Genomic DNA, 68,651 nt, shown 5'->3' with positions numbered 1-68,651 from the left:
TAAGACCATGCGTGAGCCCTTTAAGAGGAACTGCCTTGGACTCTAGAAGCCTTCTGTCTCCCTAAGCCTCAATTCCTGCTGGGTTTTACAGCCCAAAATTATGGGGACTTCTCTTCCTGGTACTAAAACCCTGGGCTGAGGGATCTAATGTGGGGCTAGGAACCCTTTGCTTCTCAGGGGGCACCTCTGCAGGCAAGATATCCATCCCTATTAAAAAACACCACACATGGGTGTGGGACCAGCTCATTCCGCACCTCTGCCTCTCCTACCAGTCTCAGTATGGCTTCTTTAATTCCCTAATTGTAGGAATTCCATTCAGCTAGATTCAGGAGGTTCTGAAGATTAGCTGTATTTTTTATATGGATGTGGGAGGATTTTAGTATCATGTTCACCTACACCACCATCTTGATTGGAAGCCCTCCCCTTGTATTCTGAAACCCAACAATGCTTATAGAAATATTTTTTCATATTTTAAAAATATGTTTTTATTGATTTCAGAGAGAGGAAGAGAGAAAAATATCAATGATGAGAGAGAATCATTGATTGGCTGCCTCCTGCATGCCACCCACTGGGGATCAAGCCCATAACCCAGGCCTGTGCCCTGACCAGAAATCAAACCATGACTTCCTAATTCATAGGTCAATGTTCAACCACTGAGTGACACTGGCTGGGCATATTTTTTTTTACAGAAATTTCAGGTTCTCTGAATTGAGAGGATGACCCTGGATAGCAAAACCACTATATTCCTAAAAACTGTCCTGCAACATTTGATGCAGTAACCTCTTCTCTGTGTGGAAAACTCCCTCCTTCTATGCTTCTATGTCATTTCATTCTCCTATTTTTGCTTTTCTTCCTCAGTTTCTGACCATTCCTCACTATTCCAAGATGACCTTTTATCTTCTCTATCTTATTTCTTTTCTTTCATAGTTTCATCGATAGTCATTTTTTTTTTCATTTATAGCTACATGCTTAGCCTTTATCTCTCTTTTAAACTCCATTTCCATATTTCCAGCTGCATGCCAGACATCTCAAACTTGCCACTGCAACCTAATACCTCTAACATTGAACCCCCCTTCTTCCTACAAAACAAGCTCAGGATCAGCCAGGTTAGGTTCTTGGAATCATATTTGAGTTGTTCTCCCTCATTCACACATCTCCTCTACGCCATTTCCTTTCAAATATCACCATAAAGTTTTGAGAATCCATCTTATTTCTTTGATTATGTAATTTCTGCTAAAACATTTTCAAAGGCTTCCCATTGCCTTGAGGAAAAGTCTCTAGAGTTTAAAACTTTAGGCTAACTAGTGATCTACTGACTCTTTTTCTAGCTCCATCACTCTCTAAAGCAGATGTCCAGTTTACCTAATGACTTCCAATGTAATCTCAGTGCCTATTATTTCTCATATTCACCCTTTGTAAATTGACTTCATCATCTCTGGTCATGCTATTCCCTCCTTGCAACTTCAAACCCTCCCCTCTCAGCTGGATGTGTAAAGAACCCAAGAACTTCAGGATAGATAAAAGACCCAGAGGGAGAGGATGCAACAATTAGATGTTGATAATGTCCTTGACAGGGTATCCTATGCTTAACCATCTCTTTTCTTAAGTAACAGGGATGAGGAGGGAAAGAAAATGACAAAAACCTCTGAATAGATGTCTGGGAGACTTATAGCAGAGGGAATCTGTGCCCTGTGCCCAGTAGGACCCTGAAAATTGCCAAGACCCCAGTGTCCCCAACCTCAATGTATATGGGAGAACAGACATAGCAGTGGAGTGGGAATCTAGAACAAGAGCCTTAAGTGGTCTCATAGAGGGCTTGAATGCACATTCAGTATCAAACAAGAGAATGATTTCATTGCACCAAACAGCATTTCAGAAGCAAACAGCATGGAAGAGATGATTTGGTACTGACAGCCCCTTAGTGGTTGACAGCATTTTTATAGTATGAACAAGAAAGACACAACAATTACCTGCGTGAAATGGCCCAAGACCAGGGGAAAAGAGAACCTCATCTGATGCTAGAGTAGTTCAATGACAAAGATCCACATAGCATATGGCCCTTCTCAGGGCCTGAATATCATATAAAGCCACTTACTCTACCTTCTCTTCTCTCAGCCCCATTACTCCTCCCATGAACTCTGACTAGGTAGGGGAGGAGAAGGGTGCTATCTAGCAGAGTGAGAACTCTGAACAGAAAATAAACTCAGTTACAAAAAATTTTTAAAAAGTCATTTCTTACCTATATTCGCATATTATGTATATATACATTTTTCAAAAAGTCATGGATCATCAATATGTGTCTTAGTCCATTTGGGCAACTATAACAAAATACCATAGACTAGGTAGTTTATAAACAACAGAAATTTATTTCCCACAGTTTTGAAGTCTAGGAAGTCTAAGATCAAAGCACCAACAGATATTTTGTCTGGTAAGGATTCGCTTCCTGGTTCAGAGAGAGCAGTCTTCTCACTCCGTATTCAGATGTGAAGGAAGGGCAAGGGGGCTCTCTTAGGTCTCTTCTAAAAGGGCATTAATCTCATTCCTGAATGCTCCACCCTTATGACTTAATCACCTCCCAACAGCCCCACCCCAAAATATTATTACTCTGAGGATTAGGTTTCAACACATGAATGTTTGGGGCACACAATCATTCAGGCCATAGCAATGTGGTTATAAAATGGTGGGGGAAAAATAATCTCAGTAAAAGGAATTTGTGACTGGAAGAAACATTATTTTAAACCAGGGGCACAGTGCACAAATTCGTGCACCTTGAAAGAAACTGTGGGCCATGAGGCTGTGGTAGGCACAGAGGCAACTCTTGACCCATCCTCCATGCCCCCACCTGGCCCCTTCCACTGTGTCCCCCAGTCCCCTCTCTGTGGGCAGCCCTGCTCCCACCACCACTGCTCCCACCCGCTGATGGCGCCAGCCCCAATCGCTATGCACCGTCAGCAGGTGCAAGCGGGGCTAGCGCCGTCAGCAGGTGTGAGTGGCAGCTGCTGTCCCGATCGCTCCTTAGGAGCAGGGGAGGTGGAGAAGCCTTCAGGGGTGATCAGGGCCAGCAGCTGCCACTTGCACCCACTGATGGCACTGAGTGATCAGGATCAGCACCGGGTGCAAGCAGTGGGTGCAAGCAGCGGCTCTGGGGCTGGCAGCAGGTGCGAGCGGGAACCTCACTGGCAGCCACTGCTTGCACTCGCTGATGGTGCCAAGTGATTGGGGCCGGTGACGGGTGCCAGCAGTGGGTGTGAGTGGGTGCAAACTGGTGTGAGCGGTTGCTCCAGCACTGGCCATGGGTGCGAGCAGGGCCAGCACTGGCAGCGGGTGTGAACGTGGCCAGAGCTGGCAGCAGGTGCTAGCGCCAGGTGGGACCGCAGCGCGCACGGGAGCAAAGAATTTTCAGTAACCACCAGAAACTCGCCCGGATGACAGCAACTGGTGCCTCGCCTTGGTCTGTCACCCCAGCTCACCTACTCCACCATCCTGCCACGGCCGACGCCCACCATGTTCCGTGCTCTGCCACCTGCTGCCAATGCCCGCCATGTTCCGTGAGCGCCCCCTCGTGATCAGAACATGTCATAGCAACCGGTTGTTTGGTTGTTCAGTTGTTCCACCATTCGGTCTATTTGCATATTAGGGTTTTATATATAGAGATACTCCTGGATACAAAATCAAAACCAACTAATTGACAAACCAAAGTTTTCAGTGGGAAATACTATCCTAAGGGACCTCTAGGAAGCCATTTTCCACAACCTTACTTGAAAAGTCATGTGAGGATTTATCATAAATAATAGAATCTAACAACACTGAGAGGCAATTTCTAAATTCCATTCTATGATTAAATTGTGCGGCTGGAAACTTGAGGAATGGAATAAATAAGATGACCTTAGAGGTAACTTCAACAGAAATCCTCATTGTATTTTTGGATCCTGATTTTCCTACTCCCTATAAAATAATAGGACATTTAAATTGGCAGTTGTGAGGGATCAGATAAAAATACTCAGAAATTTATACACAACTATAGAAGATATGTATCAAAATATGTACATCAAGATATATATCAAAACACAGAATGTCAAAGGAAACCAAGATGGCAGCATAGGTAAACACCTGAAATTGCTGCCTCGCACAACCACTTCAAAAATACAACTAAAAGACAAAACGGACATCATCCAAAACTACAGGAAGGCTGGCTGAGTGGAAATTCTACAACTAGAAGAAAAGAGAAAAGCACACTGAGACTCAGAGGAGGTGCGGAAGTAAAGTGCAGAGATACGGAGGCGCACATGCAGACAGGGCTGGCAACTGAGGACACAGTTGTCTTTTTTAATTGGGAGGGAGACACAAGCTCCCAACGGCCGTGACTCCAGTTCTGGGCGAGTCTCTGGGGACCCAGACTCATACGCGGAGAAACTGGACTGTCTGGCAGCGGGCAGAACTCGAGGGCGGCTTTCTCTCAGAGGTGCTTGCAGCGATTACTGCAGGACACTGAGACCCGGGACCTCTTAGGGCAGGGCTGAGGATCAGCATTAGCTGTTTGCTCTGCCCTGTTGATTCCCTGAAACCCCGCCCCACACAAGCTGTGCGCAAAGGCTTTTGCATATGAATGACCTGGCCCTTTGCAATCTAAAATTACCTAACAAACTGCAACTGGGTCAGAGAGACCCAGGTCATCCAAAAGAAGACCCAAGGCCCCACAGCAGATTGCATAGCTTCACAGTTGGGCCTCATCTGGGCACCTGCAAATCCTAAACAAAGTAGAGGAATCTGCAGATCTCTCCATACCTCCTGCTAGGTAGCTTCAGGCAGAGGCTAAATTAGCACCTCCTTAGAGATCCAAGTGCCAGTGTACCCAGTGGTCAGAGTGGGACCATCTAGATTACAACTCCTCAGATCATAAGGAACACACTCAGGGGGCAGACTCAGTGAGCACCAAAGCCCCACTGAAACAAGTCTTGCCCCATAAGGGTGTCTCCAGCACAGAAGTTCTCCCACCATAACCACAGCTGATTCTCACAGCCAATTGGCCTGGAGGTCAATTCCTCCCAGTGATACCAACTACAATCAAGGCTTAACTACAACAAGACTGTGCACACAGCCCACAAAGGGGTGCACCAAGAGTGTCCACCTCAGGTAATTGGGGAGACTGAGGCACTGGGCCCTATAGGACACCTAGCACAGAAAACCACTCTATCAACACAGGAAAGCAGCCAAAATCTGGAGACAAAAAAACAGGTCACAAATGACAGAAATGAAGGAAAGCAAACTACTGGATATAGAGTTCAAAACCACGGTTTTAAGGTTTTTCAGGAATTTTCTAGAAACTGCCGATAAATTTAGTAAGACCCTCAATAAGTCTAGTGAGACCCTCAAGGATATGAAAAAGGACCAACTAGAAATTAAGCATACACTGACTGAAATAAAGAATATTATACAGAGATCCAACAGCAGACTAGAGGATCGCAAGAATCAAATCAAAGATTTAAAGTACGAAGAAGTAAAAAACACCCAACTGGAAAATAAAAAAGAAAAAAGAATCCAAAAATATGATGATAGTGTAAGGAGCCTCTGGGACAGCTTCAAGCGTACCAATATCTGAATTATGGGGGTGCCAGAAGAAGAGAGAGAGCAAGATATTGAAAACCTATTTGGAGAAATAATGACAGAAAACTTCCCCCACCTGGTGAAAGAAATAGACTTACAAGTCCAGGAAGTGCAGAGAACCCCAAACAAAAGGAATCCAAAGAAGACCACACCAAGACACATCATAATTAAAATGCCAAAAGCAAAAGACAAAGAGAGAATCTTAAAAGCAGCAAGAGAAAAACAACTAGTTACCTACAAGGGAGTACCCATACGATTGTCAGCTGATTTCTCAACAGAAACTATGCAGGCCAGAAGGGAGTGGCAAGAAATATTCAAAGTGATGAATAGCAAGAACCTACAACCAAGATTACTTTATCCAGAAAAGCTATCATTCAGAATTGAAGGTCAGATAAAGAGCTTCACAGATAAGGAAAAGCTAAAGAAGTTCATCACCACCAAACCAGTATTATATGAAATGCTGAAAGGTATCCTTTAAGAAGAGGAAGAAGAAGAAAAAGGTAAAGATAAAAATTATGAACAACAAATACATATCTATCAACAAGTGAATCTAAAAATCAAGTGAATAAAAAATCTGATGAACAGAATAAACTGGTGAATATAATAGAATCAGAGGCATAGAAAGGGAGTGGACTGACAATTCTCGGGGGGAAAGGAGTTGTGGGGGGGGTGCGGGAAGAGACTGGACAAAAATCGTACACCTATGGATGAGGACAGTGGGGGGTGGGGGGGGGTAAGGGCAGAGGGTGGGGTGGGAACAGGGTGGAGGGGATCAATGGGGGGGAAAAAGAGGAACAACTGTAATAATCTGAACAATAAAGATTTAAAAAAATAAAATAAAATAAAAAACACAGAATGTTAGCCTACCCTGCAGGGCTCAGTGGTTGATTGTTGACATAAGAACCAGGAGGTCACATTCTGATTCCTGGTCAGGGCATGTGCCCAGGTTGTGGGCTCAGCCCTTAGTGGGAGGCAGCCAATCAATGATTCTCTCTCATCATTGATGTTTCTATCTCCCTCTCTCCCTCTCCCCTTCCTCTCTGAAATCAATAATATATTTAAGAAAAATAAATACAGAATGTCAATATATATATATGCCTAAGTGACCATTTGACTGGTTGCTATGATGCGCATTGACCATCAGGGGGCATATGCTCAAAGCAGGGGCTGACCTCTGGTGGTCGGTGCACTCCCACAGCAGGAGTGCTACTCAGCTGACCAACAGGCGCCAGATGCAGGGCTCACGGCTGACCACCCCAGCCTGGAGACTGTAATGGAGAGGCAGCAAGACTGAGTGGCAGTGGAAGCTGCAGCAGGTGCAGCGGGGCTGGGATGAGCAAGAGCAGCAGGCAGGAGCGACAGGCGGTGTTGGACTGCCAGTTTCTGCCCAATCCCCGCAGGCCATGCCAAGAGACCCCACTGGTGCACGAATCTGTGCACCAGGCCTCTAGTATAATATATAAGTATAAATATTATGTATTATATATTTATATGTACATTTTTGTACCTTTTTATATTTGGGTATCACTTTTTAAGTATTTTAATGTGTATGTGTATATGTATGTGTATGAATCAGTGGAAGACATACTGAGTTATATAAAAGTATTGACAAAAGCAGCTTATTGATGTAGAAAACCAGCAGAAAATATCTAATTATAAAGAATGGGAACTATAAGTGGAAAAAGGTGCATGAAGACATAGAAGCTGAGTCAAGTCCAGGGAAGTTTCTAATCTCTTCTTTCAAAATAGCTGGTAAATATATTTCACTGCAATTGTACTTCAAATGATGTTAATTCTCTGTCCCTATGAGATTCCATTTTGCATAGAACTAAATAAACTGCCTAAAATAAACTTTGCTGAGATTGGATTTAATTACCAGACCTAATTCTTCAGTAATGAAAATCAGACAAACTGAGTGAAAATGCTGACTAAATAGAGACCTTGAGTGCCCTAGCTAACTGGAAGGGAACAAAAATTTTGATTAATTAAAAAGACAAACACTTCATCTTAAAATATCTAAAAATGAGACATGTGAAACTAAATAAATATATAATACTAGAGGCCCAGTACACGAAATTCGTGCACTAGGGGGGTCCCTCAGCCAGGCCTGCACCCTTTTGCAGTCCAGGAGCCCTCTGGGGATGTCCGACTGCTACGGAGGTGGGAGAGGCTCCCACCACCACTGCTGCTGCACTTGTCAGCTGTGAGCCCAGCTTCTGGCTGAGAGGTGCTCCCCCTGTGGGAGTGCACTGACAAGCAGGGGGAAGCTCCTGCATTAAGCATCTGCCCCCTGGTGGTCAGTATGTGTCACAGCAACCAGTAATTCCGCTGTTCAGTCTATTTGCATATTAGCCTTTTATTATATAGGACTAGTAGCCCAGTGCACAAAAATTTGTGCACTCGGGGGTGAGGGTGAGGGGTGGGGCCAGACCCCTCAGCCTAACCTGCATCCTCTGTCATGTTCCGGGACCCCAGCCACTCCTGGCCTAGGCACAGGCCTACAGGCTTGGGGCAGCCTGGCTCCCGAGGCCCCATTTTATCAAGAGAAAAGTCGGCGTTAGTTACAGCCCTCACTGAACCCAGTACACTGCATCTGTGCATACAACTGCCTCGTTCATGTGCCTGCTTTGCCCTACTGAATTACTAACATCTTGAGGACATAGCTCTGTCTTATCCTGTTTCAACTTCAGTGCCTGGCCTGGTGCCAGAGACCTGAGAGGTTTGCTGAGTGAGTGAATAATGAGTGAGTGAATGAGTGAATGAATGAGTAAGTGAATGAGCAAGCAGCTAAGGGGCGGGAACTTCTGCTGCATTGCCATGGCAACACGGCAGAAGTTCTGGCCCCACTCCCGGCTGCCTGAAGCCCACGTGGGAAAGTTCCCGACCTGCTCCAGGCGGCCTGGCGCCCCTCTCCTGGCTGCATACTGAATTACTAACATCTTTAGAACATAGCTCTGTCTTATTCTGCTTCAACTTCAGTGCCTGGCCTGGTGTCAGGGACCTGAGAGAGTGTGCTGAGTGAGTGAATGAGTGAATGAATGAGCGAGTAAATGAGTGAATGAATGAGCAAGTAAGTGAATGAGCAAGCAGCTACCGGTCGGGATAGTTCGCACTCCGCTCTGGGCTGCCTGACGCAAACCCCGGGAAGTTCCCACCCTGCTCCCAGCGGCCCCTGGACCCTCTCCTGGCTGCATAGTTCGCACTCCACTCTGGGCTACCTGATGCAAACCCCGGGCAGTTCCCACACTGCTCCCAGGTGCCCCACTCCCTTCTCCCAGCTGCATAGTTTGTGCAGGGCAAAGGCGGTATGCGTGTTGGCAGATCTGTGCATTAGCACACACGAACCCGGGATCCCCACGGGAAGGCCGTTAGTGGGCGCAGCCAGTGGCTGATCGGTGCATTAGTACCCGCCAACCCAGGATCCCCGCGGGAGGGCCGTTTGTGGGTGTGGCCATTGGCGGATCAGTGCATTAGCACCCGCCAACCTGGGATCCCCACGGGAAGGCCGTTTGTGGGCGCATCCAGTGGCTGATCGGTGCATTAGCACCTGCCAGCCACGGATCCCCACGGGAGGGCCGTTTGTGGGCATGGCCAGTGGGGATGGGTGCATTAGCCCCTGCCAACCCGGGATACCCGCTGGAGGGCCGTTTGTGGGCGTAGCCGGTGGCTGATCGGTGCATTAGCACCCGCCAACCCAGGATCCCCACGGGAAGGCCGTTTGTAGGCACAGTCAGTGGCGGATCGGTGCATTAGCACCCGACAGCCAGGGATCCCTGCGGGAGGGCCGTTTGTGGGTGTGTCCAGTGGCGGATCGCTGTGGTCCCGCCGGCCAGCCCTGGGTCGGTCCCATATGGGCTGCCTGCCGCCCGGGTCGCAGATAGCAGGCCTGGATGGCAGCTTGGCAGGCGGGATGGCGCTGTCCCACCCTGCCTGTAGTATGCAAATTAGCCGCCATCTTTGTTGGTGGTTAATCGCCATCTTGGTTGGCAGTTAATTTGCATATCACCCTGATTAGCCTTTGGGAAGGGTGTCGGAGGTACGGTTAATTACCATGTTTGTCTATTATTAGATAGGAGTAGAGGCCCAGTGCATGAAATTTGTGTACTGGGGGGGTTGTCCCTCAACCCAGCCTGCACCCTCTCCAATCTGGGACCCCTTGGGAGATGTCCAACTGCCGGTTTAGGCCTGATGGGATCAGGCCTAAACCGGCAGTCGGACATCTCTCTCACAATCCGAGACTGCTGGCTCCCAACTGCTCGCCTGCCTGCCTGCCTGCCTGATTGCCACTAACCACTTCTGCCTGCCAACCTGATAACCCCCAAACCACTCCCCTGCCAGCCTGATTGACACCTAACTGCTCCCCTGCCAGCCCGATCACCCCCAACCGCCTTCCCCTGCTGGCCTGGTCACCCCTAACTGCCCTCCACTGCCAGCCTGGTCACCCCTAACTGTCCTCTCTTGCCAGCCTGGTCGCCCCTAACTGCCCTCCCCTGCTGGCCTGGTCACCCCTAACTGCCCTCCACTGCCAGCCTGGTCACCCCTAACTGCCCTCCCCTGCTGGCCTGGTCACCCCTAACTGCCCTCCCCTACTGGCCTGGTCACTCCTAACTGCCCTCCTCTGCTGGGCTGATCACCCCTAACTGCCCTCCCCTGCAGGCCTGGTCCCCCCCAACTGCCCTCCCTCCCCTGCTGGCCTGATCCCCCACAACTGCCTTCCCCTGCCATCTTGTGGTTACCATCTTGTGACCACATGTGGGCAGCCATCTTGTGACCACAGTGGGGAGGCCATCTTGTGCGAGGGTGTGATGGTCAATTTGCATATTACCTCTTTATTATATAGGACTAGTGGCACAAAACAAAATTCATGCACGGGGGGGTGGGGGAGGGGAGATGTTCCTCAGTCTGGCCTGCACCCTCTCCAATCTGGGACCCCTCGGGGGATGTCCGACTGCCGGTTTAGGCCTGATCCCTGAGGAATCAGGCCTAAACCGGCAGTCGGACATCCCTCTTGCAATCTGGGACCACTGGCTCCTAACCGCTCACTTACCTGCCTGCCTGATCACCCCTAACCATTCTGCCTGCCGGCCTGCTCACTCCCAACTGTCCCCCCTTGCCAGCCTGATCACCCCCAACTGCTCCCCCTGCCGGCCTGCTTCCCCCCAACTACCCCCCCCACCCCCGCAGGCCTGATCGCCACCAACTGCCCTCCCCTGCCAGCCTCATGGCCCCCAACTGCCCTCCCCTGCTGGCCTCATGGCCCCCAACAGCCCCCCTGCCAGCCTGCTCACCCCCAACTGTCCCCCCTGCAGGCCTGATCACCCCCAACTTCCTTCCCCTCCTGGCCTGATTGCCCCTCATCACCTCTGCCTCGGCCCCGCCACCATGGCTTTGTCCGGAAGGACGTCCAGAAGGTCTCCCAGTCTAATTAGCATATTACCCTTTTATTAGTATAGATTGTTGGATAACACTTTCTCAATAAGCTTGTGGATTATCTTTTCATATTACAGCATATGAAATAACTAAAAGCACATTTTTGCAGGTGTCTTTCTACACCTAAAATAAAATTTAATGTTTTTAAAGCCCCCATAATAGGCATTTTTACTTATAAAAACAATTTCTTACATTTTCAGGGTTAGTTTTACTGCAAAGGTCACCTACTGTAATTGGTGCAGTATTATTATATGGCATAGCTTGAGTTGGCAAGACACTGTTGGAGTTTCTAAGTGGAGTTGTATTTGTCCTTACAAAGTAAATTGCCTCCATTGCAATGAACTGCAATGATTTGTGATCTCAAATATGAAAATGTCATAATTCTTCCCTTTGCAAAGCCATCCTGCAATCAACAATTAACATGCTTGTTGGAAGAAAGATCACTAAACTGATATTATTAATTCAATGTCACACTAAAATCAAGTTTATGCCGAAACCGGTTTGGCTCAGTGGATAGAGCGTCGGCCTGCGAACTGAAAGGTCCCGGGTTCGATTCTGGTCAAGGGCATGTACCTTGGTTGCGGGCACATCCCCAGTGGGAGATGTGCAGGAGGCAGCTGATTGGTGTTTCTCTCTCATCGATGTTTCTGACTCTCTATCTCTCTCCCTTTCTCTCTGTAAAAAATCAATAAAATATATATAAAAAAAATAAAATAAAATCAAGTTTATTATTATTGCTCTAACAAATCTTGAAGTTAGCATGTAGCCTTTAGCTGGTAAAAACATATGGCAAGGTTTTCTCAAAAGGGTGGCCGAATAGGCGGATGTGTCCTGCAACTTCTTACAGAGTAGATAGAAGGAACAACTAAATTGAATAACATCCACCCGGAATTGGCGAATTAAACACAGCTGGTGAGACAATCCTCAGCTGGAAAGGGCAGAGGAAACCTGGAGAACAGTAGGATCAGGGATCTGGGCTGGAGAGAGAAAAGCACGGCCACTGGGATGAGGGGATCAGAAGGAACCTGTGCTGCACCAAGTCCGCGTCCCTTAGGGACACAGGTAACACTCAACTGTGGAAGGGGGTCCACAGTGCTGCTGGCAGCCAGGTATTCTAGATCTAAGTCCACAGTCATGAGAGGCTATGCTCAGAAAGGAAGCCTGAAGAACTGCCCAAGCTGCATAGTACCGAGGGGAGAGAAACTTGCAGTGATGCGATTGTTTTGCCTTTATATTTTCCTGGCTTTTATTTGCTAAACCCAGTTGATAGGACCTTTAAATTACAAACACTCACCAAGGCTGTGATGCAGATGGAGGTGCAGTTTTGTGGAGGCTGAGGAGAGGCTAAGGAGAGGAGCAGGACAGGGAGAGGTGACCAGTAATCCGAAACTGAGACATTCCGGACCCCAATCAGCCATTTTTCTCCTGAAGAGCCAGCACCCGAAGGGTAACTAGTGCAGCCACACCCAGCCTCGAGCTTTTCAGAGGAAACAAAGATTCTGAATAGCCCCAGGGAGCCCTCAGGGACTAGACCAGTGGTCGGCAAACTGCAGTTCTCGAGCCAAATGTGGCTCTTTGGCCCCTTGAGTGTGGCTCTTCCACAAAATACCATGTGTGGGTGCGCAAATACAGTGCGATTGAAACTTCGTAGCCCATGCACAGAAGTCGGTATTTTGTGAAAGAGCCACACACAAGGGGCCAAAGAGCCGCATGTGGCTCACGAGCCGCAGTTTGCCAAGCCACAGTTTGCCGACTACTGGACTAGACCAATACAGCAACACCCCCACCTAAAGCCCATGTCAGAAATAGACACTTGAGTAAGAATGAAAGCAGGCAGACAAACAAAGAGGGCAGATTGGTCTGGCCTGCCTGCAATCAAGGCTGTGGTGACAGACACAGAGGAGCTGTGGATCACTGAGAACTTCAACATGGTTCTGATTACCTAACAGGAAACTGAGAAGTGGCAGACAGAACAGCAGAGAGGGGTCTTAAACCAGCCCCCAAGGGACATAAAAACTTGGCTGAAACAAATGAAACCTCACTTTTTTCTTTTTCATGTTTTACTTTAAAAAATTGTTTTTCTTTATATATTTTTATAATCTTTTATTTTTTGTGTGATGTTTCTTCATTCTCTTTTTATTTTTTATCATTGTTTTACTTTATTTTTTATTTTTTTCCACCTTTTCTTCCTGACGTCTCCCTTTTGCATCCTGTTTTTCTTCCCCTATACCTGCTTTAGTTTTTCTCTCTTGTTTACCCCTTGTTAAAATTGATCTTGTTTACTGCTTTATTGACATGTTATTATTATTATAGTCTCTGTTAGCTTACTCATGTATCTAATTTCCTCTCCCCTGTTCCAGGTCCATGCATTAGCAAATTTTTTATGCTTTTGTTTTTCCTCTCCTCTATTGCTCTCTTCTCTAGTTTCACTCAATAAGTTCAAGCCTATATGATCTCTCTTCTATTCTCCTTTTCCAAAAATAGATAGATAAATTTTTTTAAATTTTTATTTTTTATTTTGTTAATTTTCTCCTTATCCACTCATTCTCTTTCAACCTCCTCTATACTGAACTGTGAAAATTCCCTTATTCATTTAATTCCTTAACCTTACTTTCTGGATATAAGTTCTGCCTCTACAGATTCTGTCCCTCCTTTTTACTGGATTTTTGTTGTTTGCATTTTTTTGATTTGTTTGTTTTGTGGTGTTTTCACCCCATATATGTATATTTTTCCCCTTCTTTTGTCTTCTTTGTCTTTCTCTCTTACTTTCTTTCATTTTACTGATATAATTTTTGCTCTCTTTTCTCTCTCCTAATTCTCTTTTCTCTGGTGATCACTTTTATTTGGGTTATCAATGTCATGAGTACATTCGTGTTTTGTTCCTTTTGTGTCATGTCTTGCTGAGTTGTATTTTGTGTTGTTCGGTCAATGTGCCAGAGAGTGAGCCACATAACCAGAATCCCTGAGAGGAGACTCCATCCACGAATAGACAATAACACTCAAGACCCAACTACATCACAAGAACCCAAATATCCCAAGTACGGGGCATACATAGAATACCTAGCCCAGAAGACCTGAGAGATTGCACCACCGTGTCCCAAAATACATCTACTATAAGACAAACTCAACATAATCTAGGTGACATAGAAGTTTGATCTAATACACAGAAACAACCACAAAGGAAAAACAAAAATGGGGAGACAGAGAAATAATCCCCATATGAAAGAAAAGGAGGAATCGCCAAAAAAAGGAAATAAATGAAATGGAGGCAAGCAATTTTTCAGAGAAAGAATTCAGAGCAATGGTTATAAACATGCTGTAAAGGATGGAATACAAATTCAACAACATGTATAAGAATCCAGAGGAAATGAAGAAGAACCAAGAAGAAATGAAGAATGACATAGCTGCAATAAAGAACACAATGAAAAATATCAACAGTAGACTAGAAGATGGGGACCAACCACATCAGGGAGCTAAAAGAAAGGTAGAAAAAACACCTAGGCAGAGCAGCAACTGGGAAGAAAATTAAAAAGCAGAAGGAGAGCCTAAAGGAGCTTTGGGACAACGTGAACAGAAACAACATCAGCATATTAGGGGTGCCAGAAAGAGAGGAAACTGCACAAGGAATAAAATACCTGTTTGAAGAAATAATAACAGAAAGCTTCACTGATAATGGGAAGAAAAAACGCAAACAAGTTCAAGAAGCACAGAGTCCCAAACAAGATGAACCGAAAAAAGACTGACACCAAGACACATCATAATTAAATTGGAAAACACCAAAGACAAAGTAAGAATCTTAAAGGCTGCCAGAGAGAGACAGAAAGTTACCTACAAGGAATCTCCCATTAGACTATAACTGATTTCCCAAAAGAAACACACAGGGCAGAAGGGAGTGGGATGGAATATACAAAGTGATACAAAGCAAGGACCTGAATCCAAGAATATTATATCCAGCAAGGTTATAATTCAAAATTGAAGGTGAAATCAGGAAGAAGGAACACAGGCATAAAGAATACAAATAGTGACAAACAAGAACATATAAATAATAACCTTAAATGTAAATGTATTAAATGCTCCAAAGACATAGGGTAACTCAATGGATAAGAAAACATGACCTATATATCTGCTGTCTACAAGATACCCACCTCGAAACAAAGGACTCACACAGACTGATAATGAAGGGATGGAAAAAAATTTTCAGGCAATTGGAAATGACAAAAAAAAAAGAGCTGGTGTAGCAATACTTACATCTGACAAAATAGACCTCAAAGTTAAGGACATAACAAGAGATAAGGAGGGCCACTTGATAATACTAAAGGGAGCAATTCAACAAGAGGATATAACTCCTGTAAACATATATGCGCCAAATACAGGATCACCAAAATACATTAAAAAAAAACTTCTGGAAGATATCAAGGGTGACACTGACAGCAATACAATCATAGTAGGGGACTTTAATAGCCCACTGACACTGGATAAATCCTCTAAACAAAAAATCAATGAAGAAACATCAATCCTAAATGACTCACTAGATGAAATGGAATTAATTGACATCTTCAGAACATATCACCCCAAAGCTACAGAACATACAGTCTTCTCAAGTGCACATGGGAGATTTTCAAAGATAGACTACATATTGGGACACAGGCAAAGTCTCTTCAAATTCAAGAAGATTGAAATCATTTCAAACATCTTCTCAGATCACAATGGCATAAAATTAGAAATCAACTACAATAAAAACAATGAAAAAAAATCAAACACTTGGAAGCTAAATAGCATGCTATTAAACAATGATTGGGTTACAAAAGAGATCAAAGAAGAAATAGAAAGCATCCTGGTAACAATTGACAATGAAAATTCAACAATCCAAAATCTATGGAACACAGTGAAAGTAGTCCTGAGAGGGAACTTCATAGCTCTACAGGCCTACCTCAAAAAATAAGAAAAAAGCACTAACCAGTTTGGCTCAGTGGATAGAGTGTTGGCCTGCTTACTGAAGGGTCCCAAGTTCGATTCCGGTCAAGGGCATATACTTTGGTTTTGGGCACATTCCCAGTAGGGGTTGTGAAGGAGGCAGCTGATTGATATTTCTCATCAATGTTTCTAACTCTCTATCCCTCTCCCTTCCTCTCTGTAAAAACTCAATAAAATATATTTTTAAAAAATAAGAAAAAAATGGTAATAAATTATCTAAACCTACAACTAAAAGAATTAGAAAGAGAGCAACAAGAAAAACTCAGAGCATGCAAAAGGAAGGAAATAATAATGATCACAGTGGAAATAAATGACACAGAGACAAAAAAAAAGGGGGGGGACAATTACAAAGATCTATAAAACCAAGAGCTGGTTCTTTTGGTTCTTTGAAAGGTTAAACAAGATTGATGAACCTCTAACCAGGTTCACCAAAAAACAAACAGAGAGGACCCAAATAAACAAAATAAAAAATTAAAGAGATGAAGTAACAACAGACACCACAGAAATACAAAGGATTGTAAAAGAAATACTACGAACAACTCCAAAAAATTGGAAAACCTAGACAAAATCTGCATATTCTTAGAAAAATACAAGCTTCCAAAACCCAATCAGGAAGAATAAAAAAACCTGAATAGGCCGATAACAACCCATGAAATTGAAGCAGTAATAAAAAATCTTCCAGCAAACAAAAGCCCTGGTCCGGATAGCTTTACAGGGGAGTTTTACCAAACATTCAAAGAACTAACACCTATCCTCCTGATACTTTTCCAAAAAATTCCAGAGGAAGGGATACTTCCAAGTTGTTTCTATGAAGCTAGCATTACCCTAATTCCAAAACCAGATAAAGACACTACAAAGAAAGATAATTATAGGCTAATGTCCCTGATGAACCTAAACGCTAAAATCCTCAAAAAATTCTAGCAAATCAGACCCAGCATTACATTAGAAAGATCATACAGCATGACCAAGTGGCATTTATTCCAGGGATGCAAGGCTAGTACAGTATCCTCAAATCAATAAATGTGACACATCACATAAACAAATTGAGAGAAAAAAATCACATAATCCTATCAATGGATGCCAAAAAAAAAAAAAGGCATTTGACAAAATCCAACACCCTTTCCTGATAAAAACTGTCAGCAAAGTGGGAATAGAGGGATGATACTGCAATATAATAAAATCCTTAAATGAAAAACCTACAGCCAACATCATACTCAATGGGCAAAAACTAAAACCATTTCCCCTAAGAACAGGAACAAGACAGGGATGCCCACTTTCACCATTCCTGTTCGACATAGTACTGGAAGCGCTAGCCATAGCAATCTGACAAGAAGAAGAAATAAAAGGCATCCAAATGGGAAAAGAAGAAGTAAAATTGTCATTATTTGCAGGTGACATGATATTGTACATAAAAAAAATCTAAAGAATCCATCGAAAAACTACCAGACTTAAATGAATTCAGCAATGTAGCTGGATACAAAATTAACATGCAGAAATCTATGGCATTTTTATACACCAATAATGAACTCATAGAGAAACCAAAAAATTAAGATACCTAGGAATAAATTTAACAAAAGAGGTAAAAAAAAACCAAACTGTACTCAGAAAACTACAGGACATTGAAAAAAGAAATAGAGGAAGACATAAACAAATGGAAGAATATACCATATTCACTGATTGGTAGAATCAACATCATTAAAATGTCCATACCACCCAGAGCAATTTATAGATTCAATGCAATCTCCATTAAAATACCAATGGCATATTTCACAGACCTAAAACAACCTGTCCAAAAATTCATCAGGAATAAAAGAAATACCCCAAATAGCCACAGCAATCCCGAGAAAGAAGAGCAGAGTTGGAGGGATCAAAATACAAGATATCAAGCTATATTACAAAACCAATGTTCTCAAAACTACCTGGTACTGGCACAAGAACAGACATATAGACCAGTGGAACAGAACAGAGAACCCAGAAATCGACACAAGCCATTATGCTCAATTAATATTTGAAAAAGGAGGCAAGAGCATACAATGGAGCCAAGGCAGTCTGTTCAATAAATGGTGTTGGGAAAATTGGACAGACACATGCAAAAAAAAAAAAAAAGAAAGAAAGAACTAGACTACCAACTTACACCATACACAAAAATAAGCTCAAAATAGATAAAGGACTTAAACATAAGAAGGAAAACCATAAAAATATTAGAAGAATCTATAGGCAGCAAAATATCAGACATATGCCATAGCAATATCTTTACCGATACAGCTCCTAAGGCAATGGAAACTAAGGAGGAAACAAAATAAAATGGACTACATCAAAATAAAAAGCTTCTGCACAGCAAGAGAAACCATCAGCAAAACAAGAAAGCTTACTGCATGGGAGAACACATTTGCCAATGTTATCTCCAATAAGGGTTTAATCTGCAATTTTACAGGGAACTCATACAACTTAACAAAAGGGTGAAATTCCAATCAAAAAGTGGGCAAAGGGAAACCCAAGATGGTGGCATAAGTAAACACCTGTACTTGCTACCTCCCATATCCACATCAAAATTACAACTAAAATACAGAACAACTATCATCCAGAACCGTGGGAAAGCTGGCTGAGTGTGAGTACTACAACTAGAGAGGTAAAGAAGAAAGCGCATTGAGACTGGTAGGATGTACGGAGGTGCAGAACGGGCTGTGCCACTTTTTTAATCGGGAGGGAGATTGCCTCTTTGGAGGCTGCCTGGAGGAGCAAGGAGTACCAGCCCCACACCAGAACCCCTAGCCGAGGGTCCCAGAGCTGGGGAAAGAAGTACCTACAGGCAATAAGAACTACAGACTGTAAAAAACAAGTGTGGATTGGGGCTGAGTGACACACAGGCTACTCTAGACCCAGCTGCCCCTCTTAAAATGCAGGCACCACAAACTGAATTTACAAGCTCCCGCTTGCTCTGAGCTCCAGTGCCAGGCGAGGTTCTGGGTGACCCATACACATACAGGGAGAAACTGGATTGTCTGACATCAGGACAGGAATGTGGGGGTGGCTTTCTTCCAGACAGTGATGCTCACAGCAGTCATTGTTCCCGTGCTGGGACCTCCCAGGTGCAGGGCTGACTGGCAGCTATTTCTGTTTGCTATGCCCTAGTGATTCCCTGAGACCCTGCCCCACCCAATTTACAACCCCACCTGAGCTGTATGCAGTGGCTTTTGCATATGAATGGCCTGTCCTTTCTCAGCCTACAACCTGTCAAACAAGCTACAGCTGGGTCAGAGAGTCCCAAAGCTATCAATAAAAGGCCGAAGGCTGGCACCAGCACCAGCCTGCCTTGCTTCACAGCTGGGCCTCATCTAAACTCATACAAAGAGGAGGATCTGCAGATCTCTCTGTAGCTCCTGCTGGGTGGCCCCAGGCAGTAGCTGACTTTGTACCTCCTTGGATATCCAAGAGCCAGTGTACCCAATGGTCAGTGTGAGACCATAGCAGATTACAACTCTTCACATCCATAAGTGACACACTCAAGGGGCAGACTCAGTAAGCACCAAAGCCCTACTGAAGCAAGTCCTGCCCCATAAGGGTGTCTCCTGCACAGCAGCTCTCTAACTGTAGTCACTGCTGGTCCCCTCAGCTAATTGGCCTTGAGGTCAATTCCTCCCAGTGATATCAACAGCTATCAAGGCTCAACTACAACAACTCTGTGCACACAGCCCAAAAAGGGTTGCACCAAGAGTGTCCACCTCAGGTAATTGGGGAGGCTGAGCCACTGGGCCCTATACGACACATACTATACAAGGCCATTCTATCAACTCAAGGAGACTTAGCAGCTACCCAATACATAGAAACAAACACAGGAAAGCAGCCAAAATGAGGAGACAAAGAAACATGTCACAAATGAAAGAAATGGAAGAAAGCAAACTACTGGATATAGAGTTCAAAACCACAGTTATAAGGTTACTCAAGAATCTTCTAGAATCCTCCGAGGAACTTAGTGAGACTTTCAAGGATCTTACTGAGACTGCCAAAAAAAAAAAAAGAAAAAGAGCAGTCAGAAATTAAGCATACACTGACTGAAATAAAGAATAATATACAGGGATTCAACAGTAGACCAGAGGATTCCAAGAATCAAGTCAATGATTTGAAATACGAAGAAGCAAGAAACACCCAACCAGAAGAGCAAAAAGAAAAAAGAATTCAAAAATATGAAGATAGTGTAAGGAGCCTCTGGGACAACTTCAAGCAAACCAACATGCGAATCATGAGGGTGCCAGAAGAAGAGAGAAAGCAAGATATTAAAAATCTCTGTGAAGAAATAATGACAGAAAACTTCCCCTACCTGGTGAAAGAAATAGACTTACAAGTCTAGGAAGTGCAGAGAATCCCAATCAGGAGGAATCCAAAGAGGACCACACCAAGACACATCATAATTAAAATGCCAAGGGCAAAAGACAAAGAGAGAATCTTAAAAGCAGCAGGAAAAAAAAACAGTTGGTTACCTACAAGGGAGTACCCATATGACTGTCAGCTGATTTCTCAACAGAAACAATGCAGGCCAAAAGGGAGTGGCAAGAAATATTCAAAGTGATGAATAGCCAGAATCTACGACCAAGATTACACTACCCAGCAATGCTATCATTTAGAATTGAAGGTCAGATAAAGAGCTTCACAGACAAGAAAAACCTAAATGAGTTCATCACCACCAAACCAGTAGTATTATATGAAATGCTGAAGGGTATTCTTTAAGAAGAGGAAGAAGAAAAAGGTAAAGATAAAAAATTATGGCCTAAACCGGTTTGGCTCAGTGAATAGAGCGCCGGCCTGCGAACTGAAAGGTCCCGGGTTCGATTCCGGTCAAGGGCATGTACCTTGGTTGCGGGCACATCCCCAGTGGGAGATGTGCAGGAGGCAGCTGATCGATGTTTCTCTCTCATCGATGTTTCTGACTCTCTATCTCTCTCCCTTCCTCTCTGTAAAAAGTCAATATAATATATATATATAAAAAAAAAAAAACATTTAAAAAAAATAAAATAAAAAAATAAAGATAAAAAATTATGAACAACAAAGTGACAACAAGGAATATCTATCAACAAGTGAATCTAAAAATCAAATGAATAAAAATCTGATGAAAAGAATCAACTGGTGAATGGCATAGAATCAGGAACATGGAACTGGAACAGACTGCTAATTCTCAGAGGGAAGGGGGTGTGGGGGGTATGGGAAGAGATTAGACAAAGACCTTATATGCATGTATGCAGTACCTATGGATACAGACAATAGGGTGGCAAGGGTCTGGGGTGGGGGGTGGGGGGGGGAACCGGGTGGAAGAGAGCTATGGGGGGAAAAAAGAGGGACATCTGTAATAATCTCAACAATAAAGAGCAAAAGAAATAAAAAATAAAAGTGGGCAAAGGACCTAAATAGACACTTTTTGAAAGAGAATATACAGAATGCCAAGAGACATATGAAAACATACTCAGTCACTAATCATCCAAGAAATGCAAATGAGAATGACAATGAGGTACCATCTCACACCTGTCAGAATGACTATCATCAACAAATCAACAAATGGCAAATGCTGGAGAGAATGTGGAGAAAAAGGAACCCTCGTGCATTGCTGGTGGGAATGCAGACTGGTGCAGCCACTGAGGAAGACAGTATGGAGTTTCCTCAAAAAAATTAAAAATGGAACTCCCATTTGACCCAGTAATCCCACTGCTAGGACTATATGCCCAGAAATCAGAAACACTAATCAGAAAGGATATATGCACCCCTATGTTCATAGCAGCATAATTTACAATAGCTAAGATTTGGAAACAGCCTGTCAATCAACAGATGAGTGGATTAAAAAACTGTGGTACAGCTACACAATGGAATACTAAGCAGCTGTAAAAAAGAAGGAACTCTTACCATTTGCAACAGCATGCATAGACCTGGAAAGCATTATTCTAAACTAAATTAGCCAGTTGGAGAAAGATAAATATCACATGATCTCACTCAGTTAAACCTCAGAGGGAAAGCAGGGGAGGTGGGGTAAGAGATCAACCAAAGGACTTGTATGCATGCACATCAGAATAACCAATGGACACCGACACTGGGGTGTTGGGGGCTTGTCCTTGGGGATGGGAGTGGTTGGGGAGGGGTTCGTGGGGAAAAAGGAGACATATGCAATATTTTATAAAAAATATCGCAATACATTTTAAAATACGGTATGACTGCCCTGGCCGGTTTGGCTCAGTGCATAGAGCGTCGGCCTGCGGACTGAAGGGTCCCAGGTTCGATTCCGGTCAAGGGCATGTACCTTGGCTGCGGGTGCATCCCCAGTAGCGGGTGTGCAGGAGGCGGCTGATCGATGTTTCTCTCTCATCAATGTTTCTATCTCTATCCCTCTCCCTTCCTCTCGGTAACTACCAATTTGTACTATTGGCTCACTGAGAAGATGCACGCCTGAGACTTCAATGTCTCTGCCATGCATGGAGATATGCACCAAAAGGAATGAAATGTAACCATGAGAGTTCCGCTCTGGCTCTAGCAGAGGATTACCATTGACCTGCTGGACAGAGGCAGTAATGTGCAGCAGGTTTCTTTAGTCATCAACTATGACCTTCCACCAACAGGGAAAACTATATCCACAGAATCGGTCGGGGTGGATGTTTTGGCCATAAGGGTGTGGCTAATAATATGGAGACAGAAGACAAGAGAACTCTTCGAGACATCAAGACCTTCTACACCACCTCCATTGAGGAGATACCCCTCAATGTTGCTGACCTCATCTGAGTGGGGCTGGTCTGCTATCTCATCCCAGCCAGGGTTCTCAGTCCTTGGCAGGCAGAGGAGCAGGACGGTGGAGGGAAGGGAGCCAAGGGATGGACATCTTGTAATTTTTTTTTCTTTTTCTCTTTTTTCCCTTTGAATAAATGTCACTTTTTGAGGCATAGAAGGAACCATGAACAATTTACCCTTTTCTTTGGGGTAGGCTCAAGCCCCAGGCACTATTTCTTCTCCCAAAAACACTATTCCACTTCCCTAACCTAGTCAACCTCTAAACCCCAGAGACTCCCTGCTCCAGCCAAATTCCTCTGAAAATGACTCAAAGGGACTATAATGTCACTCAACCTCATTTACTGGGCCAAGTCTGTAGGGAAAACCCCTGAGTTAGGTGACCCAGGGGATTGTCCCCATGTGGGGGGAGCAGGGGAGAAAAAATAGTAGCCATTTTTATATTGTTTTGTATGGTATTTATTGATTCAGGAAACAAAATTCTGAATAAAATTACTTGGAAACAAACAAATAAGAAAAGGTTCCAAAGGACAAGACCAATGACACAATATACACTTGTTTAAAAAGTAACTTCTACAGTAATATACCTTTCCTTCTGAACTACTTGAAGAACTATATTCTTCAAGTCTCAAACACTTAATGAAAACATGCTTATTACTTACTAGTCAACCTAATACCAAATCTAAATCACTGAAATGAAGGTTGGATTTTGCAGTCTCAATATTTTCCACACCCATGTTAGTTGTGTTTCAAAATTAATTCTTATATTTTCTGCAAAAATATAATTCTTGCCCTAACCGGTTTGGCTCAGTGGGTAGAGCGTCAGCCTATGGACTCAAGGGTCCCAGGTTCAATTCCGGTCAAGGGCATGTACGTTGGTTGGTGTGCAGGAGGCAGCTGATCGATGTTTCTCTTTCACTGATGTTTCTCTCTATCCCTCTCCCTCCCTCTCTGTAAAAAAATCAATAAAAATATATTTAAAAAATATATATGTAATTCTTGGTTGAGGAAAATATGACTAAAGGTAATGACTTACCAAATAGTTATGTACCAGTGTCCAAAAATACTCAACTGGAGGATAGAAAATAATCTCTGCTTTATTTATTAATTTTTTTATTTTTGTTAATCCTCACCTGAGGATATTTTTCCATTGATTTTTAGAGAGAGTGGAAGGGAGGGGAAGAGACACAGAAATATCAATGTGAGAGAGACACATCGATTGGTTAACGCCTGCATGCACTCAAAGGGGGCCAGGGGTAGAGCTTGCAACAGAGATATGTGACCTTAACAAGAACAGAACCTAAGACCCTTCAGTTGGCAGTCAGATGCTCTATCCACTGAGCCCAAAGATTAGCGCTAATCTTTGTTTTTCTATGTGCAAATTTCCTTCAGCAGGTGAGAGATTAACTGGAAAATGGGAGGATCAACATTGCATACTTGGATAGCAAATTTTTAAAATAAAATCATGGACTCTGAAATTTCTAGTTGTGTCCTTTAAATATACTTCAATAGTATAGGAATAATTATTTAACTTAGAGAGTAATGATTAATGGTTCACAGAGGAATTAAAAAAGGACATGATTAAGTAAAGTTAGTTTATTTTACCTGCAGCTCCTGCAATATAAACTGAACGTAAATGCTGATAGTGAGACATATAAAGAAGAATTACTGGTAAATGTCAGAACATCATGCCTTCCAATCCATCTTCCATGAACTTCTTATAAAGTGCCATAAATTTGGCCACAAATGCTTCCAAGTGATAAATGGCTTTACTACCCAGCTGCAGGCGATGTTCATAGTAAGCTGCCATCTGGGCCACTTCTCCTTTCAGTTGTCCATCACAATTATGTAAAAGTTCTGAGAGAAGGCCCTAAAGAAAGATAACTAGTAATTAAAAAATTATTTAAAAAGGATATTAGCCAAACAAGGTTTATTTCTCATTCAAAACAGAAGTAAATCTTAAGTTAAATATGTTCAGAACTACATGATGCATATTCTTCAAGTCTCAAACACTTAATGAAAACATGCTTCAAGGGAAACATATTCTTTTCTTATGTGTGAAATCCTGAATTTTTTTATATGGACTGACAGTCTTCATCCAAAAGCAAAAAAAAAAAGTGTGCTTTTCTATAATGTAAAAATGTGGCAATTATTTAGCATAATTCAATACTTAAATGTACGAGGATGCAAAGATATAAGTACAAAGATGCTTATTACAACATTAATCATAATAATCTATATGGCAACCTAAAGTTCCACCAATACAGATCACATTTAAAAAAATACAACTATTGCCGAAACCGGTTTGGCTCGGTGGATAGAGCGTCGGCCTGCGGACTGAGGGGTCCCGGGTTCGATTCCGGTCAAGGGCATGTACCTGGGTTGCGGGCACATCCCCAGTGGGAGATGTGCAGGAGGCAGCTGGTCGATGTTTCTCTCTCATCGATGTTTCTAGCTCTCTATCTCTCTCCCTTCCTCTCTGTGAAAAATCAATAAAATATTTCAAAAAAAAAAAAAATACAACTATAATATACAATGGAATCCCATTCATACGTTAAAAACAGTAAGGTAGCCCAGCCAGCATGGCTCAGTGGTTGAGAGTTAACCTATGACCCAGGAAATCACGTTTTGATTCCTGGTCAGGGCACATGCCCGGGTTGCTGGCTCAATCCCCAGTGTGGGCCATGCAGGAAGCAGCTGGTCAATTATTCTCTCTCATTATTGATGTTTCTATTACTCCCTCTCCCTTCCTCTTGGAAATCAATAATAAAAACATATTTTAAAATAAGAGAGTAAGGTAAATATGGACTGTCATGAACCAACACCCATGTTACAATGTTGAATGAGAAACAGTGCAGAAGAGTGTCAAGGTTTGTGAAACTACACACATACACACACACACACACACTATGGGCTTACAGACAGTCCTCGGGTTACGTCAGACTCAACATACGTCGTTTAGTGGTTACGTCACCATCTTAAATTTATTTATTAAAAAAGTTCCGTTATTTCGACATATGTACATACCAGTGGCCTGGTGCACGAAATTCGTGCACGGTGGAGGGTGTGTTCCTCAGCCTGGCCTGCACCCTCGCCAATTTGGGACCCCTCGAAGGATGTCCTACTGCCAATTTACAGGGATCGGGCCTAAACCAGCAGTCGGACATCCCTCTCGCAATCCGGGACAACTGGCTCCTAATCGCTCACCTGCCTGCCTGCCTGCCTGATTGCCACTAACCACTCTGCCTGCCGGCCTGCTTGCCCCCAACTGCCCCCCCCTGCTGCGGGCCTGCTTGCCCCCAAATACTCCCCCCGCCAGCCTGATCACCCCAAACTGCCCCCCCCCCCGCCCCCGCTGGCCTGCTCGCCCCTACCTTCCCTCTCCACTGGCCTGCTCATCCCCAACTGTCCCCCTGCTGGCCTGCTCACTCCAAACTGCCACCCCCCCCCCGCTGTCCTGATCACCTCCAAATGACCCCCACTGATGGACAGCTTGCCCCCAACTGGACCCCCTGTGGTCTGCTTACCCCCAACGGCCCTGCCCCCCACCAGCCTGATCACCCACAACTGCCCTCCCCTCTTGGCCTCTAACCGCCTCTACCTCGGCCCCACTACCACGGCTTTGTCCAGAAGAACATCTGGAAGGTCTCCCAGTCTAATCAGCATATTACTCTTTTATTAGTATAGATATATTTGTCTGTAAATATGATTATGATTGCAGATATGAGTAGGACCAGGTAAAATTTTATAGAATGGGCCTTTTATTACAGATGGTTTACCATGTATGCATTTTTTCTAAAGAAGTAAAAATTACTTTAAAAAATGTTTCAGGAAGCCTTTGAGAAATTTACAGTATCTGCTTTTCTTCCAAGAAAGTTGTCACTTTTATGCCAGAGAATTATTTGTATGCTTTGTATGTCAGCACTGGGCCTCTGTGACTGGGGGTCACTTAGCCTGACTTGAGAGTAATTATCTTGCTCACTGGCTGGGAGGGAGGGTGTGTGGCAGAGGAGATAAATACTCAGTTCTGGATTATTCAAAGATTGCTGACTTTCTGGATTGATTGTGCAAGCCTCTCCTTTTATTGATGTCCACCTTCTACCCTGGGAGAGAAATGAGATGAAACTCTCTTTCTTTTCATTGTAAAAAGCATTTGAATTCCTAAGATGTGATAAGGCCACCCAGCCATCCACAGTCAAGGTACACATTTTCATGGAGGATGTTCCCACTCTTGAATAAATTAAAACAATTTTTTTCTTTTAATTTCAACTTTCTTCTATAACTGTTTTCTTGTTACTTAAAAGCTAGTTTTTTTTGAAACTACTTCCAAAGCTTTTCAAGCTGTATATGCCCTTGGAATGAATTTATTAATAAGAATTGATCCCGGCGTGTGTGACTCAGTGGTTTAGCATCGACCTATGAACCAGGAAGTCACAGTTTGATTCCAGGTCAGGCCACATGCCCAGGTTTTGGCCTGATCCCCAGTACGGGGCGTGTAGGAGGCAGGCGATCAATGATTCTCTCTCATCATTGATGTTTCTATCTCTCTCCCTCTCCCTTCCACTCTGAATCAGTAAGAATATATTTTAAAGAGAGAGAGAGAAGAGTATATATGTTTGTAAATAAGAAAACATGTATTTGATGCTCTTAGAAAGTCTTATTTTCTTTCATTAAAACTTGTGCAGTATAGGGAACTCCATAGATTCTCTTAATTTGTAGAAAGTTAGAGGGAAAGGTACTAATTCAGAGTTCCTTGGTAAAATGTATCACTTATATATTCTTTTATGTTTATTTTTTTAAATCAAAAACTGAAATATTTTCTATTCAGAAAATATATTTGGATCTAAATATCTTCTATAATTTTAACCCTAAAATATCAATTTAAATATTTTAAAAATGGTTGGGATGTTTGTTTTTTTAAATAAGTTAGGTTACTGGAGTTCTACATGTTACTGGATCACCTGGGGTAACTTTCTGATTGGAAAATTAAGAATTATAGTCAGAGGGGAGGACATGAGAATTTTTAAAGAACATATTCAATTTACTTTAGAAGCTGAACCTCTCTTATCATGTGACTTGTTTTGTATGTTTGTTAAACTATATTATCACATAAGCATTGCTGCTATTGGGACAGTGACAGTTGATTCGGGTCATTTGAACGTCCATTGTCTGTTTTAATTTGTATGTTTGTTTTGACTCTGTCATATGCTCAAACTTCAGTGGAAGTCATAAGAACCTATTATTTTTGCCTGCTCCCTCCTTTACGTTGGAAATATTCTTTTTTACTCAGAGGGACCTTAACTTTGATGTAAGGGATTGTTTTCGTTGCCAACTTTTTTCTTCCTTGCCAAGTAAGAGGGTTGTTGTGAACTCTTCAGTGATGCCTTCCCCCAGATATTTGCAGATGTGGTTGGAAAAAGTCATTTCATCCCCGACCTTTGCATGTCAGGTGCTGGGGTGCCGGGGTGCCACCTCGCCTATGCCCCGACTCTCCGATTCCCGATGCGGCTCTCTCTCCCTCCGATCGCCATGGTGACCGCCTGACCTGCGCCCCAGCTCTCTCTCCCTCCGATCGCCATGGCGACCACCGGACCGCAGGCCAGGCGGCACCCCCAGGCCCCCGGGGGTGCCACCTGGCCTGAGCCCCGGCTCTCTCTCCCTCCAATCGCCATGCAATCACAGGGCCGCCTTTGCCCTGCCACTGGGCTCTTGCTTGCTGCCTAGGTTTCCGATCACTGTTCTTCCGTCCTTCCCCTTTCGCCTCCCATCATTGTGCCTACGTATGCAAATTAACCGCCATCTTTGTTGGCGGTTAATTTGCATATCACTCTAATTAGCCAATGAGAAGCGTAGCGGAGGTATGGTTAATTACCCTTTTTGTCTTTTATTAGATTAGATGTGCTTTATGTTTTTTATTATTTATTTACCACAAGTAAAAGTCAGGAATTGTTATCTTTCTTTAAAATTTTTTTTACTGTTTCACTTCATTACTGCTGTCTATGTGCTCTATGTGAGTGACGTAGGTGCTTATGTTGGTGGGTTCGACTTGCGGCGAAAATCGTGTTATGTCTCGCAGTAGTAACGGATCTCCAAGGTAACCCGAGGACCTACTGTATTTCCATGTGAATAGAATAGAGGTCTGTTGAAACTGGTTATCCTTATGGAAATGAAAGGGTAGACCTTCATTTTTTTTTGTATAGTTGGGTCACTGAATTTTTTCATGTAAATATTACCATTTAAATACAAATAAACAACAACAAAAAACCCTGCATTTCCTAACAAATCAATCTAGCTAGGTAGGTAACTGACAGACCAACTCTAAAGTTGTGCCTTACAATACATCATAATTCAGATTCTGCCTACACATTTAACCTCATTCCCCACGTTCACTGAATCTAGTAGTCTGAAATACTTGTTCCCCAGTCATTTACACGATTCCCTTCTTTTAATCCTTTAAGTCTCAGCTTAAGCATAACCTTCCTCAGAGAATCTATTGCTGACCTTCCATGGCTCCACTCTCCCTTATTTCACCTTGTTACTTCTTTCTTAACACTTAAAACATTATGAAATCCTTTTGTTTCTTTACTTGTTTCTAATCTGACCCTACTAAAATGTAACTTCTCTGAAGGCAGGACCTTTCCTGTCTTCTTCATCATCCCCCTTATGATGCCTGACATACAGTAGATGCTCAAAAAATATCTGCTGAATTAATGAACTGGATAAGAAGTGAGTGTTATCTTATGATTGCAAATTTTATGCTTATAAAAGATTCAAGATGTGAAATCAGGTTACCTTCATTATTATTTCAGGAGGAATACAATGAGTTAAAAGCTCATAGAGTCTTCCACGAACTTCAAGGAGCCTACATAAAACATAGTAATATTTTGTGATAAAAATAAGAGGTAATTTTTCCAAGTACCTACTGTGCTGTTTAACTTTATGAATTAAACAAACAATCCAATACAAACATTTTCTTAAATGGCTTATCATACTTAGTATATACATACAGAAGCTTTTTCTAATTTCAGTTCATTTTTTTTTAAAGAAAATTTACAGAACTCTTTTAAAGTTAGACAAAACTTATATTCAGTATTATATTAAGACTTCATGAACAGTGAAGGTTGAGTTTATTTCACACCATGGACTTTAGCATACTTTCATGACACATCAAGTAATATGTTTATTACACCCCCCCCCAAAATAAATGATACCTAGAACAGCTAGAAAATAATCATAAAAAGATTAAAGAATCACTGGTCAATTACACAAGTGAGCAAGGGATATAAAGATGATATCTACAATAATAAAAGCATAATATGCTAATTAGACCAGACAGCTGAACAACCTTCTGGACGTCCTTTTGGACAACCTTCCTGACAAAGTTGCGGCGGCCGAGGGCCGAGGCAGAGGTGATTAGGGCCAATCAGCCATGCAGAGTGGTTAGGGCCAATCAGGCAGGCAGGCAGAGTGGTTAGGGGTGATGAGGCAGGCAGGCAGGCTAGTGGTTTTGCACTCTACTGCCTAGAGTGCAAAAGCGATATGGCAAGGAAACCAAGATGTCCTGTCATTATAGGTAAGCATAAAAACAGGCTGCATAAGTCAACATGAGCATTTCCACCTCTGAGCCTTTAATTCTAAACCCCTCTCATAAAATTTCTCTCCTTCACAAAAGAGTAGAGAGAAATATACAAGGCATTTTAAGACAGTAAGGAAAATAATGATCATTAAAATTCTAAACACAAGAATCTTTATTTCTCTCTCTCTCTCTCTCTCTCTCTCTCTCTATATATATATATATATATATACACACATACATACATATAAACTAGAGGCCCAGTGCACAAAATTTGTGCAGGGGAGGGGGGGTGCCCCTCAGCCCAGCCTGCACCCTAATCCAGGACCCCTCAGGGGATGTTCGACTGCCGGTTTAGGCCCGAATCAGCAGTCGGACATCCCTCTCGCAATCCAGGACCGCTGGCTCCTAACCGCTCATCTGCCTGCCTGTCTGATCGCCCCTAACCACCTCTGCCTCGGCCCCCGCCACCGTGGCTTTGTCCGGAAGGAAGACCGGATGACTGGAAGATGTCCGGTCGACCTGGTCTAATTAGCATATTACCCTTTTATTAGTATAAATATATAATTTACCTACCCTAAAGGGAAAAAAAATGTTCTGAATCATCACTAAAATAATATCACAGATGTTCTATTATTTCAGATTAATCAGGAAAGTGATTTATGAAAGATTTCTTAAAAGTAGAAGTTCAAACCCCATTCTGGGAATCCAGGACTATGAAGCTGTGCCATAATAAAGCTTAATAAAAGTTGTTTTTGTTTTTAAATCCAGCATGTTTTTAAGCACTTGCTATGTGAAACATACTATAACTAATCATTTAAAAATCAGTCCTCACACCAGCTATGAGTGGGCATTATCTCCATCTATTTTTTGATGAAAAAACTAAGACTCAGGTAGTTTAAGTCAACAAAGTTGACCACAGCAGAGCCTTGATTTAAGCACAGATCTCTCTTACTCCAAAGTCCATACCCTTCCAATGTCTGACAGGCATTTCTCTAACACAGGGTGGGGAACATCTGGCCCACGGGCCTTATTTGGTCTTGTCCTGCCAAGGCATTAGGGGTGAATTAAATGCTTGACCAAATATAGGTTAATTTTTAAGTTGATAATTTTACATGGCCCACAAATCATGTTAGAAGTATCCAAATGGCTCTTGGAAGAAAAAGGTTCTCTACCCCTGCTCTAATCCCATACTCTATATGAAGTTTACTGCAGTACACTATTAATTCCAAACACCACCACTCTGTTACTGAAAAAAACTTAATGGTCAGAGACGTTAAGCTTCCATCAAAACTCATGTGGTGGAGGTAGCCTTTTAATTCAAGTCTGATTCCAAAGCCCTTGATTATTCTTGGACATGGTAGTATATCTCAAAATTAAAACATGATCATTAAAGCATAATAATAATAAGTTCTACTACTATCATCAGTTTTTCTTTAAAATCACAACAAAAAGAAGGAAGTCATCTTCAGTGTGGAAATATTTTACAAAAGTAAAAGACTCATTAGACATGCTTTGTTTGAGTTTTATCTTTAAAGGCTGACATTTCTTCATTTACTCAGCATTGTACAAAATGGATTGTACACTTTTTCCTAAAGTCAAGGTTTCTTTTCTGAAAAGACTATTTTAAGATACTCGACACTTTTTGCAAACTATTCAACTAAAATAATTGAATGGGAATCCAAAGCAAACCCTGATGAAATACTAATACCCATTATATATGACTATACACCTCCACTAATCTAGATGATAGCCAAAGAGTACATGTTATAAAATCCTTTGAAGACTCTTTTATAAAAATTAAAATTCATCAGATATATCACCAAAGAGGAGGAACATGGCATATTATTCTCATGATTACGTTCAAATAAACCAGGGAAGCTTAAATTTCAGTGGTTGCACTCAATCTATTCTGTTTCCTAAAACAATCACTTACCTTCTATAAAATCTAAAGATGGTTTCTAGTTCTGACAAACAGTAAGAGTAGGAGGCTGTGTCTTGGTGAGCCTAAGGAACATTCTCCAGGATTGCCAAAGGGAGTGGATCTTAAACTTATCACTCTTGATTTGGAGAAGAGCATATTGCCCTTCTCAATCAAAGCTGTCATAAATCAAACAACTAGTGGTTGAAGCATTTTCAGTATGGCCACTACTGAGTAACAGACACACAGAAATAAATGGAATCAACTGTGTATTGGTGTGTCACAATACACTTTCTAAATACTAACGGCATATGCACAATACTATTCTTAACAGAACTATATCATACCTAAAAATTAGTTGAAGTCTGACTCATAGTCTCGTGTCTTTCTAGCATATGAGGTGTCAATTATAAAGCTATATATTGTTCTTTTTTATATTAAAAAACTAGAAACATAAGTCATCTGAAATCCTAAAAGAAAAACTAAAAATTCCAAGATGTGTTTTAATTTATGTATAAGTTCCACATTTACATGTAAACAGCTTAACAGAAGCCATTATACCACACCAACTACAGTCAAATGTTGGTTCTCTCGAACATCTTCCATCTCAAACAATTTGGTTCTTGGCCAAGTTGTTCATGGAAAAAATGTTTCAGGTGTCAAACAAAACTTCAGTTCTTGACCAACAACTCTTTCATGCTGACACCTGTATGATCAGACACTTGCCTCTCAGGCGACAAAGGAGAGAATACATGAGTATGAGACAATTTACTGCTAAACTTCGCGTTAACATCTCAGGAAATTGTGCTGTTAATATTTTCTTGTTTTTGTTGTTTTTGCCTTTGTTGCTGTCTACTATTATTAAATACATATAGTAAGACACCATGGGTCCTAAGGTTAGTGATAGCAGAAAGTGGAAACTAAAGTTGTGAGAATAAAAACTAGAGCTTAAAAAGATATAATTGCCAATTATAACAGAGGTGTTCACATGTCTGATCTGGCTATTGAGTATGGTAAGGGGAATGGACAATTAACACAATTTTAAAACATAAAGAGGCCATTAAGAGTGCTGACTTTGTTAAGTGAAAGTGCTCACGAAACAATTTTCACAGGCAATTGAGAAAGGTAAAAAAAAAAACATTTGGGGGTCTGGAATGGATTAACTCAATTTACATTATTTCTAATGGGAAAAAATAATTAGGTTTTAAAACAAATTGCTTTTCGAATAGCCTTCTGGAACAAATTAAGTTCGAGAACCGAGATTCCACTGTATTCTAAATCATTAAATTTCTAAAATTTTATCCTCCCCCCCTTTTTAAAAGTTTAATCTTTAGATTCAATATTTAATTATAATTCTAAATTGCATGGTGCTAATAAAAATCCACTACCCTTGCCGAAACCGGTTTGGCTCAGTGGATAGAGCGTCGGCTTGCGGACTGAAAGGTCCCGGGTTCGATTCCGGTCAAGGGCATGTGCCTGGGTTGCGGGCACATCCCCAGTGGGAGATGTGCAGGAGGCAGCTGATCGATGTTTCTCTCTCATCGATGTTTCTAACTCTCTATCTCTCTCCCTTCCTCTCTGTGAAAAATCAATAAAATATTTAAAAAAAAAAAAAAAAAAAAAAAAAAAAAAAAAAAAAAAATCCACTACCCTAAAACTAGAATAGCTGTACTACCTTGATGACCAAACTTTTACAGTCATCTTTTATACTGGTTACCTTTGTGGAGTCTGCTGACTGACAATAGCATTGGCAGTCTCCCTCAGATACACCTCCCAATCTGTTTCAGGGACTTCTTGATCTTCGGTAAAAGGATATCTATATGACAAAAAGAAAACACAATAAACTAAATGGAAGCATGCTTATTATCCAAAATGTTTCTGGTGCTAACTGCCTCTTTAACTCACTGTTGAACTCTGCAGGCTTCACACATGAGTAGGGCTTTTCTGAGATTTCGGCAGGACTTCTCTGCAAGTCTACGAGCCAGCTGTGAAGGGAGATTCAGACCTTCCTTCTTGCACACAGTAGATAAAACATGGCAAATCTACAATAATATTTAAAAATGAGCAATCTGTCAAACAGTATATTGAAATAATTTCTGTTGATAACATCTTCATAGATACCCACTTTTTTTGGTTACTATCCTACCCAAACCCACATTCTCCTTCAGCAGGAAGCCAGGGATCTTGCCTAGCTATCAGGAAAAGTGAGCAGCTGGCCCTGCAACTGGGGAAAGACCTGGTCCCAGGTCCAAGCCTTCCAGACTCCTCAGGGCAGCTGAGAAGAGACACAGGGTCCCATGTTTGTGGCAAAAACAGGGCTGCCAAGTTGAGCCACCTGGCCTGAATTCCACACAACTAAGAAGGCCTTATTTGCATGGACTAAGACAAGAATGGTGTCCATGAGAGTGGTGAAACTGGTAATCCTGCCTGCTTTATTAACCCTTTTAACTGTATTACTCCTAAAATTTGTACAACTGAGAGATAAAATAAAGGTATTTTACCACTTTGCAACTAATACAATGTCACATATTATCCATACTTTGCATAAAATTGCCCCAAATTACTAATGGCAGGAAAACTGCTTATTGTGAGAATTAAAAATTTTACTGATAGCTATTAAGAATATCACACACACACAGGGGTGGGCAAAAATAGGTTTACAGTTGTGAGTGACATTCTGAGTTAAGAAAGCTACTATAATAATTATCACCTGTATGTTTTTTCCCATACAAACAACTGTAAATCTACTTTGCCCATTCCTGTATATAATATTCTTTCACCTAACTTTGGTCCCTTACCCAAACAGTTGGTATTCTCACATCATCTCCTGGCAAAACCTATTTCTTCCATACTCAAGTCTCCTCCAAAGCCAAATACATCAGGTTGAGGCAAAAGACACTAAATACCTAAATTCTCCATAGTTTAGTAAAATTCATAATATAGTGAAACTTCAGTTCTCAAACTAAATTCATTCAGGAAGACTGTTCAAGAAGCAATTTGCTCAAAAACTGAATCATTTTTTCCCATTAGAAATAATGTAAATTGAATTTATTCGTTCCAGTCCTCCAAATGAGTCCCTGTTTTAACCTTGTTTATATACAGTACATGTCTAATATACTGTTTTCTCTATAAAGAAACACTTCTTTTGTTAAATTTATTAAACCACCCCCTACTAGCCTTAAATAAATCACTTTACCACTCACTCCAGGGGTGTCTTTCAGGAAGTCAGCATGCAATGTCTTTGCTTTTTCACATATCACTGCCTTGGAAATGCAGTCACACATTAACTGATTTTTCTTTATCTAAATCAACAGTTTTTCTACCTCTTCAATTGCCTGTGACCACTGTTTCTTTCACACCCTTAGAAACATTAGCACTCTTGATGGATTCTTTATGTTTTAAAGTTGTATTAATCATCCATTTTATCAGCAACAAAAACAAAAAGATAAAATACTATATAATAAAGAGGTAATATGCAAATTGACCATCACGCCCTCACACAAGATGGCCGCCCCCATGTGGTCAAAAATGGCCACAAGATGGGTGGCAGGGGAGGGTAGTTGTGAGCGATAAGGCCAGCAGCGGAGGGCAGTTAGGAGTGACCAGGCCGGCAGGGGAGGGCAGTTAGGGGTGACTAGGCCTGCAGGAGAGGGCAGTTGTGGGGAACCAGGCCTACGGGGGGGGCAGCTGGGGGTGACCAGGCCGGCTGGGGAGGGAGGGCAGTTGGGGGTGACCAGGCCTGCAGGGGAGGGAGGGCAGTTGGGGGTGACCAGGCCTGCAGGGGAGGGCAGTTAGGGGCGACTAAGCTGGCAGGGGTGGGAAGTTAGGGGCAACCAGGCCAGTGTGGGTGGGCAGTTGGAGTCAATCAGGCTGGCAGGGGAGCAGTTAGGCGTTGATCAGGCTGGCAGGGGAGTGGTTAGGGGCAATCAGGCAGGCAGGCGAGCAATTGGGAGCCAGAGTCCTAGATTGTGAGAGGGATGTCCGACTGCTGGTTTAAGCCCGATCCCACATGGACACCTCCTACCACCCCCCAAGTGCACGAATTTCATTCACCAGGCCTCTAGTAAATAAATAAAACCACAAAAATATTCACAGCACAATTTCCTGAAATGTTAACAATGTGAGGTTTAGGGGTAAACTGAATAGCATTCTCTCCTTTGTTTATGGCTTTTTCTCATGCTGAGGCATCAGCATGAAAGGGTTGTTCAACAACTGAGACTTTTTTTTTAAGGACAACTTGGTTGAGAACCCAACTGTTAGAAATAGGAGACATTTGAGAACCGAGGTTTCACTGTACCTACTCATTTAAGGTAAACGATCATTTAAAGCAAAGAACACTTTTCCTATATTGGTATCTACTACTACTGGTATTTACTACTATATATATTGGTTTTTGCCTCTACTAATGATTAGCATCCAGACCACAGATGTTCCTGAATTACTGACACATTTCACTGCAAGTGAAAACAAATAACTTGACTTACATCCTCAATGCTGGGAGCAGGAACACGAATTGCCAGACATCGACTACGAATAGGTGGTATCACTTTAGATGTAGAATTGCAACACAAGATCAATCTGCAGGTAGACATATACTTTTCCATGGTTCTACGCAAGGCATGTTGAGCATCTCTGGTGAGTTTGTCAACCTCTGTCAACAAAACCACTGAGAGAAGGAGAAACAAAACAAACTTTAACTTGCATAACTATATGCTTCTCCTTCTTCATTATTCAGCATGAAATCTTAAATAATAATCCTGATATATTTATTACTCTTCCCTTTGACAAGGACATATTGAAGTTACAGGTACAGTAAAAACAACTTATTTTTATTTTCAAAATTCTATAAGACTAAGAAATTCTAGGCTAAATGAAGTTAAAGAGGTTAACTTACTATAGAATTCATTATAGCCTTTATAATATTTACTAGACGCCTGGTGCACGAGATTCATGCACAGGGTGGGGGGGGGAGGGTCCTTTAGCCCAGCCTGCACTCTCTTGCAGTCTTGGACCCCTTGGGGGATGTCCGCCTACTGGCTTAGACCCAATCCCCCCAGGCATCGCTCTCATAGCCCGGTGCTCTCGCAGTCCGGGACCCCTTGCTGCTTACCACCTGCCTGCAGCGGAGGTGGGAGAGGCTCCCGCCACTACCGCTGTGCACACCAACTGTGAGACTAGCTTCTGGCTGAGAGGCGCTCCCCCTGTGGAAGCACACTGACCACCAGGGGGCAGCTCCTGCGTTGAGCGTCTGTCCCCTGGTGAACAGTGTGCGTCATAGTGACCAGTCATTCCACCGTTAGGTCGATTTGCATATTATGCTTTTATTATATAGGATAAGCACTAAAAAGAGAATCACCAAAACAAGGATGTATGGTGCTACATTTTCCAAAAATATTTTACTATCTCAGTAGCACATGACTGTGGAACATCTTTTAATCAGGGGTGGGGAACATCCAGCCCACAGGCCATATAAGGCCCATGAAATAATTTTGTCTGGCTCTGCCAAGGCATTAGGAGTGAGTTAATTAACTGTCTGACAAATATAGCAGGCTAATTTTAAGGTAATAATTTTGTATGGCCCACAAATGATGTTATAAATATGCAAATGGACTTTAGCAGAAAAAAGATTCCCACTGCTGTCTTAAATCATAGCATTCTAAGGAATATACATTGGAAAACAACTGCCACAGAGATGTAGCAAACAAGGCATAAAGACATCTGGTTACTTGTATAGTAAGTAAGTTTCTACCTGGCCATAATTAGTCTTAAGACGAGGCCTTAAAGAATTTCAAGAATAATATGTAGGTACAGACTGAATCCAACTGCTGTATTATTCATTATACCAATTTCTGTCTAGCAGATAGCAGCATTCCAATCTCTCCGATATAAACAGACAGGACTAAATATTCCAAGACCAAAGACCCATGGACAACATTTATACCAAAACATAGTAACAAGCTTTACCTAAGAACCCCAAATACTAGAAAGTGAAAATACTGGTAAACGACTATGCATGGGAGGAAGTGGCTAGGATTTAGTAGGTTTCTGACAGTCTTTAGGGCAGGAGAACCCTAAATCACCCACAAGAAAACTCTAGAAAGCATCAAGGGCTAAGATGAGAACAGAATCCATACGGCTGAGCTCATGGCTGAGAACAATGGAACGTTGATGCAATAAGGTTTGACAGAGCACGAGACTGAAAATAACAAAATGGAGTGCCCCTGTAAGACAATGTTTCACAATGAGGAGAAATTCTGGACAGAGAATCGAAACTGAACAGAATAGGAAAAAGAGAGAAAAAGATTGATCCCGAAATATGACTAAAATAGAACCAAACAAAGTAGCAAAATCCAACAGATACAAAAAATAAATCTGGTAGTCAGAAAATAGAAGCATATCTATAAAATTAAAACATGACCAAGTGAGTTTTACTCTAGAAATGCAATGCATTTTCATTAGGATATCCAGTAATATAATCCTACATAATAAAAGCCGAATACGCTAAGTGTCCAGTTGAACTGTCAGCTGTTCAATGAATCAAAGCATAATATATTAATGCTGCTCAACTGCTCGCTGTGACGTGCACTGACCACCAGAGGGCAGACGCTCCAACCAGTAGGTTAGCTTGCTGCTGGGTTATGGCCAATAGAGACTGAGAAGATGGGCCAGACACACTCTGGAGCCCTCCCATGGTCTCTTCCCAGCTGGCCAACCTTCCATGTCCCTCCCCGGCCCGGATCATGCACCAGTGAGGTCCCTTGGCCTGGCCTGTGCCCTCTCGTAATCTGGGACCCCTCGAGGGATGTCAGAGAGCCGGTTTCGGCCCAATCCCGCAGGCCAGGCTGAGGGACCCCACTGGTGCATGAATTAATGCACTGGGCCTCTAGTGTGTGTATATAATATATATATATATATATATATATATATATATATATATATATATATTATATACACACACACACACACACACACACACACACACTAGAGGCCCGGTGCACAAAAATTTGTGCACTCGGCGGGGAGGGGGGGTCCCTCAGCCCGGCCTGTGCCCTCTTGCAGTCTGGGACCCCTTGGGAGATAATGACCTGCTGGCTTAGGCCTGCTCCCAGGTGGCAGAGGGCAGGCCCAATCCCTAGGTGCAACCCCTGGTCGGGCTCAGAGCAGGGCCGATTGGGGAGTTGGGGCGCCGCCCCCTGTCATGCACAGAGCAGGGCGAATCGGGAGGTTGCGATGCCACCCTTAGTCACGCTCAGGGTAGGGACGATTGGGGGGTTGGGGCACCGCCCCCTGTCACACTCAAGGCAGGGTCGATGGGGAGGTTGCGGCGCCACCCCCTGTCACGCACAGAGTAGGGCCGATAGGGGAGTTGGGGCACCGCCCCCTGTCACACACAGAGCAGGACCCGTGGGGGCGGGTGGTTGGGGAGCTCCCCCCTATCAGGCACAGAGCAGGGCTGATCAGGGGGTTGGGGCGCCTTCCCCGTCACGAACAGAGCAGGGTGGATAGGGAGGTTGTGGCCCCACCCCGTCACACAGAGAGCCGCAGGGCGATCAGGGGATTTGGGCGCTGCCCCGTCACGCTGATCCCGGTGCCGGGAGGCATATTACCCTTTTACTATATAGGATAGAGGCCTGGTGCATGGGTAGGGGCTGGCTGGTTTGCCCTGAAGGGTGTCCTGGATCAGGGTGGGGGTCCCTACTGGGGTGCCTGGCCAGCCTGGATGAGGGGATGATGGCTGTTTGCAGCTGGTCACACACCCAATCCCTGCTCCCAACCGCTCCTTTTTTTTTTTTTTTTAATTCTGGGCCAAGGCCTCTGCTGCTGAAAGCAGGTATCTGGTTTGTTTCAGTTCTATAATAGAAACACTGTATCATCTCCAGCTCTGAGATCTGAAAGGTGGTTTCTGGGGTTTTGTTTAGCTTCTATATTTGTTACAATGTTTCAAAATGCCAGCTCAGAGGCCGGCAGCGGCAGGCGGGGAACGTTGGAGTCCTCCTTCACTGGAGCAAGCAAGCCTCATGTTCGCTTCCAGCTGCCTGGCTGACAGCCGCCATCTTGGCTGGCAGTTAATTTGCATATCGCCCTGATTAGCCAATGGGAAGGGTAGCGGCCGTACGCTAATTACCATGTTTCTCTTTTATTAGATATGAGATATATATATATATATATATAAAGAGGTAATATGCTAATAGGTCTTCACGGTGTCCGTCACGACCATTCAACAGGCTCCGTGCACACAGGATCTGGAGGGCGGGGATGGGGGCGGGGACTGGCGCCACTGAGACATGAGGCTGCCACTAGGGGCAGTCCCCCCGGCAGATGCACACACAGGCCCGCCGTGCCTCCTGGCCTGGAGGGTGGGTGTCAGGATGGGGGCAGGGCCTCAGCAGAGATCTCTCAGCACTCCTGTGCCAAGGTCTGAAGGCGCGGAGAGAAAGGGAGAGCAGATGGGAAGTTAGAGTGTTTAGGCCAGGAGGGGAGAGCAGATAGGCAGTTAGGGGGATCAGGCCAGGAGGGGAGAGCAGTTAGGGGCATCAGGCAGGTGAGCGCTTAGGCGCCAGTGGTTCTGGATTGCGAGGGATCCCAGATTGGAGAGGGTGCAGGCCAGGCTGAGGGAACCGCGCCCCCCCCCCCCCCCCGCCCGCCATGCACAAATTTCGTGTACTGGGCTTCTAGTGTTATAAATATTATAAATATGCACATGGATTTTACTAGTGACCTGGTACACAGATTCATGCACATTGAAAGGAAATTTATACTAATAAAATGGTAATATGCTAATTAAGGCAAACATCTTCCAAACGACCTTCTGGACGTCCTTCCGGACAAAGCCGCATAGGCTGTGAGGGCCGAGATTCAGGCAGCCACGGATGGCTCCGAAGGGCTGAGGCATGGCTGCGAAGGGCCCAGGCTCAAGCCAGCAGAGGCAGGAGCAGCAGGGTAATGGGTACGGTGCCTTCCCCTGATCCGCCAGGTCACCTGATGCAAAGGGAGGCCAGACTGTGGCTTAGGCCGGGGGCCGAGGCAGAGGCGGTTAGGGGCAATCAGACCGGCAGGCAGAGGCAGTTTGGGGTGATCAGGCCGGCAGAGGGGCAAGTTAGGGGCGATCAGGCTGGCAGGCAGAGGCAGTTAGGTTAGGGGCGATCAAGCAGGCAGGCAGAGGGGTTGGGGCAATCAGGCAGAGGGGTTAAGGGCAATCAGGCAGGCAGATAGAGGGGTTAGGGGCGATCAGGCAGGCAGGCGAGTGGTTAGGGACCAGCGGTCCCAGATTGCAAGTGGGAAGTCTGACTGCCGGCAGTTGGATATCCCCTGAGGGGTCCTAGATTGGAGAGGGTGCAGGCTGGGCTGAGGGACCCCTCGCCATGCACTAATTTCATGCACCGGACCTGTAGTTAATTAGAAGGTGGCTGGTGGGGGAGGACTGGGCAAGACGGGCCGGACTCACCCTGCAGCCAACCTCCCATGGTCCCTCCCTGGCTGGCTACAGATGGGGTGGCTCAAGGCTCGAAGAGCATCTGCGGAGTGAGCGGGGTCCCTTGGCCTGGCCTGCAGGGATTGAGCTGAAACTGACTCTCTAACATCCCCTGAGGGGTCCCGAGTATGAGAGGGCACTCTGCAAAGTTGGTGTCGTATAGGGTGTGGAATGCAAACACAAGTGTGTAGTAAGCCAGATTCGTGGCTGACAGTACCCCAGCAACAACATAACCCACGGCTGAAGGTGGAATTGCGCGGTCCAGCGAGGAATCAGGCTCCCTCCTGTTTTCGAGGTGCGTCACCCGAAAATCGCCGCTGCCAAGTTACTGCAGCTCGGCAGCTCCTGCGTTGAGCTTCTGCCCTTGGTGGTCAGTGCGCATCATAGTTACCAGTCGGGCAGACACTTAACATATTAGAGAAACACACACACACACACACACACACACAGACTAGAAGCCTGGTGCACAAAATTCGTACACTCGGGCCAGGAGGGCGGGTCCTTCAGCCCAGCCTGCACTCTCTCACAGTCCGGGAGCCCTTGGGGGATGTCCAACTGACAGACTTCCTCAGCGCTTGAGCTCCCCCCTTGTGGTCAGTGCGTGTTATAGTGACCAGTTGTTCCACTGTTCGGTCAATTTGCACATTAGCCTTTTATTAGTATAGGATTATACTAACAGACCTAAGAAGAAAAGTCATAAAAACACATTCATGGATGAAAAAGAAGCATTTGAAAATTTTAACACACATTCACGTTAGAAACAATAAAATAAAAAACTCTGGATATTTCCTTACCGTGATATACCTCAGGTCAAAATCTAGCAACTATCTAAATGGTGAAACCTTAGGGCGTTCCTCTTTCCAGAGTTGTGACAAAAGCATTCAATATCTCTACTCCTATTAACCACTGTATTGAGGTGATGCTAAAGATGGTTAGACAAGAGAAAGTACGTAAGGCCATACAAATTGGATAGTAAAAGGGAAAACTGTCTCTATTTACAAATGATATGAAGGCATATCTGAAAAACCCAAAAGAGACATTGTAAAGACTATAACAAACAGTAAGAGAATTTAATAATGTAGTAGGATATAAAATCAAGACATAAATATCAACAGCTATCAAATATGTAAACAAAAAAGCAAATATAAAACTATTCATTTACAGTAACAAAAATAAATAAGTAAATATTTATATTTATTTTGAAATATAGACCGAGGAGGAAGATAACAGCCGGGAATATACACAGGCAATTCACAAAACAGTAAAATGAGCAATGAACAAAATAAAAAATTACCAGACTTACTAAAAACAAATAAAAACACGCACAATTTATTTCCCTAACTAAATCTGAGAAAGAGTAAAATTTTCCCAATGTTGATGAATATTGGGAAAAAACAGGACCTCCCCATTTCCACTGATAGTAGTATAAACTTATACCATAATTTAGATAAAGAATTTTGCAAAAAATATCAAAAGCCCTAAATATTGGCATATTTATCATCACAAAAATCTTCTATAAGAATATGTGCATAGATAGATGTGCAAAATGGCGGTGGAATAAGTGGAAGCAACAATGACAAGCTCCCAGGACTAGACTGAAATTACAACTAAAATACAGAAAAACCATCCTGAATAGTCAACTGAACAATAGCTGGAGTGAACCCAGATAACCAAGGACAGAAAGTGGAGACCACAAAGAGACTGGTAGGAAGTGCAGAGGTGCAAGAGGGCTAGCTGGGCTCCCACAGACATCAGCTGAAGTTCTGGAGGGATATTTCAGCTGTGGGGGAGAGGGGAGTTCCTACTGAGAACTCTGGAGTCTAATCCCCAAGCTGGGCCCCCAGCTAAGAGCACCAGAATTGAGAAGGGTCCCCACTTATCATCTGTCTATGAAAAGCAGCAGAATTGCAGTCTGCCAGAGAGAGACAGCTGGAAACACAGGCACCTTCTTAAAAGGCCAACTCACAAAATTAAGTGTGCATCCACTCACCATGGACTCCAGCAGAGGGAGGGCAGAGTACACTGGAGCTGTAGGAGCAGAAGCCAGGGTTGGGGGCTCTGGGGTTAGAGCTTAGAAGGCAAACACCACAGTTTCCTGAGCCAAGTCATTCCTTCATATGGCAGAGGACATCCATCACCAGCAGACCATTACTATCCAGGCAGGTTTTGTCCCTCTGGGGAGCAGGGGGTTGGTAGGGGGAGCAACTGCTTTTTTTATAAAAACTCCCAGCAAAGTGGGAATAGAGGGACCATACATCAACATAATAAAGGCCATATATGACAAACCTACACCCAACATCATACTCAATGGGCAAAAACTAAAAGCATTCCCCCTAAGAACAGGTACAAGACAGTGATGTCCCCTTTTACCACTCTTATTCAACACTAGTGGCCTGGTGCACAAAATTTGTGCACATTAAAAGGGGATTAATTAGAGGAAATATTTTAATATTGCTATTTGCCTTTCTCTATAATAGAAGTGTCAGAGATGAAAGAAAATTAGTAAAATGTATATGAAAATCTTCCTCCTGTCAGAGTCTGAGGTGCACCACGGGACCCAGATTCAAGTCCCCGCCCACCCATGTGCACCTCGAAATCGCGTGAGACCCAAACCCGGCCGGTCCTACCCTTGTCAAGCCCCACCAGGGCGGGGTCACAGCATGAGGTCCCCCATCAAGCCCTGCCAGGTGGGGGGCACACCTTGAGGTCTCCTGTCAAGCCCCGCTGGGTTGGGGGGGGAGCTGGGCGTGGCCTGAGGTCCCTGCTAATTGCTCGTGAAGGCTCGTTACAGAAACTCGACCTCTGCTGTGGGTGTAGCCATCTTGTGTTACAGAAACACCTTCTCTGCTGTGGGTGCTAACATCTTTGTGGTGAAGTGACGGTCAATTTGCATATTCCCTCTTTATTATATAGGATAATACTGGAAGTCTTAGCCACAGTGATTAAACAAGAAAAAAAAAGCATCCAAATTGGAAAGGAGAAAGTAAAACTCTCATTATTCGCAGATGACATATTGTACATAGAAAACCCTAGAGACACCATCAAAAACAGTACTAGATTTAATAAATGAATTCAGTAACATAGCAGGATACAAAATTAACACCCAGAAATCGATGGCATTTCAATACACTAAAAATGGATTCTCAGAAAGAGAAACTAAACAAACAATCCCACTTACTATTACCATAAAAAAAAATTAAGATACTTAGGAAGTAACTTAAACAAGGAGGTAGAAGACTTGTACTCAGAAAACTATAGGACGTTGAAAAAAAGATAAAAACAAGTGGAAGAATCCTATATAATAAAAAGTTAACATGCAAAAAATGGTCGTCACACCCTCATGCCATAATGGCTCAGACACTCAACACTGGGGAGAGAGGAATGGGGACCAGCCAAGCACAAATGAGCTCCCAAGAGATGAATGGGGACCAGCCAGTCACAAATGAGCTCCCGAGAGAGGAATGAGGACCAGCCAGGCACAAATGAGCTCATGAAAGAGGAATGGGGACCAACCAGGCACAAATGAGCTCCTGAGAGAGGAATGGGGACCAGCCAGGCTATGGCCCGGGAGAGGGACAAGCCGCCTGCTCCGCGGTCACAGGTGCCAGTGGCTGTGGCCCGGGCGAAGCCGGCCCGTGTCCTGGGTGCCTGCAGCCAGCCAGAGGGAGGGAAGCCCAAGTCCTGGGTGTGGGGCTAGGCAGTTAGGGGCAAACAGGACAGCAGGGGAGCAGTTAGCGGTGATCAGGCAGGCAGGCAGAGGTGGTTAAGGGTGATCAGGCAGGCAGGCGAACAGTTAGAAGCCAGCGGTCCCAGATTGCGAGAGGCAATCAGACATCCCCCAAGGGGTCCTGGATTGGAGAGGCTGCAGGCCGGGCTGAGGGCTCCTCCCCCACCCATGAACAAATTTCGTGCACCAGGCCTCTAGTATACCATATTCATTGATTGGTAGAATTAACATCATTAAAATGTCCATACTACCTAAAGCAATTTATAGATTCAATGCAATCCCTATTAAAATACCAACAGTATATTTCACATATCTAGAACAAATACTCCAAAAATTAATATGGAACCAAAAAAGACCCTGAATAGCTGCAGCAATCTTGAGAAAGAAGAACAAAGTTGAAGTTGAAGAACAAAGTTGATAACAGATATCAAGTTATATTACAAAGCCACTTTGCTCAAAACAGCCTGATACTATCACAAGAATAGGCATAAAGATCAATGGAACAGAACAGAGACCACAGAAATCACACCAAGTGATTATGCTGAATTAATATTTGACAAAGGAGGCAAGAGCATACAATAGAGTCAAGACAGTCTCTTCAATAAACAGTGTTGGGAAAATTAGACAGATGCAAAAAAATGAGACTAAACCAACTTACACCATACTAAAAATAAACTCAAAATGAATAAAAGATTTAAATGTAATTTGGAAACCATAAAAATACTAGTCTCAGACATCTCTCATAGCAATATGTTTACAGATACATCGCCCAGAGCAAAGGAAACTAAGAAGAAAAGAAACAAATGGGAGTACATCAATAGAAAAAGCTTCTGCATAGTGAAATAAACCATCAACAAAATGAAAAGGGAGCCCACTGTATGGGAGAATATATTTGGCAATGATACATCTAATAAACAGTTAATATCCAAAATATATAAGGAACTCATACAATTTAACAAAGGAAGATAAACAAGTCAATTAAAAAATGGGCAAAGGAACTAAATAGACACTTCTCCAAAGCAGACATTCAGATGGATAAGAGACATATGAAAAAATGCTCACAGTCACTGATCATCAGAGAGATGAAAATCAGAAGGACAATGAAGTATCACCTCCCACCTGTCAGAATGGCTACCATCAACAAATGGCAAGTGCTGGCAAGGATGTGGCAAAAAGAGATCCTTAGTACACTGCTGGTGGGAATGCAGACTGGTGCATCCACTATGCAAAACAGTATGGAGTTTCCTCAAAAAATTAAATTATGTAACTGCCATTTGACCTAGTGACCACACTTCTAGGAATATATCCTAAAAACCTGAAACACCAAACAGAAAGAAAGTATGCTCCCCTATGTTCATAGTAGGGCAATTTACAATAGCTATGATCTGCAAACAGCCCAAATACCCATCAATAGATGAGTGGATAAAAAAGCTATAGCACATTTATACCATGGAATACTATGCAGCAGTAAAAAAGAAGCATTTCTTACCCTTTGAGCCAGCCTGGATGGACCTGAAGAGTATTATGCTAAGCGAAATAAGCCAGTCAGAGAAAGGTTAAGTATCGCATGATCTCACTCATATGTGTGAACAAAATAAACTGATGAAGAAAATAGGTCTAGAGATATAGAAGCTTGGAAGAAACTGTGGAATCTCAGAGGGAAGGTGGAGATAGGTGGGTACAGATCAACAAAATAAGTTGTATGCATATAATCATTATCCATGGACACAGACAACAGGGTGGTGAAGGTCTAGGGTGGTGGGCGGGGGCAGCTGGCAGAGGTCAATTGTGGGGGAGTAAATGGGATGTATGTAATACTTTCAACAATATAGATTTTTTAAAAAGAATGTGTACATGTATATATACATATAAATGATAATGGAAGTTAATGACAAATGCACCACAATAATTTTATCTCATTGGTGGGATTATTGCTTAATTTTCCTTTTGTTTATTTAGATCAGTGGTTCTCAACCTTCCTAATGCCGCGACCCTTTAATACAGTTCTTCATGTTGCGGTGACCCCCAACCATAAAATTATTTTCGTTGCTACTTCATAACTGTAATTTTGCTACTGTTATGAATCGTAAATATCTGATATGCAGGATGTATTTTCATTGTTACAAATTGAAAATAATGAAAGCATAGTGATTAATCGCAAAAACAATATGTAACTATATATTCAATATGTGTTTTCCGATGGTCTTAGGCGACCCCTGTGAAAGGGTCGTTCGACCCCCAAAGGGGTTGCGACCTAGAGGTTGAGAACCGCTGATTTAGATATTTGATAATAAACATATAACTTTGGTCCTAACAAGTTATTTTTTTTAAATATATTTTTTATTGTTGATAGTATTACAAATATGTCCCATTTAAAGCCAGTTATTTTTCTAAATCATGTAATCTTAGCAGTACAAATAACCCTCTTTCCACCAAAATTCAATTCCACAGAACTGTATGTAAACTCCCATGAGAACAGAGATCATGATTTTCTTACTTTTAGATTTCCTACCCCCAAAAGTAGCATAATCCTTGACAGAGAATAAATGGTTAATAAATATTTGTTAAATGGATGACATTTACAAATTCCCACTACATTTTCTCTCATATGCATTCCTTACAATTTGAGTGTCTGTCGAATGAAAATAATTTTTTTAATCATATACCTTTAAAGTCTCTTTGAGAGTTTGTTTCAAGTTGCTGTGATTGTGCCACTGTTTTCAACATCTCCTGAATTACTACCCGGTCGCTATTTCCAGCATCACTATATAAACAGAAATAATGATTAAAAATACACACACACATCACTAACAAACAAAAATAATGATTAAAAAAATACACACACACACAACTTGAAAGTATTATGCCCTTATTGTTAATGTTATTATAAGAGAAATGTTGGATATTAAGTAGTTACAATTTTAATAAAAATTCATAAAACCTAATTACATTCACAAAACATTAAAACTGAGATATTTTAGGGTTATTAAAAATACTAACAATATTCCATATTTAATTACAATTTAATCTCTGAAAACACTAAGTTTACTGTTACTTAAAAAGAGCAGTAACTAATAATTAACAGTTCAATTACTTTAACACTTCTGTATATACTATAGTTACTACCTAGTTACAGCTAATTTTCTTGATTATCTAGAATTACTCAAAATATAGAAATAACTATTTGAAACAAATCTAACTTCCATTCTTCTTCCCCATCATCAAAACAGCAAAGATCTGAGAGAGAACAACTCTAGACACACCTACTCCCAGCACTAGCATGGAGCTGACTCCCTTAGCAAGGCAATGGGATAAGCAAATGGAATTTAAGATACAAAGTCAGAACTCTATAAGCTGTTAATTTATTATAGGCATTATCTATCATTTATACTCACATATTGCTTTAGCATTTAAGTCATGTGCCTCACAAACCAACCTAAGTCACCAGGTTAATTTAGGCTGAATGTCAATTTCAAACATCTGAAAAACAATCAGCTTACTCTCTAATTGACTATTCTTGCTACAGAAGAACTCACAATGAGAAAGATGGCAAAACAATTAGTTTTATTTTCCTAGCCATCAAATCTTTCTCAATTCACTATTAGGTCAATATACCTACAGTGTCTTTCTTATGATAATTTTCTAGTCAAGAATCTAAACCATTTTCCTTTTGTCTATGGAATTAAAACTTTTTCTACATTTATGATCAAATCCTTCCCACCAACATTATTTCTCTTAATTTTCTTTGCCATACCTAGGGAAAATCCTATGTATTAAAAGGCTAATATGCAAATCGAATGAATGGCAGCACTACCAGTCACTATGATGTGCACTGACCACCAGGGGGCATATGCTCAATGCAGGAGCTGCCCCCTGGTGATCAGTAAGCTCCCACAGGGGGAGCGCTGTTCAGCCAGAAGCCCTGAGCCAGGCTCACAGCTGGTGAGCGCAGCGGTGGTGGTGGGAGCCTCTCCCACCTCCACAGCAGCGCTAATGATGTCCCACTGATAGCTTAGGCCTGCTCTCCCTGGGGAGCGGGCCAAAGCCGTCAGTCGGACATCCCCCGAGGGCTCCAGGACTGCAAGAGGGCGCAGCCCGGGATGAGGGACCCCCCCGCCGAGTGCACAAATTTTGTGCACCGGGCCTCTAGTAATAATAATACCTATCAGGATTGTTTTGAGGGCTAAATAATCCATGTAAAACTTTTCTCAGGGTGCCTTATACTGAATACACATTAGCTTATAATACTATTCCTCCTGCTCCGTTCAGTCTTGCTCATTAGTTCTGAATTAGTTAATAATTTTTTTAAAACTTACTATGTACTTTACTTTGTGTAAAACACCAAGCTCAGTAAAGCAAGAAAACTTAATTATCAAAATTATTTGAATGAGGGGTTCTCAGAGAGAAGGCAAATTGAGAGGGTCTAGGCCAGGGGACGGCAACATTTTTGTGAGTGCGTGCCAAAACCAGCAAAATCTCTGACTCAAAATTCTTCTGTGTGCCAACCCTAATTTTTTGAGAATATGTTACGCCTACTTAATATCTCTTAAAAGTGTACGTATGTGAAGAACTTTGAAGAAATAATAAAATTCATTCGAGCGACAAAAACACAGTATATGATGATGAAAAATACATTTATTTTTTAATGTATACATGGACAGATAGTCCAACAGAAAACTTTATGACTCCGTTTGATATTATCAGTGGGACTTTTGCTGCTGCATCACTGATGACAGAGATTTTACCTCAGGTTTATATTTCGTGACCTTCAGAGATATGCACGAGCTACTACTTTCATCCGTCAGGCTACTCCTATTATGAGACTTAACAAAATTCATCACTGAGAACAAAGATTCACAAGCATGAATGAAACCAAAACACTGGTTGGATCTAGGAAGGCAGGGAGAGTTAAGGCAGAGGCATAGAAATTGCTCTTCCCCTCTCTCGTCAATCCATGTCTACAGTCTTTAAGATAACTTGTTATGTAAAATTATTTATTTATCTAAGATGCACCTACACTGAATTTATCTGAAAAATAAAAAAGTCGATATTAAGAAAAAAATTGTAAATGGAAGATTATAAGAGAGGGTTTCGCGTGCCAGCAAGTTACTGGCGTGCCATGTTTGGCACACATGCCAGGGGTTGCCCACCCCTGGTCTAGGCTCTCTAATCCCCACTAGGCAGCTTCACTTTTATCTGTTTATACACTGTGTTTTCATACATGATTTTACTTTAAGAAAGGGTTCTACTCTTTAAAAAAAAAGTCTGAACATCATTATTCTAAAAATGCTTATTTAGCCTTCGCTGGTGTGGTTCAGTGGTAGAGTATCGGTCTCAGGTTCGATTCCAGGTCAAGGGCATGTACCTGGGTTGTAGGTTCATTCCCCTGCCCTGGTTGGGTCATGTGCAGGAAGCAACCAATTGATATCTCTCTCTCACATCAATATTACTTTCTCTTTCTCTCTCTCTCCTGCCCTCCCTCCTTTCCACTCTCTCTAAAAATCAATGGGAAAAATATCCTTGGGTGAGGATTAACAAAAAATAATAAAAATGCTTATTTTTATACAGTAGCAGCTTACCTGGGATTAACTTCAAGGTGGTAATTGCTTGCAATAGTGCTAATTTCAATTTTCTTTTTAGATGGAGTCTGTGGACAAAGAAAATAGATGTTTTTAACATTCATTTATTTGGCTAGCTCTCCTCTTTCCTGTATTTCACTGTTTCTTTTTATTATACTAGAGGCCCAGTGCATGAAATTCGTGCATTTGGGGGGGGTGTCCTTCAGCCCGGCCTGCACCCTCTCGCAATCAGGGACCCCTCGGGGGATGTCCGACTGCTGGTTTAGGGCCCTTTAGCCCAGCAGTCAGGTAACCCTCACAATCCGGGACCCTGGCTCCTAACTGCTCGCCTGCCTGCCTGATTGCCCTTAACTGCTTGCCTGCCTACCTGACCGCCCCTAACCACTTTGCCTGCCTGATCGCCCGACCACCTGCCTGATCACCTCTAACCACTCTGCCTGCCTGTCTTATCGCTCCTAACCACCTCTGCCTTGGCCCCTGCCACCGAGGCTTTGTCTGGAATGACTTCCAGAAGGTTGTTCAGCTGTCTGGTCTAATTAGCATATTATGCTTTTATTATTATAAACAATTCATGCTTACTAAAATAAAATTTTAGAGAACTACCACTGTTTTAACTTAATCCCATTCTTTTATTACTGTGCAGATAAACATTTATACAAATTGCGTCATACACAGCCTGTTTTTATTGAGGTTACATTTTTCCTCTACCTCCAGAAATCTCCAAACCATTTTGTTATCAGATCACCTTTGCACACAACCTATATATGTCCTTTTACAGCCTTTCCCATAACACAGAAAAATAAACACACAAATATACACACACACACAGTATCAGTATTTCTTGTAAAAAATAAAAGAGGCAAACATATTTCGCTGTTTTGCTTTTCCTACTTTACAATACAACTAGGCAATCCCTGTCAGACAAAGTGGAATAGGGTGTTGGAGTTGCATTTGAATCTATAACATGGGTGTCCCAAAAACTAGTTATATTGATGGGCATTTTATTTATTGCTTTTTGCCCTCTCAAACAATTCCACAATTAACATCCTTGCACATGTCTCCTACACTGCTTTCATTTCTATGGCAATAGATTCCCAATAAAGAATTTGCTCGATTGACAGGGATATTTCCTATACTTCTATTATGTATGTGTGTTTATATGTGTAATCAGTTTCCCTTCCAAAAAAATATTTAGCAATTCATTTTTCTCCTGGCAGTGAATATAATTCCCCAACATTCCCCATCTTCAGTAAGTATTACATCATGACTTTAATTTTTGCCAGCTGATGAGTATATTTTATATATATATATATATATATATACACACACACACACACACACACATACACACATATATACCATAGTTAATATACATTATAAGATATGAAATATAAGAGAGTATATATATTACAGAATATATGTAATAGATTCACACTGCTTTTCCTTGACTATCACAAAGGTCAACATCTTTACATGTTTATTAGCTGTTTATATTTCTCTTCTGTGACTGTTTTTTATTCCATTTGCTACCGGGTTTTTGTCTTTTCCATTGTTGGTTTATAAACTCTTTTACCTAAAATGTTCCTTTCAAATATTTATAATCACTCGTTTTCCTATTGATTTTATGTGTTATCTTGTCTGTCATATAAATTTCAAAAATTCCTATATTTCCAAGTATCCTATCTAATAAAAGAGAAACATAGTAATTAGTGTACAACTGCTACCCTTCCCACTGGCTAATCAGGGCGATATGCAAATTAACTGCCAGCCAAGATGGCGGCCGGCAGCCAGGCAGCTGGAAGCGAACATGAGGCTTGCTTGCTCCAGTGAAGGAGGACTCCAACGTTCCCCGCCTGCCGCTGCCGGCCTCTGAGCTAGCATTTTGAAACATTGTAACAAATATAGAAGCTAAACAAAACCCCAGAAACCACCTTTCAGCCGGCCGGGATCTCAGAGCTGGAGATGATACAGTGTTTCTATTATAGAACCGAAACAAACCAGATACCTGCTTTCAGCAGCAGAGGCCTTGGCCCAGAATAAAAAAAAAAAAAAAAAAAAAGGAGCGGTTGGGAGCTTCAGTCACCCACCAGCCTGAAAACAGCCCTCAGCCCCTCACCAAGACTGGCCAGGCACCCCAGTGGGGACCCCCACCCTGAAGGGTGTGTGACCAGCTGCAAACAGCCATCATCCCCTCATCCAGGCTGGCCAGGCACCCCAGTGGGGACCCCCACCCTGATCCAGGACACCCTTCAGGGCAAACCAGCCAGCCCCCACCCGTGCACCAGGCCTCTACCCTATATAGTAAAAGGGTAATATGCCTCCCGGCACCGGGATCAGCGTGACAGGAGGCAGTGCCCAAACCCCCTGATCGCCCTGCGGCTCTGTGTGTGACAGGGGGCGGGGCCACAACCTCCCTATCCGCCCTGCTCTGTTCGTGACAGGGGAAGGTGCCCCAACCCCCTGATCAGCCCTGCTCTGTGCCTGATAGGGGGGAGCTCCCCAAACCCTTGATCGCCCTGCGGCTCTGTGTGTGACAGGGTGCGGCGCCCCAACCCCCCTCCCCCGCCCCAACGGGCCCTGCTCTGTGTGTGACGGGGTAGAGCCATAACCTCCCCATCGGCCCTGCCCTGAGTGTGAGAGTGGCGGCGCCCAACCCCTTGATCTGCCCTGCTCTGTGTGTGACAGGGGGCGGTGCCCCAACTCCCCTATCGGCCCTACTCTGTGCGTGACAGGGGGGAGCTCCCCAACCCCCTGATCGACCCTGCTCTGTGCATGACAGGGTACGGAGCCCCAACCCCCCTGATGGGCCCTGCTCTGTGCGTGACAGGGGGCAGCGCCCCAACCCCGATTGGCCCTGCTCTGTGCTTGACAGGGGTGGCGCCGCAACCTTCCCATCGACCCTGCCTTGAGTGTGACAGGGGGCGGTGCCCCAACCCCCCAATCGGCCCTACCCTGAGCGTGACTGAGGGTGGCATTGCAACCTCCCAATCCGCCCTGCTCTGTGCATGACAGGGGGCGGCACCTCAACTCCCCAATCGGCCCTGCTCTGAGCCCGACCAGGGGCTGCACCTAGGGATTGGGCCTGCCCTCTGCCACCCGGGAGCAGGCCTAAGCCAGCAGGTCGTTATCTCCCGAGGGGTCCCAGACTGCGAGAGGGCACAGGCCAGGCTGAGGGACCCCCCACATCCCCCCCGAGTGCACAAATTTTTGTGCACCGGGCCTCTAGTATATATATATTTTTCTATAGCGTCTATGTTTTCTGTCAAAAGGTGTTCTTGATTCACAGGCTGTTTAAAGAATTTTATTGAAAAGTTTAGTGTTTCACTTTAACAATTAAATCTTTACTTCATCTGGAATTTATTTTTATACATTAGGTATCAGAAATTCAACTTTTTAGGTTAGCACATTGTGCTTACTCACCCTTTTCCTATTGATCTGAAATAGATCCTCCATCTTATTTCTGGGCTATTAAGTTCCACTGACCTAATTCTCTGTACCCATGCCAATACAATACTGTTTTGATTATAGTAGCTTTAAAATATGATTTAATATCTGTTCATGTCAGTCCCACTTCCAAATCTTTTTAAGTTACTTTAGCCAGTCTCAGAAATCTATTATTTCATAGGTACTTTAAGAATTTCATACAATTAAAAAACAATTGGATTTTAATTAATCTTCATTGAAAGTTACACTCTGACTGGAGGAAAACAGATACTTTTAAATATTAAGTCACATATCTGAGACATACTGCATCTTTCCATTTGATCAGTTCTTGTTCTTTGTCCTTTTATGTTAAAGTTTCTCCCTACAGATTCCACACTTTTCTTATTAAATTTTTCCCTGCATATATTATAAGAATTTCCACCAGGATATATGTCAAACTCAATGTATCTAAACACAAACTAATCAAAGAGTCAAGACAGTATCTTCAATAAACGTTGGGAAAACTAGACAGATACATGCAAAAAACGAGACTAGACACCAACTTACACCATACTCAAAAATAAACTCAAAAGGAATAAAAGACTTAAATGTTAAGTCATAAAACCATAAAGATCTTAGACATCTCTCATAGCAATATGTTTGCAGATACATCTCTTAGGGCAAAGGAAACTAAGGAGAAAATAAACAAATGGGACTATGTCAAAATAAAAAAGCTTCTGCATAGTGAAAGAAACCATCAACAAAATGAAAAGGGAGCCCAGTGTATAGGAGAACATATTTGGCAATGATACATCTGATAAACAGTTAATATCCAAAATATATAAGGAACTCATACAACTTAACAAAAGTAAGACAAATGATCCAATTAAAAAGTGGGTAAACGACCTAAATAGACACTTCTTCAAAGCGGACATTCAGATGGATGAGACATACGCAAATATGCTCCAAGTCACTGATCATCAGAGAGATGAAAATTAGAACAATGAGATATCACCTCACACCAGTCAGAATAGCTACCATCAACAAATCAACAAATGACAAGTGCTAGCCAGGATGTGGAGAAAAGGGAGCACTAGTTCACTGTTGGTGGGAATGCAGACTGGTGCAGCAATTCTGGAAAACAGTATGGAGTTTCCTCAAAAAATTAAATATGAAAAAGAAAACTTAAATATGGAACTTCCATTTGACTCAGTGATCCCACTTATAGGAATATATCCTAAGAAACCCAAAAGACCAAACAGAAAGAATGTATGCACCCCTAAGTTCATAGCAGAGCAATTTACAATAACTAATTTCTGGAAACAACCCAAGTGCACATCAGTAGATGAGTGGATAAAAAAGCTGTGGGCACTCTCCCTTCAGGAGCCTTTCCCCTCCTCCTTCCCTCCCCCTCCCCCCCAGGCAACAACAACAACAAAAAAAGCTGTGGTACATTTACACCATGGAATACTATGCAGCAGTAAAAAAGAAGGATCTCTTACCCTTTGAGACAGCATGGAGGGACCTGGAGAGTATTATGCTAAGCAATATAAGCCAGTCAGAAAAAGACAAGTATCACCTGATCGCACTCATATATGTAGAATCTAATGAACAAAATATACTGTTGAACAAAATAGATCCAGAGACACAGAAGCATGGAAGAGACTATGGAATCTCAGAGGGAAGGCAGGGGTGTGGGGGTGGTGAGGAGTAGGGGGGAGGTAGAAAGAGATCAACCAAAGAACTTGTATGTGTAACCCATGGACACAGACAATATGGTGGTGGAGGCCTGAGGCGAGGTTAGGCAATAAGGGGTTAATGGGAGAAAAAAGGGGACATATGTAATAGTTTCAACAATAAAGATTAAAAATTAAATAAACACAAGCTAATCAACATTAGCCTAAAATCTATCATCCTAAACATTCTAATAACACTACTTATCATCCAGTCATTCAGCACGCATTTTTTTCAATGTCCTATATGTATAAGTCAGTATAGCAATGGCTATGAAGGATATGAAAATGAATATGCCATATTCCCTATATAATTTCAAAATAAATACTATTTTGTCAAAGTAAAAGATGTAAAAGCTATAATAATATAACATAAGGCAAAACAAAGTAAGTACTCTTAAAGTACAAACTGTGTACTAGAAGGAAAAATTAGTTCTAATGGAGTTGTAGGGCACTCTGACAGCAGACATTCCAGCTAGATCTTCAACATGGTCTAGAAGGGAAGAGCATGAAAATACACTGCATGATATGAAGCTGGAAAGCTCAGCCAGGGCAAGATTACAGGAGCTCTGTTACGATCCCAGAGCCTCATGCCTCCTTTTCCAGACAGTCAGCTGCCAATCTTTACCAAGTTGCCTTATTCCACAATTACAATTTCCCTCAAAATCATTCCCTTTTTTTCCATACCCACTATTGCTCTCAGAACAATGAGCTTTTAAAACCTTGAGTACTAGTTCCAAATGAGCCACTGATTTTCTATGGAATTTAAAATGAACCCTACCACCACACCCTAATCTCCTGTTGCTCCTATTTCTCTAGAACATAACTGACTTTGGGCTGGTTATAATAATTAAGTCTATAAATCAGAAGCTCTCAATCCTGAACACCAGGATTACCTGTGAAATACTTACTTAAATCATATATGGGGTAGCAATGGGGGAGGGCAATGTATTGATGATGAGGATTGAAAATCCCTGCTATAAATATTTGGAGGGCTCAAAGTGAAATGCTTACTGTGATGGTCTGATGTTCAATTCTCAATTTTTCCACTCCAACACCATAAAGCTCACGTAGAATACACATAATTCTTGTCTTTTTACCAGCACCTGACGGACCATACACTAACAAATGAGGAAAGTCACCACACTGTACCTGGGAAAAGAAAAAAATCAAACAATGAATGACGCATTTTCCTAATCACACAATTGTTCTGGGTAGAATTAAACTCTTTTTAAGTATCAATATTTTGTATCTCTATCTATGAAACTTCAAATATATATGTGTGTGTGTGTGTGTGTGTGAGTATACATATATTTTTTTACATTTATGGAATGTTGATTATTCCCTGGCATTAATTTTATGTAATTATATACCTAGCATACATGCTTGATACAATACCATATGCTAGAAAGTAAGAACTCCCAAACCTGGCTGACTGTCAGAATCTCCTAGAGAACTTTTTAAATTAAAAGACTGGTTGGTTATTAGATCAATTCCATCAAATTATGATTTAGTAACTGAAATTAATGTCTGTCTTATCACAGTCCCTTTGATAAGAACCGAGTGCATTTGGCCTATTTGGGAAGTAAAGAAAAATTTTGTAGGGAAGCAATAGGAAAAGAAGGCAGAGTGTATTATCAACTTAAATACCATTCTGGACACATGAGACTTGATCCTGCTGGGGATCTTGAAGCTAAAGTTAAAATACACCACAGTATTACCCGTCTCAAGGGTGCAGAAGATGGAGTCTGACATGCTCTCTCTCATCAATCCTTTGTTAAAGCTAGACTGGAAAAGTGGACGGGGAGTAGTGAACATTAATTCCCAAGTATTTCAAATCAATTTAGGGGTGTCAGCAAGAGAAAGCCTCAGGAAGTGTAAATACAGGGAGGTGAAAGTCAGTCTGTGTGCACTTACAAGAAAGAGCAAGGGGACAAAGTAGAGCACCGATAGTGCTGCATTACAGTGCAAGACTGTGTTTTTTATAACGTTTCCCAAGTGACACTGATGATCAGTCTGGTTTAGGAATTTATAATATGAAAGGCTATAAAGATGATGAAAACACATCTGTGCCTCGGATATATAAAATCTTGTGGAGCAAAAGTTTTGTAAGTAACCATTATAGAAAAAATAAGTATCTTAAGAGAAGTACTTATTACAGTAAATTTTAACACTTTGTAAACTCATCTAACTCTGGCACTGAAAAAAAATGTCTCAAGGAAAGAGACTATTCAACTAATAATACATACTCCTCAAATACTAGCTGCCTTTGTTTTTTAATCTTCAATCTAATCAAAAATAAAGGTTATGCTTTAAATGTTTCATAGTTTTATTAAACTGTAGACAACAATAAAAAGGTAAACATTTTTTAAAAACAAATTTGTTAACTCATAAGATGAATATATTAAATTTTTGTCCAAAACATTTATTCCAAATTCTGTAAAAAAGCCACAGATAATGTAAAATGTATCTTTTGTCTAAGAAAAATGAAGTGAAAGCTATTGTGAGAAAATGCAATTTGTCTATAAATAAAGTATACAGATGTAATAGGTTTATTTTTAATTAGCATAGATGGAATACCAATAATTAACGAAGAGGAAAAAACCTATCTCACAACACTATCAACTCTTCTAGTGACTATCATATAAACGGATGGAGTTCCTTTTTTATTAGTTCTCATTTTTAAAAAGTACTTTAGTACCTGTAATTGGTGAGCAAAAACACTTTTATCAGCACGTGGTAGTTTTAGGTCCTTAAAAGGGGTGGATAAATGGCTTCCAAGGACACAAGATTTTTCTGAAGACCCTCTTCCCTGTCCACTCCCTACAAAATTTGGTTCGCTTCTCACAAACCTTGCCATCAGCATTTTATAAACGACAACATAAAAATAGGCATCAGGATGGGGGGGGGGGGGGATCTTCCACATGGAATTAAACTCAAGGACAACTTAATTAGCAATCTATTTTAGAATTATAAATGACCTTAGAAATGAATAAGCCAAATACCTTCCCATCTGTTGAGGACAATGACACCAGGAAATTTTAAGTAAGCTGGTTTAAAAAAATCGGTGGGATGACGTCACTTCTCTGCTCCAAACCTTCCGAAGGCTTCCCACCCACCTCTGTGGAATTTACTGCATTTGCACCCCGTCCCAAACACACACCCCATTTCCTCTTCCTCCTCCCTCTGGCCACTATTACCCAGCTACACCGGCTGGAGGACGCCAGAAGCTGCGCACACTCCTGCCTCCGAGACTCTGTGCTTGCTGTTCCCTCCACCCGTTCCCTCTGCCCCGCGTCCGTACCCGGGTTTTCTCACTCCATCTGGGACTCCTCTGGGCTCAGACGACAGCTCTCAGCCAGCCTATCCTAGTTTACCGGCACGACCTTCGCCCCCACGCCCCCCCTTTCCCCTTCACTGTTTTATTGTTCCCCACAGCAGCCGTCACCTCCAGCGGCGGCGGGGCCAACGCCGGAGCCCGGCCGCCCTCCCCGCGCCCCCGCCCGGCGCCTCACCAGGCTGCGCAACCCGGCCGCCTGCTCCCTGTGGTAGTCCAGCCGCGCCAGCGAGCAGGGCCGGTACTTGTCCGCCCAGAGGCTCATGGCTGGTGGGGTTCCCGGACCGGACGCTCGAAAGTCCCGCGCGCGCGCTCCGCACCCAGCTGCCCCGGCAACTTCTGCGCACGACTCAAATTTCGTGACGTCACTACCGGCCGCGGGCGCGGAAACGACTTCAGGACCTTTCTTACTACGGAAGCCTAGTGCGGACAGAATTGGCCGCGGCCTCGTCCCGTTGTCATCCTGTTCATTCTAATCATTTCCCTTTGTTCTCACCCTGTGTGATAGTTCAGGAACTATCCAGCAAAACTTGAAATTTGGCTCTGATATTCTAGGCGTCGAATCTCTGGGTACCTTAGAGAAGCTACTCTCCTTGATTCATTTCGTTATTCATTTATTCACTCATGCTTTCTACAGAAACTTACAAAATATTTACTGTGTCGAACTCTGTTCTTGACACTAGAATATGTCCGGATTGTGGCTTTTCTCACTTGACAGGCACCCTATAATTTATTGAATAAATTGCTAAAAAGAGATCTAAACTTTACTATCTTTCCTTACCTCCATTCTTTGAAGTTCTTACTGGATTGAAAGCAAAACAATCTAAAGGTCATGAAAAGCTACAGAAATGTGGCCTGTAGTAGAAAAGACATAAGTGAAAAATCAGACAGAGGCCGAAAAACCAGGACTACAGGCTTTATTAGAGGAGAAGCACCTGCCGGGCTGTCTCACCAGGGGAGAACAGCACCACGTGCAGAGGTGGGCATGCCTTTTGAGGGGCGGAATGGGAAGGGGTGGGGGGCTTAGTGTACTCGGTGCACACTGATTGGTGGCTTACTGCATTGTCCATATAGGACAAGGGCTTAGGGTATTTGGCAGGTGTGGATTGGTGGTCCAATGTATCGTCCATATAAGGTACCTGGTGAGTCACTCAGGTATTTCTGGGCTGCAGGTTACATCATACCCCGCCCACCAGTTGGGGGAAGGGAGGATCTATCATTCCAGGCTTTTGGTAATATTAAAAAAAAATTGAGAGTCCGGGCAAGGTCAGGGGGTGAGGGTCCATCTTCCGTAGCTACTTCCTGCTGAGAGGGGACGTCGTCAGGGGCATCTACCCGGGGTCTCAAAGATTCCAGTGACATAGGTGTCTCTAGGTTCTGAATTCAAGGCCAGATAGATTTCTCCCACCTTCTGGTTGGCGAACGCCTGCATTCTGTTCTGCAAGAAACTAGTGAAACAGTGCATGAGACAGGGGCCAAAGAGCAAGATTATAAGAATAAACACCAGTGGGCCTAATAGTGGGAGGAGCCATGGTTTAAGTGAGCCAAAGATGGCATACCCCCCTTCTAGCTGGTTACTTTGTCTTTGGTCAATCCTGTCCCGGAGGGATTTAATGTGATCTTTGACAATTCCTGATTCATTTACAAAGTAGCTGCATTCTTCCCCAAGAAAGACACAGGTACCTCCTTTTTCAGCTGTCAAGAGATCTAAAGCACGCCGGTTCTGTAGGTCTACTGCTGCTAAGGAGTCTACCTGCCTTTGAAGGGATTCAAGGGAATTTCTAATGATGGAGATATCTTCTGAAAATTTAGCAGACAATTTGTGGTAGAAATGAACAGAGGAGGAAATGCCTCCTACGCCTGTCCCTACTGCAGTGAGAGCTCCCGTACCCACTGAGGGGAACAAGGGCCGCCCTTTTGTGGTGAGACCTGAGAAGACCAAGAGAGGATTTGAGTTCTCCCTCTGTTCTGATAGAAAGATTGGGGGTTAGGAAGACATAAAGGCAGAGCGAGTGTGACAGGTCCTGGGGGACACAGGTGTAGTCTGTAGTCCCACAAAGGAGAAAAATACCCGGTGGAGGGCAGGCTAAGGGAAGGGGTAAATCTATAGATTGTGTACAGTAGTAAGGTGTAGGAGTAGTTGAGGTAGTGGTTTGAGAGGTATTTGTTAAACAGGTAGTGTTTTCCGTATTAAAGAGAGAGATGTTGTATAGGGTGCGTTGAAGTCTGGTATAGGTAAGAGTTAAGTTAGTGGTCCAATAGGTTGGGATTGGAGTGGCTATGATGAGGGTTCAAGCCAGTGACAGACAAATCCAGTAGGATGTAGAGAAGGAGGGATTGATGTTAGAGAGTAGATGGAAAGTTGTGTTGATGAGGGTGGGCAAAGGAGTAGGTCCAAGGTTTGCAGGGCGAGAGAGAATGTCCTTTAGTGGGAGAGGGATAGGTTGGGATAAAGACAATTATAGTAGAATTGATGACTCCCTCAACATCCCAAGTCCGTTTCACCTGAAAAAAAACCTTCATTGGTGCATTCATTGTTAGCTACCTGTAGGAGGATTATGGTGAGGAGACATATAAAAGGAATTCGAAAACCTGAGCTTCTTCCAGAGTAAAAATTGGAGGGTACCTTGCCAAGTAAGAGCCTGTGAGGAATGATGGGTCATCAGGTCCTGGATGGTGTCGCCGAGTCTTCTTCGGGGATGGTGGGAAGCATTTGGTGGGCCTGAGAGAGGTAGGTATTGCAGTGAAAAGTGGGAGGGAATGTAGGAATGGGCTGTTATCCAAGGAAAAAGAGAATAGGAAGAAAAGGAGCAGTGGAAGCCAGGGACCTGGATGGTTGGATAAGAAGTAAGACACTGTGCTGGCTTAACTTCTTATTTTTACTGAACCTTGATCCTTGCTGTTTTTCTGAATATTCTGGTTTAGCTTAAGAAGTATCCAGCAACCTTGTCCTGCCAGGCTTGGAGACTGAAACCTCACTTTCTTGCTCAGAATAAAATGGCCCTTTTACAATTCTTGTAAATAGTTAATTTAGAACTTCTTTCTTTCTTTCAACATTTCTCTTTTCGTTCTCATCACATACACAACCTTCGTAAATTTCACACTTTCAAATTAGCCTTCAAACCTTCTTTCTATGTCCTTCAAAAATGCATAACCATGCCTTAGTCTAAGGCTTAGACCTTCCATTAAGTATTTCTCCTACTTTCAATAAAGTATACATACTAAGAGCAGGTGAATTCATTTAACCCAGCAATGCTCCAAAGTCTTTAAGTTAATAAAGACTTTGGAAAATTATGTATAGGTATATGAGGCTGGAGAAAATGCAGGAGGAGGAGGGAGCAGGCCACACAGCCTGTTCCAGGCCTCTAGCTGCTTGGATTTTAAAACTGCCGCATTTTTCCTAGAGATAACGATCTCAGTTTCTGATAGTAGCCGGACTGTTGAGTAAACCTGCCCAGTCAAGGAAGTTGTTTTTTGGGAAGGGTGGAGTGGGTGAGGGGAGCAGGGTGAGAAGATACTGAGGTCAGAGTAGTTTTCAGAGCATTAAAGGGGTGAGAATGTTGGCCTTGGGATCTAAAGGCTCAGTGAGGGGGGTCCCTTCGCCATGTCACGTCATAGAGGAGCTTTGCAAGAAGACTACAGTTGTGAACCCAGAGGCAAGAGTACCCAGTGAGCCTGAGAAAGAAGAAAATTTCTTGTTCAGAGGAGGGGACAGTCTTAGATGAAATAAGGAGATAAGGCATTTACAGTCCCAGGAATGGCTCGGCCTTGTGGGGTGAGACAGTGAAACTGAGGTAGGTGACTGTGGTTTGGGACAACTGGGTTTTATGAGGGAATACATGGTAGCCCTGGCTGGGCACCGAGGTAGAACGGGAAAAGAGTGAATGGGGGAATTTAGTAAGATGCAGTGTAGACGTGAGGTGGCTAATGGCTGTGAGACTAATCTGTCAACCCCCATAATAGAGACTGAGGAGTGGACAAGGGTCCCAGCGAATTCAGAGAGGGCAGAATAAGTGGCCCTAGTGTCAATTAAAAAGGAGATCGGCTTACCTGCCGCCACAGTCAATACCCAAGGCTCTGTCCTGGTGATGTACATCTGTGGAGCCCTGTCAGGGCCTGGGCAGCTTCTTTGGTGGCCAGTCCCAGGAAGTCGGGAGCTCCAAACCGGATCCAGAGGGCAGCCATGCTGGACTGGCTGAGGCCTGACCCAGAGGGCCAGACTACAGTCTGATTTCCAGTGGCCTTTCCTTCCGCACCTTGGGCAGGGCCCAGGCGGGGGTCTCAGGTTTGAGCAGGACTTGGCTCACTGTCTTTCCTTGCTGCTTTTGAGGCATGGGCCTGGAGGAGGCTTAGCCCCTGACTTACCCGCAGTTGGAGGACTGGCATGTCCTTTGGGGTTTGAAAGCTGTGGCTAGGAGCTGGAAGGCCTCCTAATGGGCCTCAGCCTTGTCCTGATCTCGTCTTTGATTTTGGATATGGGTTTCCTCGTCTCTATTATTAAAGACCTTAGAACGAGGTCTTCTTGAGGGGTTTGTGGAAGTTTGCTGCGCATGTCAGGGGAGTAAAGGTGGTCAGGTCAGTGGAAAAAGAAATCTGAGATGCCTCTCAATCTGTGTGAGGCTTGACATAGAGAATGGGACATTTACTCAGACTATGCCCTCAGTTTCTGCTGCCTTCCTCGGGTAGAATGGACGCGGGAATAGAAGAGGCTGTTGAGGAAGGCAGTCTTTGGATGACCTGAGAATGAGTGTTAGTGGGAAAAGCTGTTTTAGAGCTCACGTTCTCAGGATTTGGGCTCTCAGAGACTGGGGAGAAGGCGGCTGCTGGTTAAGAGGGTCTGAAGAGAAAGAGCCGAGGTGTTTTTCAATTTGAGAAAGATCAGAGAGTGAGAGGGGAATGGCTACCCGGGTAATACCCTCCCCTGCTGCAACCTCTCACAAAGGGAACTGGCCAGCCACCTGTGAATTCAGTTGTTGGCGGTCACGGGGGTGGAGAGCGCTCAGGGGAAGGCGGGCGGTTAGAGGTCTCAGAGAGCGTGGGATGCAGGTTTCTATGGCAGGGCTGTAAGGGTCAGAAGACAGAGAAAGGAGCTGAGAATCAGTTTGAGAGGGCAAAGAGGACTTTGCGAGGAGGATCTGATGAGTGGAACATGAGGAGTAAAGAGAGGGGTGAGAGCAGAGAAAAAAGAAGCCTGTTAGTAGGGATTTCGAAAGCTTTCCCTGTCTGGTGGCAAAAATTATCTAGATCTCGGAGGATATTGGAATCGAAAGTGCCGTTTTCGGGCCACTGAGAGCCATTGTCGAGTTTGTATTGTGGTCAGGCAGTGTTACAGAAGAAAAAAAAACACGAGCTTCTTTGGTTTGATGTAGCCAGAAAGACCAAGGGTCGAGAGTTTGGCAAGGAGACACCCTAAGGGTGTGTTTAGAGGGGATTTGGACTGAGAGGTCCCTATGACCAGAGGGAAGAGCAAGAGAAGTTGGGAAGGGAACAAGGAGCGTCCTCCTTTTCCCTCAGCCAACCTGTAGCCTCTCTCTCGTCGAGAGAGAGACGAGAAAAGGTTCCAGGGTCATCACCCCAAGACCTTTCCCGGGGAGTAGAAGAGAATTCCCTGCCAGGCGCCTGGGCTTTCATAGAACGCACAAAACGTGTAGCCGAGTAGACGGGAGACTCTGTAGGCCCTAATGCCCCTCCAGGTCACAGGGAGTGAGAGAAAAAAAAAGTGTGTGTGTGTGGGGGGGGGGTTGGGAAAGTCCCTGAAGCCTACCGGTGGAAGGGAAGCGACGAGATCCCCACGTGTCTTGGTGTGGCAGGGTTCGAGAGGTGTCCGGAGCGGGCCAATCAACTCAGAGCCGTACCACCGAGCAGAGCCAGAGCAGGAATCAGAAGTTCGGGCCTAGGTTCAAGGATCGTCCACGCTCCCGTTCACCTCTCCCGGGTCTTCGGCACCAAAATGAAAAATCAGACAGAGGCCGAAAAACCAGGACTACAGGCTTTATTAGAGGAGAAGCACCTGCCGGGCTGTCTCACAAGGAGAGAGCAGCAACACGTGCAGGGGTGGGCACGCCTTTTGAGGGGCGGAATGGGAAGGGGTGGGGGGCTTAGTGTACTCAGCGCACACTGATTGGTGGCTTACTGCATTGTCCATATAGGACAAGGGCTTAGGGTATTTGGCAGGTGTGGATTGGTGGTCCAATGTATCGTCCATATAAGGTACCTGGTGAGTCACTCAGGTATTTCTGGGCTGCAGGTTACATCATACCCCGCCCACCAGTTGGGGAAAGGGAGGATCTATCAATAAGGGTAACAAACTATTCTAAGTCCGGAATGTTTGAAAGCCCTTTTGATTAAAATGAGGGGAAAAATGTGAAACCCTTGGGAAAATATTTTGCATATCAAACCTACATAAAATGTTCATTATGCCTCTCAAATTATACCTCTCAAATGCACTTTCTAGTTGTACATAATACTAATTCCTCATTTAGTTTGTGTTTTTAGTTTACATATTGTTCAGAATCCTAAATGCTGTCATTTGATTGCAAGGTCTGCAGAACAGGAATTGATTCTCAAATATGTTTAATAAGCTTATATCAAAGTGCCTTTACTCATTTATTTAAACAACATGAATTTATTGCAGACTTCTTTTTAATATATTTTTATTGGTTTTCAGAGGGTAAGGGAGAGGGAGAGAGAGAGATAGAAACATCAATGATGAGAGAGAGAGAGTCCTTGATGGGCTGCCTCCTGCACACCCCCTACTGGGGATTGAGCCTGCAACCTGGGCATGTGCCCTTGACTGGAATCGAACCCGGGACCTTTCAGTCCGCAGGCAGATGTTCTATCCACTGAGTCAAACCAGCTAGGGCTATTGCAGTCTTTTATTTACCGTTATACTTACTGAGTTATTCCTGTAAGATATTACTAGACACAATAAATAACACCACCAAGTAAAAGATATAATTCCTGTTCTCAAGAAACTTTCTGAAACAAGCCTGTAAAGCTTCAACCTCAGGGCCTTTGCACTTACAGTCTCCTCTTCCTGAACCACTGTTATCCAAATGTCAATAGAGCTCTGTCCCTCAATTCATTCAGGGTGTTTTCTCAAATTCATCTCTTTAGTGAGGTCTCCCTGACCACATTATGTAATACTGCACAACTCTTCACACTCCCTAGGCTACTCCCTATTGAATTGGGATGGAAGGAAGAGTGTTTGAAATTAGAAGGTAAAGGAAATAGGAAGAAAGAGTATTGAAACATCATCTATATGGATATTGGAATCAAGAAAAGTAATAATGGAAATAATTACTCAGAAGAAAGTGAACCATGTACTAAATGATCAATGAATTGACAAGAGTAACTATGAGGATGACAAAGTCAACAAGGAGTGGTAATAGAGAGTGGAGTTTGAAGACATGTGTTGTTCTTGTTTTTTTAATCCTTATCCTAGGATATGGTTTTATTGATTTTAGAGAGAGGAATGGGAGAAACAGAGAGAGAGAGAGAGAGAGAGAGAGAGAGAGGTTGGTTGCCTCCCTTACTCACCCTGACCTGGGATCAAACCTAAAACCTCTGGTGTACGGGATGACACTCCAATCAGCTGAGCCACCCTGACAGGGCTGAAAAGTGTTTTCAAAGTTGTCAGAGGTTTTAAGGAAGGAAAAATGGTGTGGAGGGGACAACAAAACACACAAAAGACACTTCGCTCAACTAGGGTTGCCAGATTTTACACATATAAATACAGAAGCCCCAATTTCATTTTAAATTCAGATAGCTTTTTAATATTATTGAATATTACTGCAAATATTGGATGGGCATACCTATGCAAAAAACATACATTGGTTTTTTTTAAATTAAAATCTAATTGGATACCCTGTATTTTATGTGGCAATCCTCCTCCAGACCCTTAAATATTTGGGGTGCAAAAAAATTGCTATGAGAAAATAGGATCCTCTGAGGAGAGCCAGAACATGAAAGAAGTCTTCAGAGAAGAGATTATGAATATAAATCAGTGGCCAGCAAACTACAGCTCCCATCACTCAGTGGCTCAGATTCCTCAGCTCTAAAAGGGGGTTGATAAAACCTGCTTTACATGGCTCATTTGAGAAATAAGTGAGGTAATGTAAACATCTAGCACAAAGAAGTCACTCAGTAATTAGTGGTTATATTTTAACTAGAGGCCCGGTGCACGAAATTCGTGCACCGGGGGGTGGGGTTCCCTCAGCCCAGCCTGCCCTTCTCACAGTCCGGGAGCCCTCAGTGGATGTCCTACTGACGGCCACAGTCTGACAGCAGAGGCTCGGAGCAGGCGTCCTGTGTGTGTGTGTGTGTGTGTGTATGTGTGTATGTGTGTGTATGTGTCTGCTGGGTGCCTGCCCCCAGCCGCATTGGAGGCTCAGAGCAGGCGCTGTGTGTGTGTGTCTTCTGGGGGCCTGCCACCAGCCACACCATGGAGGCTTGGAGCAGGCGCCCCTCTGTGTTGATCTCTCAGGCTCCTGGCCTCCACTGCATGTTTTTCTCTCCCTTGAGCTGTGGCCAGGGTGGGGTGCAGCCTGCAGGCTGCGCTTTCCTGCTCATGGATCACGGGATCACTTCAGAGACTGGGGGCAGGCCCTGCTGGGTGCTGCCTGTGGGGAACTTTCCTGCTCTGGGATCGCCATGGCCATCCCAAGAGCAGGCCCACCTGGGGGCCGCCACCCTTGCACTTGCCTGCTCTGTGATCACCATTGTGGTGAGCTGTTTCTGTCTCCCGCGACCCGCACGGGAAAACAACAGGTTCTTGAGCGGAGGAGCTGGGGATTAAGAAAATAAAGAAAAAACGAGACCAGACACAGAAATAGAGAAAAGCTGGGGCCAGGTGGGGGGCTGCCACTCTGATGGAGAGACAGTCACACCCACCACAGACAACACAGCGCATTTATTTACTTCCAAAGGGGAGGTTTAAGGTCAAAGGAATTTTGGGTGTACCCAGGTCCTATTCATTCCTCATTCCTGGCACAAGGACAGGATTTAGCATATCAAGACCTGGGTGGGTCAATTCATTCCCTATTCCCAGCACATGGATAAAGATAAGATATCAGTACTGATAACAGTCTCCGACATTTTGGGAGGCTGTTTTCCGGGAG

At 43.3% G+C, this 68,651-nt stretch overlaps 1 protein-coding gene across 3 annotated transcripts; it reads right to left on the bottom strand.

The window, feature by feature from the left end:
* Positions 1–22,512: 22,512 nt before the first annotated feature.
* On the bottom strand, positions 22,513–59,852 carry RFC3 (replication factor C subunit 3). Of its 3 annotated transcripts, none has more exons than XM_070409176.1 (9): positions 59,711–59,852; positions 57,210–57,347; positions 51,040–51,107; positions 48,127–48,224; positions 36,746–36,927; positions 34,167–34,303; positions 33,979–34,077; positions 29,560–29,629; positions 22,513–24,637 (listed from the first exon to the last, which is right to left on the bottom strand). In XM_070409176.1, exons 1-9 carry the CDS (start codon positions 59,795–59,797, stop codon positions 24,446–24,448), a joined length of 1,071 nt encoding a protein of 356 aa, XP_070265277.1. In that variant the 5' UTR covers positions 59,798–59,852; the 3' UTR covers positions 22,513–24,445. The 3 variants fall into 3 exon arrangements, with proteins under 3 accessions (XP_070265277.1, XP_070265278.1, XP_070265279.1); XM_070409177.1 differs by lacking the exon at positions 59,711–59,852 and adding an exon at positions 59,500–59,579 and having other exon boundaries at positions 22,514–24,637; XM_070409178.1 differs by lacking the exon at positions 59,711–59,852 and adding an exon at positions 59,201–59,443 and having other exon boundaries at positions 22,514–24,637.
* Between the last annotated feature and the right edge of the window lie 8,799 nt (positions 59,853–68,651).

The sequence above is a fragment of the Myotis yumanensis genome, unplaced genomic scaffold, assembly GCF_028538775.1.
Source record: "Myotis yumanensis isolate MYYU_CA2020_CCGP unplaced genomic scaffold, mMyoYum1.0.hap1 SCAF_3, whole genome shotgun sequence".
NCBI lineage: Eukaryota > Metazoa > Chordata > Mammalia > Chiroptera > Vespertilionidae > Myotis > Myotis yumanensis.
The sequence above is the reverse complement of the archived record's forward strand: the minus strand, read 5'-3'. Positions and strand labels throughout refer to the sequence as shown.

Excerpts from the sequence above, each read along its gene's own strand:
- RFC3 (XM_070409176.1), bottom strand. The coding sequence starts at position 59,797 with ATGAGCCTCTGGGCGGACAAGTACCGGCCCTGCTCGCTGGCGCGGCTG. Across the intron at positions 48,225-51,039 it reads CACCTTGAAGTTAATCCCAG|TGATGCTGGAAATAGCGACC; the intron begins GTAAGCTGCTAC and ends CTGTTTATATAG. Across the intron at positions 34,078-34,166 it reads GAAGCCTGCAGAGTTCAACA|ATATCCTTTTACCGAAGATC; the intron begins GTGAGTTAAAGA and ends TTTGTCATATAG.